The sequence below is a fragment of the Zea mays genome, chromosome 6 (assembly GCF_902167145.1).
Source record: "Zea mays cultivar B73 chromosome 6, Zm-B73-REFERENCE-NAM-5.0, whole genome shotgun sequence".
NCBI classification, from domain to species: domain Eukaryota; kingdom Viridiplantae; phylum Streptophyta; class Magnoliopsida; order Poales; family Poaceae; genus Zea; species Zea mays.
The window spans coordinates 171,232,187-171,304,016 of NC_050101.1; the positions used below are offsets into that span (position 1 = coordinate 171,232,187).

Genomic DNA, 71,830 nt, shown 5'->3' on the forward strand with positions numbered 1-71,830 from the left:
TCCTCCGACTCCCAACACGCCCAGCATGGAGGCCCAGGCCCACGCGTCATGCAACCGGCGCGCCGAATGCTTCGTGCATGCAACTGCACCGCCACTTGCGCCACCACCGCGCCTCCTCGACTGCGGAACCAATACCGCGACTCGAGGCGACCCAGCGTATGACCCAGCAGCGCCAGCCTGGCGCGACGGTCAATGCGGCCAAAAATGGGCCGGTAGTAATGGCGGTGGCAGGCGGGCAGGAGCAGCGGTCACATCGTCAGCCAAGCTTACGTCCCATCCGGGGGCAGCGAGAGAACCCTCTCTCACGGCGTGAAGACAACGCGCCCGTGTTCCGTTCCTCGAACGGCTCGCGCACGCGCAACGGCCGCCCCGCGAACCACTCGCCCCGTCGCATTAACTCCGCTTATTCGCTTGCGATTTGTTTTGCGCCCTCTCTCGCGGACTCGTTTACATTTCTAACGCTAACCCGACTTGTAGTTGTGTTTATATTTGAAATTTCAGTTTCGCCCTATTCACCCCCCCTCTAGGCGACTATCAATTGGTATCAGAGCCCGGTTCTTCATTAGAGCCTAACCGCTCGAAGTGATGTCGGGAGATCACGCCAAGAAGGAGATGGAGACCGGTGAAAAGCCCACTACAAGCCACGGGAGCACTTCATCGGAAGAGTCCCGCACCAAGAGGAGGGAGAAGAAGAAGAGCTCCTCCAACAAAGGGAAGGAGAAGAAATCTTCTTCTCACCACAAAGAGAAGAAGGAAAAATCTTCTTCCCACAAGCCACATCGGAGTGAGGACAAGCCAAAGAGGATGAGGAAAGTGGTCTACTACGAGACCGACACTTCATCAACATCGACCTCCGGCTCCGATGCGCCCTCCGTAACTTCTAAACGCCAAGAGCGTAAGAAGTTTAGTAAGATCCCCCTACACTATCCTCGCATTTCTAAACATGCACCTCTACTTTCTGTCCCATTAGGCAAACCACCAACTTTTGATGGTGAAGATTATGCTAGGTGGAGTGATTTAATGCGATTTCATCTAACCTCACTCCACAAAAGTATATGGGATGTTGTTGAGTTTGGTGCACAGGTACCATCCGTAGGGGATAAAGACTATGATGAGGATGAGGTGGCCCAAATCGAGCACTTCAACTCTCAAGCAACAACAATACTCCTCGCCTCTTTAAGTAGAGAGGAGTATAACAAAGTTCAAGGGTTGAAGAGCGCCAAGGAGGTTTGGGATGTGCTCAAAACCGCGCACGAAGGAGATGAGCTCACAAAGATCACCAAGCGGGAAACGATCGAGGGGGAGCTCGGTCGATTTCGGCTTCACAAAGGGGAGGAGCCACAAAACATGTACAACCGGCTCAAGACCTTGGTGAACCAAGTGCGCAACCTCGGGAGCAAGAAGTGGGACGACCACTAAGTGGTTAAGGTTATTCTAAGATCTCTCATTTTCCTTAACCCCACTCAAGTTCAATTAATTCGTGGTAATCCTAGATATACTAAAATGACCCCCGAGGAAGTTATCGGGAATTTTGTAAGTTTTGAGTGCATGATCGAAGGCTCGAGGAAGATCAACGAGCTTGATGATCCCTCCACATCCGAAGCTCAACCCGTCGCATTCAAGGTGACGGAGGAAAAGAAGGAGGAGTCTACACCAAGTCGACAACCAATAGACCCCTCCAAGCTCGACAATGAGGAAATGACGCTCGTCATCAAGAGCTTCCGTCAAATCCTCAAGCAACGGAAGGGGAAGGATTACAAGTCCCGTTCCAAGAAGGTTTGCTACAAATGTGGTAAGCCCGGTCATTTTATTGCTAAATGTCCTATATCTAGTGACAGTGACCGAGGCGACGACAAGAAGGGGAGAAGAAAGGAGAAGAGGTACTACAAGAAGAAGGGAGGCGATGCCCATGTTTGTCGCGAGTGGGACTCCGACGAAAGCACTAGCGACTCCTCCTCCGACGAGGATGCCGCCAACATCGCCGTCACCAAAGGACTTCTCTTCCCCAACGTCGGCCACAAATGTCTCATGGCAAAGGACGGCAAGAGAAAGAAGGTAAAATCCAAATCATCCACTAAATATGAGTCTTCTAGTGATGATAATGCTAGTGATGAGGAGGATAACTTGCGTACTCTTTTTGCCAATCTTAACATGGAACAAAAGGAAAAATTAAATGAATTAATTAGTGCCATTCATGAAAAGGATGACCTTTTGGATTCTCAAGAGGACTTCCTTATTAAAGAAAACAAGAAACATGTTAAGGTTAAAAATGCTTACGCTCTAAAAGTAGAAAAATGTCAAAAATTATCTAGTGAGCTAAGCACTTGCCATGAGATGATTGACAACCTTAGACATGAAAATGCTAGTTTAAATGCTAAGGTTGATTCACATGTTTGTAATGTTTCGATTTCCAATCCTAGAGATAATAATGATGATTTGCTTGCTAGGATTGAAGAATTAAACATTTCTCTTGCTCGCCTTAGAGTAGAAAATGAAAATTTAATTGCTAAGGCTAAAGAACTAGATGTTTGCAATGTTACAATTTCCGATCTTAGAGATAATAATGATATATTGCGTGCTAAGATCGTTGAACTTAATTCATGCAAATCCTCTACATCTAGTGTTGAGCATGTTTCTATTTGTACTAGATGTAGAGATGTTAACATTGATGCTATTCATGATCACATGGCTTTAATTAAACAACAAAATGATCATATAGCAAAATTAGATGCTAAAATTGCCGAGCATAACTTAGAGAATGAAAAATTTAAATTTGCTCGTAGTATGCTCTATAATGGGAGACGCCCTGGCATCAAGGATGGCATTGGCTTCCAAAGGGGGGACAATGTCAAACTTAATGCCCCTCCTAAAAGATTGTCTAATTTTGTAAAGGGCAAGGCTCCCATGCCTCAAGATAACGAGGGTTACATTTTATACCCTGCCGGTTATCCTGAGGACAAAATTAGGAGAATTCATTCTAGGAAGTCTCACTCTGGCCCTAACCATGCTTTCATGTATAAGGGTGAGACATCTAGCTCTAGGCAACCAACCCGTGCTAAGTTGCCTAAAAAGAAAACTCCTAGTGCATCAAATGATCATGACATTTCATTTAAAACTTTTGATGCATCTTATGTGTTGACTAACAAATCCGGCAAGATAGTTGCCAAATATGTTGGGGGCAAGCACAAGGGGTCAAAGACTTGTGTTTGGGTACCTAAAGTTCTTGTGTCTAATGCCAAAGGACCCAAAACCATTTGGGTACCTAAAGTCAAGAACTAAGGGTGCGTTTGGTTGCAATGACAGGACGGGATGGGATGGGACGATCCCTCAAATTAGGTTGTTTGGTTCTGGGTCAAGGGTTGGGACAGTACTATCCAGTGTTGTCCCCTGTTGTCCCTCAAAATTGGAGGGACGAGAGAGGACATCAGGGGACGATCCCGTCCTAGCTGTCTCACAACCAAACACACCCTAAAATTGTTTTGTAGGTTTATGCATCCGGGGGCTCAAGTTGGATACTCGACAGCGGGTGCACAAACCACATGACAGGGGAGAAGAAGATGTTCCCCTCATATGAGAAAAACCAAGATCCCCAACGAGCTATCACATTCGGGGATGGAAATCAAGGTTTGGTCAAAGGATTGGGTAAAATAGCTATATCTCCTGACCATTCTATTTCCAATGTTTTTCTTGTAGATTCTTTAGATTACAATTTGCTTTCCGTTTCACAATTATGTCAAATGGGCTACAACTGTCTTTTCACTAATGTAGGTGTCACTGTCTTTAGAAGAAGTGATGATTCAATAGCATTTAAGGGTGTGTTAGAGGGTCAGCTATACTTAGTAGATTTTGATAGAGCTGAACTCGACACATGCTTAATTGCTAAGACTAACATGGGTTGGCTCTGGCACCGCCGACTAGCCCATGTTGGGATGAAGAATCTTCATAAGCTTTTAAAGGGAGAACACATTTTAGGACTAACAAATGTTCATTTTGAGAAAGACAGGATTTGTAGCGCATGTCAGGCAGGAAAGCAAGTTGGAGCCCATCATCCACACAAGAACATCATGACGGCCGACAGGCCACTAGTGCTCCTACACATGGACCTATTCGGCCCGATTGCTTACATAAGCATCGGCGGGAGTAAGTACTGTCTAGTTATTGTGGATGATTATTCTCGCTTCACTTGGGTATTCTTTTTACAGGAAAAATCTCAAACCCAAGAGACCTTAAAGGGATTCTTGAGACGGGCTCAAAATGAGTTCGGCTTAAGGACCAAGAAAATTAGAAGCGACAACGGGACGAAGTTCAAGAACTCTCAAATCGAAGGCTTCCTTGAGGAGGAGGGCATCAAGCATGAGTTCTCTTCTCCCTACACACCTCAACAAAATGGTGTAGTGGAGAAGAAGAATCGAACTCTATTGGACATGGCTAGAACCATGCTTGATGAATACAAGACTTCGGATCGGTTTTGGGCGGAGGCGGTCAACACCGCTTGCTACGCTATCAACCGGTTGTATCTACACCGAATCCTCAAGAAGACATCATATGAACTCCTAACCGGTAAAAAGCCCAACATTTCATATTTTAGAGTTTTTGGTAGCAAATGCTTTATTCTTGTTAAAAGAGGTAGAAAATCTAAATTTGCTCCTAAAACTGTAGAAGGCTTTTTACTAGGATATGATTCAAACACAAGGGCATATAGAGTCTTTAACAAGTCCACTGGACAAGTTGAAGTTTCTTGTGACGTTGTGTTTGATGAGACTAACGGCTCTCAAGTAGAGCAAGTTGATCTTGATGAGATAGGTATTGAAGAGGCTCCGTACATCGCGCTAAGGAACATGTCCATTGGGGATGTGTGTCCTAAGGAATCCGAAGAGCCTCCAAAAGCACAAGATCAACCGTCCTCCTCCATGCAAGCATCTCCACCAACTCAAAATGAGGAAGAGGCTCAAGTTGATGAAGAAGAAGATCAATCAAATGAGCCACCTCAAGACGACGGCATAGATCAAGGGGGAGATGCAAATGATCAAGACAAGGAGGATGAAGAGCAAAGACCGCCACACCCAAGAGTCCACCAAGCAATCCAACGAGATCACCCCGTCGACACCATCCTCGGCGACATTCATAAGGGGGTAACTACTAGATCTCGTGTTGCACATTTTTGTGAGCATTACTCTTTTGTTTCCTCCACTGAGCCACACAGGGTAGAGGAAGCACTTCAAGATTCGGATTGGGTGGTGGCGATGCAAGAGGAGCTCAACAACTTCACTATAAATGAGGTATGGCATTTGGTTCCACGTCCTAATCAAAATGTTGTAGGAACCAAATGGGTCTTCCGTAACAAGCAAGATGAGCATGGTGTGGTGACAAGGAACAAAGCTCGACTTGTGGCCAAGGGATACTCCCAAGTCGAAGGTTTGGATTTCGGTGAAACCTATGCACCCGTAGCTAGGCTTGAGTCAATTCGCATATTATTAGCCTATGCTACTTACCATGGCTTTAAGCTTTATCAAATGGACGTGAAAAGTGCCTTCCTCAATGGACCAATCAAGGAAGAGGTCTATGTTGAGCAACCTCCCGGCTTTGAAGACAGTGAGTACCCTAACCATGTCTATAAGCTCTCTAAGGCGCTTTATGGGCTCAAGCAAGCCCCAAGAGCATGGTATGAATGCCTTAGAGATTTCCTTATCGCTAATGGCTTCAAAGTCGGAAAAGCCGATCCTACACTATTTACCAAAACACTTGAAAATGATTTGTTTGTATGCCAAATTTATGTTGATGATATTATATTTGGGTCTACTAACGAATCTACATATGAAGAGTTTAGTAGGATCATGACACAAAAGTTCGAGATGTCTATGATGGGGGAGTTGAAGTATTTTCTGGGATTCCAAGTCAAGCAACTCCAAGAGGGCACCTTCATTAGTCAAACAAAGTATACTCAAGACATTCTAACCAAGTTTGGAATGAAGGATGCCAAGCCCATCAAGACACCCATGGGAACCAATGGGCATCTCGACCTCGACACGGGAGGTAAGTCCGTGGATCAAAAGGTATACCGGTCGATGATAGGTTCTTTACTCTATTTATGTGCATCTCGACCGGACATTATGCTTTCTGTTTGCATGTGTGCAAGATTCCAATCCGACCCTAAGGAATCCCACCTTACGGCCGTAAAACGAATCTTGAGATATTTGGCTTATACTCCTAAGTTTGGGCTTTGGTACCCTCGGGGATCCACATTTGATTTGATTGGTTATTCGGATGCCGATTGGGCGGGGTGCAAAATCAATAGGAAGAGCACATCGGGGACTTGCCAGTTCTTGGGAAGATCCTTGGTGTCTTGGGCTTCAAAGAAGCAAAATTCGGTTGCTCTTTCCACCGCCGAAGCCGAGTACATTGCCGCAGGCCATTGTTGCGCGCAATTGCTTTGGATGAGGCAAACCCTGTGGGACTACGGTTACAAATTAACCAAAGTCCCTTTGCTATGTGATAATGAGAGTGCAATCAAAATGGCTGACAATCCTGTCGAGCATAGCCGCACTAAGCACATAGCCATCCGGTATCATTTTCTTAGGGATCACCAACAAAAGGGAGATATCGAGATTTCTTACATTAACACTAAAGACCAATTAGCCGATATCTTTACCAAACCTCTTGATGAACAAACTTTTACCAAACTTAGGCATGAGCTCAATATTCTTGATTCACGCAATTTCTTTTGCTAGATCGCACACATAGCTCATTTATATACCTTTGATCATGTCTCTTTCATGTGCTATGACTAATGAGTTTTCAAGTCTATTTTAAACCAAGTCATAGGTATATTGAAAGGAAATTGGAGTCTTCGGCAAAGACAAAGGCTTCCACTCCGTAACTCATGCTTCGCCGTCGCTCCAAGCCACTCTCCATCTTTGGGGGAGAGAGCAAAAGGACTTCATCTTTGGTATAATCTTAACTCACTTGTTTATGACCAAAGGGGAAGAAAGCACTTCGAGGGCTCTAATGATTCCGTTTTTGGCGATTCATGCCAAAGGGGGAGAAAGTAAGAGCCCAAAGCAACAGGACCGCACCACCACCACCAATTTCAAAAACTTCGTGTTTTCAAAGAATTTTATCAATTGGTATCCTATTGTGTTCAAAAGGGGAAGAAAGTAGTATTTCAAAAATGATATATCAAAACCCTCTTGAACACTAAGAGGAGGATCTCATTTAGGGGGAGTTTTGTTTAGTCAAAGGAGAAGCATTTGAAACAGGGGGAGAAAATTTCAAATCTTAAGAATGCTTTGCAAAATCTTATTCATTTACCTTTGACTATTTGCAAAAGAACTTTGAAAAGGATTTACAAAAGAATTTGCAAAAACAAAACATGTGGTGCAAGCGTGGTCCAAAATGTTATATAAGAAAGAAACAATCCATGCATATCTTGTAAGTATTTATATTGGCTCAATTCCAAGCAACCTTTGCACTTACATTATGCAAACTAGTTCAATTATGCACTTCCATATTTGCTTTGGTTTGTGTTGGCATCAATCACCAAAAAGGGGGACATTGAAAGGGAATTAGGCTTACACCTAGTTCCTAAATAATTTTGGTGGTTGAATTGCCCAACACAAACAATTGGACTAACTAGTTTGTTCTAGTGTATAAGTTATACAGGTGCTAAAGGTTCACACTCAGCCAATAAAAAGATCAAGTTTTGGATTCAACGAAAGAGCAAAGGGCCAACCGAAGGCACCTCTGGTCTGGCGCACCGGACTGTCCGGTGTGCCACCGGGCAGTGTCCGGTGCACCACCGGACATGTCCGGTGCACCAGAGGACTCCAACTTGAACTCGCCACCTTCGGGAATTTCTCAGGCCGGCGCGCTATAATTCACCGGACTGTCCGGTGTACACCGGACAGTGTCCGGTGCTCCAAGGAAGCGCGGCCTCCGGAACTCGCCAGCCTCGGGAACGCATCGCAGCCGCTCCGCTATAATTCACCGGACATGTCCGGTGTGCACCGGACTGTCCGGTGAACCACGGAGCAACGGCTACTTCGGCGCCAACGGCTACCTGCGGCGCATTTAATGCGCGCTCTGCGCGCGCAGAAGGCAGGCGCGCCCATACTGGCGCACCGGACAAGGAACCGGACATCCAGGCGGGCCCACAAGTCAGAAGCTCCAACGGTCAGAATCCAACGACAGTGATGACGTGGTGGGGGCACCGGACATGTTCGGTGTGCACCGGACTGTCCGGTGCGCCATCGAACAGACAGCTCCACCAACGGTCAAGTTTGGTGGTTGGGGCTATAAATACCCCAACCACCCCACCATTCATTGCATCCAAGTTTTCCACTTCCCAACTACTACAAGAGCTCTAGCATTCAATTCTAGACACACCCAAGAGATCAAATCCTCTCCAATTCCACTCAAGCCTTTAGTGACTAGCGAGAGAGATTTGTCGTGTTCTCTTGAGCTCTTGCGCTTGGATCGCTTTCTTTCTTTCTCACTTGTTCTTGTGATCAAAACTCAATTGTAACCAAGGCAAGAGGCACCAATTGTGTGGTGGCCCTTGCGGGGAAGTTTTGTTCCCGTTTGATTGAGAAGAAGAAAAGCTCACTCGGTCCGAGGGACCGTTTGAGAGAGGGAAGGGTTGAAAGAGACCCGACCTTTGTGGCCTCCTCAACGGGGAGTAGGTTTGCGAGAACCGAACCTCGGTAAAACAAATCCGCGTGTCTCACTTGCTTATTCGCTTGCGATTTGTTTTGCGCCCTCTCTCGCGGACTCGTTTACATTTCTAACGCTAACCCGACTTGTAGTTGTGTTCATATTTGAAATTTCAGTTTCGCCCTATTCACCCCCCCCCCTCTAGGCGACTATCACTCTCCCCCCCTCCTCCTTGCGGAAAGGCGACGCAGGGGCGTATGTAAAAAAGTCGAGTCTGTCCCTGATCGCCCTCTCGCCCTGTGCAGAGGCTCGGGGGCTGCTCTCGCAAACCCGGCTCCGGCCAAACCGTTGACAGCGTCAACATACCAGCCCGAGAACTTGGGACCCGACCGTACACCCGGGCTACGGCCAGCTCGCATGAGGGAACGACCAGACCAGCCGAAGCATTGCGCGAGGCATTAAGACCTCGGAGGAGTCAAACCACTCCTCCGAGGCCTCGGGGGCTACACCCGGTGGGTGCGCTCGCGCGCACCCACCGGAACAAAACGCAACCGAGAAAGGCTGGTCCCCTTGCAAAAAAGTGCGACGAAAGCCTCCAAGCGAGTGCTAACACTCCCTTCGAGGCTCGGGGGCTACTGTCGGGGACCATAATTAGGGGTACCCTCAAGGCTCCTAATTCTCAGCTGGTAACCCCCATCAGCATAAAGCTGCAAAGGCCTGATGGGTGCGATTAAGTCAGGGATCAGTCCATTCGAGGGACTCGATCACGCCTCGCCCGAGCCTAGCCTCGGACAAGGGCAGCCGACCCCGGAGGATCTTCGCCTCGCCCGAGGCCCCCCTCCAGCGGCGAACATATTCCCGGCTCGCCCGAGGCCCTGTCTTCGCCAAGAAGCAACCCTGACCAAATCGCCGCGCCGACCGACCAAATCGCAGGAGCATTTAATGCAAAGGTGGCCTGACACCTTTATCCTGACGCGCGCCCCTCAGCCGACAGAGCCGAAGTGACCGCCGTCACTTCGCCGCTCCACTGACCGGTCTGACAGAAAGACAGCGCCGCCTGCGCAGCTCCGACTGCGGTGCCACTTGACAGAGTGAGGCTGACAAGCAGTCAGGCCCGGCCGCAGGCACCATAGGAAGCTCCGCTTCGCCCGACCCAGGGCTCGGACTCGGGCTAAGCCCTGGAAGACGGCGAACTCCGCTCCGCCCGACCCAGGGCTCGGACTCGGGCTAAGCCCCGGAAGACGGCGAACTCCGCTCCGCCTAACCCAGGGCTCGGACTCGGGCTAAGCCCCGGAAGACGGCGAACTCCGCTCCGCCCGACCCAGGGCTCGAACTCGGGCTAAGCCCCGGAAGACGGCGAACTCCGTTCCGCCTGACCCAGGGCTCGGACTTGGGCTCAGCCCCAGAAGACGACGAATTCTGCTCCGCCCGACCCAGGGCTCGGACTTGGGCTCAGCCCCAGAAGACGACGAACTCCGCTTCGCCCGACCCCAGGACTCGAACTCCGTCCTGGCCTCAGTCAATGGCCTCCGCCTCGCCCGACCTAGGGGCTCGAACTCGATCTCGGCCACGGAAGACGGACTCGACCTCGACCTCGGAGGAGCCTCCACATCGCCCAACCTAGGGCGTGGACCGGCCACGTCAACGGGAGGCGCCATCATTACCCTACTCCAAGCTGACTCAAGCTACGGGAAACAAGACCGACGTCCCATCTAGCTCGCTCCGCCAGATAGGCAATGATGGCGCCCCGCACGCTCCCTGACGATGGCGGCTCTCGGCCCCCTTACGGAAGCAAGAGGACGTCAGCAAGGACTTGACAGCCCCGACAGCTGTCCCTCCGCCAGGCTCCGGCGCTCCTCCGACGGCCACGACATCACACAAACCGGGCGCCAAAATCTCTCTGGCCGCCACGATGGCGTGTACTTAGGGCGCTAGCTCTCCTCCGCTAGACACGTAGCACTCTGCTACACCCCTAGTGTACACCTGGATCCTCTCCTTACGCCTATAAAAGGAAGGACCAGGGCCCTCTTAGAGGGGGTTGGCCGCGCGGGGACGAGGACGAGACAGGCGCTCGCGTGAGGCCGCTCGCTCCCTCTCCCGTGTGGACGCTTGTAACCCCCTACTGCAAGCGCACCCGACCTGGGCGCGGGACGAACACGAAGGCCATCCTTGGTAGGGACCTCCCAGCTATCCCTAAAAATGGTGGTGCAGACACGATGTATGACCAATCCACTAGAGTGGGTAGGCAAGTCGAGACTACACTGATCTTGGATACATAGTGAGCCCTACAGAAGTCTATTCCTCAAAAACAACATATTTTCTGACTAGTTTTTTTAGAATGTGGTTGCGTTGAGAATCTGGTTATCATAGGAATTACGTGCGGAGAAAGATAAAAGTTTTCATAAGATTTAGGATCTAGAAAGTAACAAATTCCTACTATTACAATGACTCGGTCGATTATGTGTTTATGTTGATTTTAGATAGTTTTTACCAAATCGAATCTTATAGAATCGTACTTAAAAGTTGAGCGTTTGACAGTCCGCAACAGGTTTCGGTGACCAGAAGCTAAAAACTGAAACAAGCAGGGTCTTAGTAATATGGACCTGCGACTATCTGCAGATAATATTACCGTTTGGTTCACATGTTGGTAACGTAATGAATAACTAGAAATGAATATCGATCTATTCAAACTTGTTATCTTACCATTTATGTTATATTTAGTGAACCAAACATCACCATACAACTACCAGTCGCCCGCCGCGGATTGGAGAGGCTGCGCGGGGCCATCGTCTGGAAGCTTCGCGGGACGGAGGAGTGAAAGGTTTCATGGACCATCGGTGTCCGATCGGACGGCTGAAAAATATAGAATGAGGTGGATAGACTAGTTGGACTCGTTTCCGTTGACTTTAAAGATAAAGAAATTTCAGCAATCCAGCTTAATCCCCTAGTAGAGTCAGAAGCCCCAATCCATCAGCAGATTGAATAATCTGGCATCATTGGAGCGTACGTCCACTACGAAGTACGACCAATCTGGCCGCCTTGTGAGTTGCGAGTTGCGACTTCTAGCATATCATCGGCATCGCCTGCTCTGCTGGTGAAGAGCGAAGGCCGAAGGGGCCAAGACCACACGCCTTCCAAGGTCCACACCTACCCCAAGAGCCGCCCGCCCCATCAGCCGCCACGATGTGCACCCTGGAGCAGCGCGGCCGCGTCTTCGTCCTCACCCTTACCGGCGACGGCGAGCACCGCCTGGGCCACGCCCTCATCTCCTCGCTCCGATCCGCCGTCGCCTCCGCGGCGGCTGGTGCGGCCAAGGCGGGGCCCGGGGCCGCGCTCGTCACCGTCGGCGAGGGCCGCTTCTTCTCCAACGGCCTCGACATCGGGTGGGCGGGAACCTCCCGCGCGCGCCTAGGCGAGCTCGTCGACGCGCTCCGCCCGCTCGTTGCCGACCTCCTCGCGCTCCCCATGCCCACCGTCGCCGCCGTCACCGGCCACGCCTCCGCGGGCGGGTGCCTCCTCGCGCTCTGCCACGACTACCGCATCATGCGCGGGGACCGCGGAGTGCTCTACATGAGCGAGGTCGACATCGGCCTCCCCCTCCCGCCCTACTTCATGGCCGTGCTCCGCGCCAAGATCACCGCCGCCAACGCGCTCCGCGACGTCGTGCTCAGGGGCAAGAAGGTCAGGGCCGCGGAGGGCAAGGATATGGGCATAGTGGATGCCGTCTACCCCTCTGCGCTCGAGACGGCGGACCAGGCCTTCAAGTTTGCCGAGCAGCTCGCGGCGAGGAAGTGGGACGGAGGCGTCTACGCGTCCATAAGGATGTCCATGTACCCTGAGGCCTGCAGGTCAGTTGGAATCGTCGAGGAGAGCGATGAGGAGAAGCGGAAGCACTTCGCTTCTAAGCTCTAACTTCGTGATTGGCTGATGAGAGGTCAGTATCCACGCAGATTCAGTATCCTTGGAGTCCCTCTGTTGGTGATGAGAAAACATACGGTTTCATCTGTGCTGTGTTTACTGATAGTTTGGCTGTGCTGTAGCCAGAATCCCATATCAAATCAGCATCAAATAATTTGACTGATGTTGTTGGCTTGTAGTAAGAATTGCTTAGTTTGCGATCCAATTCAGTCGAGGTTCATCTATATCCAAGGTTAGTGGATTTTGGAAACTTTTTCCGAATTAATCAACTTTAGACATAAACAGTGGCAGGGCTAGAAGTGAAATAGATGGGCAATTACGTACTTCACTGGAGGACATTAATAACCGAAGGCAACCTTAGAGAAGAATAAATCCAACAATAAAATCAATCTAAGGGTTCAGTGTTATTGTTTTAGTAATAACAACAGTATCTGAAATATGGGGAATTGGTCTTTCCATCTCCATCTCCCTGTCATCGTACTACTAGGTACTAGCTACAATTTCAAATTGTTTGTGCTTTTCTATTTGATTCCATGAGATTTTTGTTTTTATATGCAACTGATTTTGTGAGGATTTAATCCAAGCTGGGAGGATGAGTCTAACAAGGCTTTGACCCACTGCCATCTATCATATTTTTTGTTATTCTAGTCTCGTGATTGTTTTGTTAGTGGAACAATTCCTCAAGAAAGACCCACAAGTTTGGACAGCTACTACTGACTACTGTGATATAAAATAACCTAAAGAGCAAGTAGTATAGGTATATAGCTAACTTATTAGTATTTTGAATATCATGCTTGACAATCATGATACAATCACATTTTTTATCATGATTGTGAATTTAATTTGAAGGTGACCTGCAAAACTGATATTTGCATCACTGTCACTTTTGACTATGCATTTATGATGGACCTAACCTATTAGTTTCCCCATATCCCGGATAAAAAATCTACCTAGTTTCAGTATAGCTCTGGCCTTTGAGAGAAGCAATTTTATTGGGATTCATCTGGAGCTAGATGTTGCTACTTGCTAATCCATCTGGTGTGAATCAGCTTCCTTTGTTGCAATTTCCTATTGCATAGAGCATCTCCAACAAGGTACCTCAAAATAGTGCCCCCAAATTAAAATACTAGATCAGTTAAAGTGATTAGGACACCAAAAACAAATTGAGGTCCAATAATTAAACCATAAATCATGTATCTTAGGAAGTAAATTACATTATTAGAAAAGAAAATATTTTGAATGATGTAGAAAACAAAGATAGGGCACTAATCTGAGTTGTAGTATATTTGGGTCACTTCATAGTGTGCCTATATTTTTTTAATAAAAATTTATAAAATGAGGTATTATTGGAGCTGTTTTTTTTTATGAATTGAGCCCTATATTTCATTTAAGGCACTGTTGGAGATGCTCCAAGACTGGGTTTTAGGCCAAAGGCCAGGTCTCATGCTTTTTGTGACAATAAGACTGGTGCCGTAGTGTATATGGTATTATGGTGTCACTTTAAGCAGTTACAGTCTTACTGGACCTTGAGGTCTCCATTTTCAGCAGTGTGGTGCCCAAGTACCATCACCCAGAATCGTTCTATCGTACCACCAAAATCATCTTCATGGGTTTACTGCTCAGATCACATATGGTTAACTTGTATATTTGGTACCAAAAATCCCCTCCTGATCATTGTCTCATGTAACCTAGTTTGCAGTTTGCATCAATACATAGATGATCTTACATAGCGTCACTGTACGATTGAGAATCCACTTCATGGTATGCATTTATGACCTTTTAATCATCATTTATTTAGATTCACAAGTCATGTTGGAACAAAAAGTGCTGTCGGAACTTGAATTACCTCCTGGCATCCGATATGTGTATGCTGTGCTTTTCTAAGATGGTTTTTTGTTCGTATTTCTGCTCTGTGGTCATGTGGCAGCTGTAAACCTCTCTGCCTGGACTGTCTGGAATTGCTACAAATCAACTCTGTTCGAGTTTCTGAACCAGCCCCTCTTTTCTTTTCTGCAGGGTTTCTGTGGAAGCATGGAGGAACCTACACATTCTGTATCTGTACATCGTCCAACCATTGGCGCTGTCGCTACGTGTGAAGTACACACCGTGTACTTGTGCAGACCTTGTAATTTTTACTTGCCTGGTAGCGGGAAATAAATCGAAGCTCCTCTCACCCTTTCTTGAATAATTTGCCCCAGTAACATTATCGATATGTGTTCATGTGTTGTGCTTGATTCCACATAATTTCTTGGTCCTGGGAGTTTGGAAGCTTAGAACTTGCGAATGGTCCCGTGGTGGGGTATCTTGCAAGTTGCAAGCGGGTACACTCCTTGGCTGCAGCTCGCCATGGATTAGCTCTTTTCCGGCTTTGATTGACCGGAAAATTTCCATAACGAAATTGTCGCATCATGTCTAACATGAGATGACGAGAGTGCCTCGATCATGTCAGTGTCATGCTGGCTGTACTATTTAGGCTTGTTTCAAAGGAAAGAAAAATTGACATGAATTTTGAGGAATGGCATTTACGTACAAAGTTGCTTACGAATTTGGACTAGAAGATACAACTCTGAGTCGTACAGAATTTTGGTGTAGCTTTTGTTTTGTAGGGCATATAAAATCTAGAAACTCTAGAATGATTTTCTAAATACAAGAGTCAGTTAAAAAAAGTTAAAAATACAAGAGACAGTTAAAAGACCTTAAAAATTGTATGATAAAACTCTGAGTTCCTAGATTACGAATACTATTAAGAATTGTCGATGTTTGGACCGTGGGTACTTAACTAACCAATAATATGTCGCGTGGCTAGCTCTAGATGGTGTGCGAGATAACACAAGCGATTATCCTGGTTCGAGCTTTTCGAGATCCTACTTTCAGCAGAGAGGATAAGGCTTATATTACTCGCACCGTAGTGCCTGTAGTAGGGGTTTACAAGCACAGCGGGAGAGGTGAAGTCCCCAAGTTCCTAGAGATGATTGAAGCAAGTGCCAATATCTAAGACAGAGTGAGAAGGCAAGAACTCGTCAACGTGTGTCTCCCTCTGTTGATGGAGGGACCACTGCCCTATTTATACACCCAGGGGAGCATCCATGGCGAAGTTGAGTCTTGTATTTGAAGGAGCGATGCCCTGGCATCTCACGTCACGGCGAACCGTGCAGTAGATTCACGCCTGCCTGCTGACTTCCCGTAGAGAGCCGAGAACGAGGAGTCGTTCGTACGCTCGAGCTCCCGAGGGAGAGGCCGCCTGTGTCGTAGTGGTTGTAACAGCGCTGGGTATGGGCCAAAGGCTGCTTACGGGGTGCGTCATCGTCCTGGCGCGTGATGACGTCGAGATTCTCTTCAGCACTTATCGAGATCATAGTCCTCGCTTGGTTAATGCAGAAGTCTTCCCGAGGTGACAGCCGAGCCATCTCTTGACGCGCGCTACAGTCGGGCGGAGTGGCTGTCTGCGGGATTCACGGCGTAGTCGGTGGCCGAGACCGAGCTCAGGCGAGGCGGAGAATTTGCCTGAGGGCTGAGCTTGGGTCGGGCGAGGCGAAGAGGTCGCGCCCGAAGGCTCGTCCCGCTCGGTTTGTCGTATTAGGCGTCACATCGGAGGGTGCCAGGCGGCGTGCACGCACTGTTTGGCACAGGCGTAATCATACCGTTGCGTGAAACGTGATCATTGTCTTGTCTACCACTGTGCTTCGCTGCCACAGCGCGGGTTGGCATGCACCTGTCTTCTCCTTGTTTTCGAGTGTCCACGTCCTATCTACTCGAGGCCAGCTCAGGTGAGTGAGCTGAGGCGACCCCGTGTGAGCGCGGAGTGAGTCGTGTCAACTTCGGGCGAGACAGAGCCCCGCTCAAGGTGAGATACCTACGAGGTATCTCGACTTTCTATAGGTGGATGTCCATGCCTAATACAAATAACTACCTAACTATTAACTAATTTATAAAAAATAGATAATAGCTGAACTATTAGCTAAGTTGTTTAGATATTTCAACTAATTTTAGTTACTAAGTATTAGCTCTAGTGCATTCAAACATCCCTTTAATCCTTTCTCAAGAGACGTCCATGCCCTTGACCGACCCACCTGCCACCTCATTAACTGTCGTTTTGTCTCACACGATTATGTGAGCCCCGCCTCCATCCGACGGGCGACGGCTGGCGGTGGGCGAGGAAGAGCGTGCCAACGGGCAACCAGAGTTCAGATTACATATAAAAAAATCGAAAATTGGGCTAAAAATCAAAATAGAAAAAGTCTCCTGCCTCCGCGGCCGTGCCGAGCCGGCATCCCCTTCCGTCCCCCACCCCCAGCAGCGATCGCGACGACCCGAGCCGGCAAGGGTGACAGGCGGCTGACGAGCCCCATGGGAGACAACAAGTCTCCGCTGAGCCTGAGCCCGATGGGCGGGCGCGACCGGGACCGGGAGCTCCTCATCCCGGTCTCGGGCGGCGGCTCGGCGCCCGGCGACGGGGTCGAGGACGGGGACAGGGCCTCCTCCGCCTCCGCCGCGCTATCCTCCTCCGGCCGCGAGGTACGTCCCCGCCCCCCTCCCTGATCGATTGCATAGTTTGCCTGTTTTTTTTCCTCTTGCCTCCTTTTTTTATTCAATTGCCTTTCCGTTAGTCTACAATAATACTACAATCCATGGAGATATTTTAGTTGTTTCCAATTCAGCTACGTCCTGTTGACTGTGATGTTAACGGCATGAACCGAGAGTAGCAGTTTATGTACTAGGAATTAGAAAATGCTTCAATAGTTCAATGTCCCATTTGGGTCTTGTGGGCAAATGACCGGATGGTGCGTAGCTTCGATCTAGCTTATTTGATCAGCTTAGAAATGGAACGCCGAGAGACTGTGACCCAGTTGTTTTTCTGCGATGGCACACCTTTAATATTACCAGCTGAACAAAAATGATGTTCGAAATATTTTTTATTCTGAATTTCTAGGGAATCTCTAAACTGCTTAGAGCGCTTGGGATGCTGAGCTGCAATTTGAATGACAATTACTTGACAGCAACTGAAATACATTTTTTCTTGCTCCTGCTCTTGCATTCTTGCTTTTCCTATCTGATACTTGTCTTGCTGAAACTGAGAAAGCATGTTCTGGGTTCAAGCTAGAACAGCTCATGTTGATTCTTTTTCATCCCCCCCTTTTTTTTTCTTGACATGCAGGCTTTCCATAAGGTTGTCCGCAGTTGGGCTTCAAAGAAGTTCATGACTGGATGGTAAAGAGTATTGCAAATTTAATCTTCCCTCGCCTCTTGGTTACTGTCTAGCATTTAGCAATGGAACTGTAATAGGGGAATTCCTAGTAACTAATGATAGGTTCTAATTTCCATGGTTTTTCATGTACTCGTGTATAGCCTGGTTGTTGTGGATACGTACCATGGTCCACGGCTTAGTAGCCAGTAGCCACTTAAAAAGCCAAATTTCTTGGTGCAGTACTATATGGTTGCTGTGCTAACTTCCATTCCCCTTTTCACATCAGGAAGTCATTTAGGCAGGTGATTCAATATTACCAATAGGGTTCTAATTACTAGGAACAGTAGGATGCTTGTTTATTTTGTTCTTGGTTCTGTTCCTTTCTTTTCATTAAGGTAGAAAAAAGAATACGCGAGTGCAGAAGGACCCAGATCCAACTACCTGAGTACAGGAACACCACACATACCAACTCCCTAGGAAACAAGATAAGAGTCACGCCACAGGCTTTACGGAAAAAACGACCAGTTACAGCAACCTGGGCATGAGCTCTTGGAGCTTCGTAGCCCCTGCTGGACACCAGAGGCCACCTTCCATGCTTACTGCCCTAAGCACAGTCTGATTACTCGGCCTCAAATTCTCAAACACACAACCGTTCCAGTGTTTCCAGACCTCCCAAGCCACCAAGATCATCAAGAGTTGAGGCCCTCACACACTTGGCACTGCTGTAATTACTTTCCTGTACCATTCAGAGAAACAACTCACTGAGGGATCAGGCACTTACTGCACTATGCCCAAGAACTGAAAATACTGCATTATGCCCAAGAACTGAAAATATATGCCCAGAGCCCCAGACTTGGCGAGAAAATACACAGCCAACCAGTAGGTGATTGGGCTTGATCACATAAGGGCAAACCTCTGGGTGGGAGACCCGTTTCGCTAGGCAGTCAACTGTCCAAGACCTACCATGTACCGACAGCCAATTGAAGAATTTGCAACGCGGGAGGGGGGGGGGGGCAACTTTACATGCACCAAATTTATGCCATTTGCAATGATGCTACATGAAATTATCTTTCCATGTGCCTGCACATATACTAAAACTTTTTTTTCTTCTCTTCATTTCATTTGCTGGTATTCTCCAGTGTAATTCTCTTCCCCATAGCAATAACGTTCTACATCACCTGGTGGTTCATTCATTTTGTTGATGGATTCTTCTCTCCAATCTATGCTCAACTGGGAATCAACATATTCGGTATGTGAGCTACTTTTTTGTATTGAAATATCAGAATCTAGCCCTTTGCTCAAAATTATAGTTCACTTTGACTTTGTCCTTAGTCAAACTTCTTCATCTTTGACAAGTTAATAGAAAAATTACCAACATCAACAACATCGAATTCTCCCTGAAATATGTTTTGATAATGCATATATTGAACTCATAGAATCATAGATGTGACTTATGACAAAAGTAGAAGGACAAGCCTGGCATAGTGGTGAGACCATGAGAAGCCTTTCCACTGAGCCAAAGGTTCTGGGTTTGATGCAACATCTCTGTAAAATGCAGGGATAAGGCTTGTGTCGGTTATTCCTTCCTAGACCCCACTCATGTGGGAGTCGCCAACACTGGGTCTGGTTTTTTTTTAAAACTTAGGACAAAAGTAAAGCGAACTATAACTTTGAACATAGAGAGTATTATGTAATATTGTAATGGTTTCCTTTCATTCTGAAAAAGGGACCATTTTCATTCTTCATTTAGTTCATTATACACCATGGGATGGGATTAGAGTATCAGTTCCTTCAGAAATCTGGGAAAGTTAGAATGCAGGTCATTTTGGCAAACTTATTGTTATATGATAGCTTGTCATCAGTGAGAAGAACATTTTACCACTTATCCAGCTTAAGTTTTCAGTTTGCACTCTGATGATTCCACAGGTCTTGGCTTTGTCACATCTGTTACTTTCATATTTTTGATCGGAGTCTTTATGTCATCTTGGCTTGGGGCATCTGTCCTTAGCCTTGGCGAGTGGATTATTAAGCGCATGCCTCTTGTTCGTCATATCTACAATGCATCGAAGCAAATTAGTGCTGCAATATCACCAGGTAATATCAATCAACAAACTGGTCAATCGAGTTTGCTGAGGTGCTGAATAAACTCTGGTTACCTTTTACAGATCAGAACAAACAGGCGTTCAAGGAAGTGGTCATCATAAGGCATCCTCGTGTTGGAGAATATGCGTTTGGTTTCATCACATCGTCAGTATCCCTCCAGGTTTGCCCCAAATGAGGCTACTTAAGCTTTTCATGCTAATGCTGTTTGTTTTATGCTTCTACTGTTATGCGAGTAACCCAAGCAAGTTTTATTACCTATGGTTGAAAATTAACTGTTGTGACATGTGGATGGTGGGTACTATAGTGAGATGACCTCTCTGTTTCCGTTGCTGCACGAGAAGAATTATGTTGATGAAACGGTTTTTTTTTTGGCTGTACTAATGTCATTTCTGATGTTAGCTCATGGTTTTGTTGCAGAGTTATTATTATGTTAGTACATGAAACCTGTTATTATGTTGCAGAGTTATTCTGGTCAAGAAGATCTTTACTGCGTCTATGTCCCAACGAACCATCTTTACATTGGTGATATCTTCATGGTGAATTCAAAGGATGTCATAAGGCCAAATCTTTCTGTGCGTGAAGGCATCGGTAAATTCTTACTCTGCCATTTCAGCACAGTTTGATATTCTGCTTCAAGAAACATGGATGGCTACTCCAGCAAAAAGAGACTGAACGTATTTGCACTCATGATTTGCAGAAATTGTTGTATCTGGTGGTATGTCGATGCCCCAAATTCTGTCAACCCTCGACCCGCAGATGATCCTTGGGGACAGAACCGGACCAAGCAGAAGCTGAAGCTGCTACGAGCCCTTTGTTTACCTTTGTGCTGATGATTGTTAGTAACATTTTCATACAGGCTACCACGAGTACGGCAAACTAGACTCCGAGCACAAGTATCTGTATATTAAGTAGGTGTAGGTGACTCACACGGTTTGATTATTTGCTGGACTCTGTACCATGGTTTGTAGTTTGTACTGCATCCGATGCAAGAAAGAAGCATCTCACCTGTCTGTGATATATCCAACTGTTGTCAAATTACTATCCTCTGTGTAGTCCTTGATTCTCATCTGACAACGTTGAATTGGGTTCTTGACTTGTCGATGGTTAGCTGCATTCTTTTCTTCTATGTTTGTTCTATCTATGTGCGGAACTTATTCTGCATCCTTCGAACAACATTTTTGCGTTTATTTTTTGCATTGTGCTGCTGTATATGTGGCTGATTTCTTCTGGTGGCAGTACCGCAGTAGCATGTACTTGCGGTGCCATCTGTGACAATTTCTGACCTCCTTTGCGGTGGCTGGTTTTCTTGCATTGGCTATTCTTTTAGCCACAGCCCTAATCCAGAAACTCGTGGTGGATTCGAACGGTGTTTGGTTTAACTTTCTAAACCAGAAGATTCAATGTCGAAAATCTAGAATTTTAACCAAACAATTACAACATCAGATTTTAAAAAATCTACAGATTTCTCTAGTTCAATTCAATTTAGAATCATCTCTTATTCTATATTTTTCAGAATCTTATCATCCATGTTACTGAGTTATCATGTTTTTACAGAATCTATAGTTGATAACCAACCATAATTTAACTTTTCCATAACCGTGAGCTCTAATTGGATTTTCATAAATCTACTGTCGAACCAGACGTACCTCAATAATAGTAAAAAAACTAACGCATAGCAAATACCGACGTACGGATCGTAACCCTGGCTAACAATGTACATCAATTGCAAGAGCAGCGCGTACGGAAAGGCCTTTATCAGGTCAACGGTAAATTATGATTACCAAGATTGTCCCGGTACCATCGACCGGAGAGATCGGAGAGATACACTCTAGGCTTTTCCTCTTGAGTGATACTTTATCAGCTAAATGAAGTCAGCAGTTAATCATCACCGCTCACGATCGTGGGAGTCTCAGAATCGGAGAGATCCAGAGTCTGTGACTTTGGCTTTTGGAGCTTCGTCGTTTAGCCGTTAGCTAGGCTAGCTCCGCCCGTTCCCTATATAAGCAAACGAACATAACAACTGGCTGGTCCTGATCGATCCCGTCCATGGCGACCGCCAACATCGACGCCTACAAGTACGAGTTCAAGGTGCTCGGCGCCTTCGTCGTCAGCCTGACCGTCATCACCCTGCTCGCCAAGCTGCTACGTCTCTGTCTCCGCTCGCTCATCAAGGGCGACGAGCAGGAGGCGGGCGACCGCCGCGGACGACGAGCTCCGACTCCGAGCAACGCTGGCGGTCCCCGCCGCGTGCCGTCGGCCGTGGTCGACGTTGGCCGCGGCGGCGGCCGCGGCAGCCGGGAGGAAAGAGTCGTGGTGCAGCCGCCGCCGCCGCAGCTGCCGGCGCCTGCGGCAGTGGCCGTGGAGATGGTGCGGTCGATGGGCCCGCTGGTGTGCACGTACCTGAGGGCGGACGGGTGGCCGGCGGAGGCGGCGTGCGCGGTGTGTCTGGCGGAGCTGGCCGACGGCGAGGCCGTCAGGGTGCTGCCGGTGTGCATGCACTACTTCCACGCCGCCTGCGTCGGCGAGTGGCTGCGCGCGCACCACGACTGCCCGCTCTGCCGCGCCCCGCTCGCTCCTCCCGCTGCCTAGCCTAGTGAGCGCGATCGATAGGAGCAGCCGCCATTACTAACATGGTGCGCGGTAGCTAATCCGATCCATCCATGCGTTCTGGACAATTGAATTGAAATTTATTATTGTGCTTGATCTAAGAGACCAAGACAGCTGGTCGACTTTTATGGTTCCAGTGTTGGTACCTTGTATTCACACGATATATAAACCTAAGGCTGTATCGAGCAAAGTTTACCAAAAACACTGTTTTGTATTGTTTTATACTGTAGTTCGTAATGTTCACATAGTGTAGTTTAAATATGGACATGAGTATGAACAAGCTGCTAGAGATAGACTAAAGCCTTGTTTGTTTCGGATTATAATCTCTCTAGATTATATAATCCATCGCAAATAATCCAATAGGTAAACAAACATATAGATTATGAGTTTAGATTATATAATCTAAAGCCCAGATTATGATAATCTCATATTCTACTCAAGAGTAGCTTATTTGAGATTATTTTGGTAAAAGACCACTACTCATGGTTATGTAAATAGAAATTACAATATATGACATCCTTCTTTCCTCACCTCAAATAAACAAACAAGGGTACTATTGTCTTTACAAATAATCTACATTTGTATAATCTAGACTACCAAACAACTACATGTAGATTATAATATATCTAGATTATAATTTAGATTATATAATTTAGATTATAATACAAATTATATAATCTATAAGCTGAAACAAAAAGGCCTTAATGACATGTTTATTTCAGCTTATAGATTATATAATCTAGACTATAATCTATATGTAATTATTTGGTAATGTAGATTATTTATAAAGACAATATTATCCTTGTTTGTTTATTTGAGGTGAGAAATAAAGGAGGTTATATATTGTAATTTATATTTACATAACCATGGGTAGTGGATCTTTTGCAAAAAACAATCTCAAATAAGCTACTCTTGAGAAGATTATCATAATTTGTGCTTTAGATTATATATTCTGAACCTATAATCTATGTGTTTGTTTACCTACTGGATTATTTGTGCTGAATTATATAATCTGGAGAGATTATAATCCGAAACAAACAGGGTCTAAAGAGCACGAGGGTGCAGCTGTGTAGCTTTTTCTTCAAATATTAATATTCTTCTCGAGGTTTTAATTTTTAGATAGTGGTTCTCTGTTTTGGCGCGAGTTTAGGATATATGAGTACCAGACTTAACATTAATACTAGTTTGTGACACGAACCGTTGGGGGTGGCAGGAGGTGTTTGGATGAGGTGGACATAGGCGGTGAGAGGAGAAATGAACTGAATAATTGATGTGTATTTTTCAAACTTAGGTATGACCCAAGCTATACTAGGTTATAATAGGCCCTCCGCACCTGAGTGAGACTGCAGAAATCTGTATCATGACTTCATGAGACACTCATCGGAGTTACTATTTTGGGCCTGGGCCCAAATTGCGGGAACCCGTCGTTTGCTCGAGTGAAAGTTGGGCCTACTTGACATCGACGACAGACTTTGACGGACGGCTGAGATTCGCTCGACCTATGGAGAATCGAAGAACCAGAGGTTCCGCCGGCCGCCGCGAAACCCTAGTGCACAAGGGCCCTCTATATAATAGCGCGCCGGCGATCTCAAGTTCTCAACCTACGACGCTGCCGCCACCTATCTCAACGAAGCTTTTTCTTCCCTCCGGTGTGGATCCACACTCTTCATGCGCGGGATTGGGTTTTGGATCTGCTCCTGTGTTTTCATTATTTGCTGGTTTCTCTTTTTGATCGGGGATTTGAGATACGTATTTGGTTGTGGACGATGAAGATTGTATCTATTGGTCTCGTTCGTCGTAACTGGCATCTGATTGGATTGCCTTGCCGACCATCCTGATATATCACCACCCATATTCCGAGTCCGCTGCCTACAGTCCTCAGTCCCCATCGAGATTTTCTTATCTATTTAGCCTTTGTTCCATGATTTACTACTATTGTTTTCTGGCCGATGATTAAATCAAAAAAATAGACAAGCATATGTCCGAATCCATCTATGTGGATAAGCCTAATCTTCTCTATGAGGTCGGCCACATCTTCTAGGTTTACTGTTTTTTTTTCATTTGATCTTATTTTGATTCATCTAGGGGCCGAAGACGAAATATATGGATGTTATTTTTGTATGATACATTTTGATTACAAAACCATTTCTGCCTTCCTTCTGAGGCCCCTCTTCATTTGGATCTTGTTATTTTGTACGTTGTGAGTTTATTTTGTGATCTATATAAGTGGTTCATGGCTTCTCCTAAGGTCGGGTGATGAGTAAATGTGCATAGTTCAGATGATCAACCCTAGTGGTTTTGATTACCTTGAATAAATAGTCTTTCGCTCCTAACTGACGACCTTATCAACGCCCAGTCTTTCTTGGATTAGATAAGTTTCACTTTGCTGTAAGATTTTGGTCGTCAGAAAATGATAAAAATTTGCTTGTTTTGAAGTCTTGCGAGATTTTTTTTATTTTTCCGCACATGCGGAGGAAGTATTGAAATGCACATGTAAAGAGGCCCCGAGTTTGATCCTGAATACTCGGGCTCCTAACCTTGGTGTGCGAGAGTTTAATCTGGCGATTCACTCTTCTTTGAGAGCGCAGATGCTTCCCATCGTGCCCTCACTGTGAATTGTCGCACAATTACTTAAAAGCAGCCATATTTTCGTGTAAAGAATTGTTTTCGCTTCGTTTGATTGTCAGAATTTGGCAGCAAAGAATTGAATCGATGTTGAATACCAAATCAGTTTGGATATTGAAATGGGCTTCAAATCAAATTCTTGTTTGGATGGACAAGAATTTGGTATGTAAAATCATAGGGAATTTTCCAATTCCAAAGGATGGGCTAGACAACCTTTGAATTCCAAGCCCTGAGGAGTACAGAACTGTGAACTGCACGATTGGAAAAAGGTCAGCCGATTCCACCCAAAAGGAGTGCACGGCCTCTGAATTGTGCGCGGCCATGGTTACTAAAATGAACAGTAGTGTGGAATTGGATTCCAATGTATTGCTATTCAGAATAAAACATCAGCATTTGCTTCAGCCAATACCATTTCCTGGATTCTGAGTGCCAATCATCCAACGGGGTGTTAATATGCTCCTGTCGCTATCAAGTGCTTGTACAGACTGCAGAGTTTTGAATTTGTATATAAAATATAAAGATCGATTAAACTTGCCGAACCTTTTTATTAGGAAGCCATCGTAGGGGTCAAAACAACCGATATGTATTGAAAATAAATATACTTTTTAGGTACTGAAGAACAAGTATTAGCATGCAACCATTGAAGGGTTGAGGTGAATAGGAGTTGAATAAATTTTCTTCACAAGAAGCTGGCCAAAAAAATGAGACCGGCCGATTTTGTAGATTAGCCGGCCTTCTAGCTGATTTTGTAGTATTCTTTTTATAGCATTAGTGCTGCTATTTGTAATAGTTAAATATTATTACTATTTTTAGTGATAAGTGATGTCGGATGAATCGATTTGGTTTGGGAATATGCGGATATAATACAAGAATCAAGAGCAAGTATTGCAACAAACTATGAAAGATGAAGTAGTGACATGTATCGTATGAGACGGTGGTGGCTCCTCACAAGGCACTGTCCGTGCCATATTTTTGTAGAACACCTATTAGGAAGGAGAAACTGGTACACAAAGAGCCAAGGATCACGTACAGGCACCATCTAAAACAAGCGTACATAGGTCGGACACCATGATCTACAACAAAGTATCGGACCCTCGATTCTATGAAAGACAATGTTCATTTTCACAATATGTGAATTATTCAGTTGGTGAAGTGGCCTGCATGCGGTGGATGTGCTAATGAGTGACCTGCACGAGGTGGATGTGCCAATGAGAGGAGTACAACCAAATGTTTGACTTGTTAAAAGTACAAGGCGGATTTGGAATATAGACTTTGTCTATGTAAAAGGTGTAGTTGACGCATAAGCAATGTATTATGTTGTTCATAATTCATGAAGTATGTATTTGTCGGTACCCTGGAATAGGGGTACCCCTTACTACAGTATTAACGACGCCCGACCCCATCACATGGACGACTCCAGGGCCGCCACGTGACCAGAGAAGGTAACATATGCCATGATATCGTCAGTAGAGGCGGACCCCCATGGAAAAGTGCCGGACCCCCGTATGCATAGCCCGGACCTCCGGGTACGACCCAAGACCTCCACGTTCCCTCGGACAGGACCCGGACCCCTCTAAGTGAGGTCCGGACCACCCACGACAAAGTTCCGGAACAGAGAATACCATGGCCTAGGTCAGGGACGTACAGGGTCCGGCGCAGATACTCGTCAGGGGTTTGTCCAGTGCGCTTCCGCTCCCCGCTCAGGCGGAGACCCGATGCTGCCACGTGGCCTATTGCCCGTGACGTAAGCCAGCAGGCGGAGCCTGACGTAAGGCCTCTGGGCCACGCGATCTCTACATTTATTGCGGAAAAGACGCGCCGCCTGTCCGCCCTACTGACATTACTACGTCGGCAGCAGATTAAATTCCCTACGCACAGGGAGATTGCACAAGGTGACTGACATTAGTTGCTTCAGGTGTTCCCTCTGTTATGTCCCTAGGCTCATATGTCGGGGTTCAATGTCTTTGTACGTGCCCCCTTTAGCTATAAAAGGGAGGGCACGCAAGGTTACAGACTCAAGCACATTTAGACTTAGCTCAGGCTCATAAGTTCAAACAGATTCAATACATTACACAGTGGAGTAGGGTGTTACGCTCCGGCGGCCCGAACCTAGGGGTGAAAACGGGCGGATACGGACGGATAGTAGCTCATCCTGTATCCTACCCTAATGTATTTAAAACGGATTCGGGATCGGATACGGATAGTTAGAAACGGGACGAATACGGATACAGGGACCGGATATTTATCCGGGCGGATAAGGGACACATACAGATATTATTTGATCGGATATCGGATATTTGTCGGATAATGCATTAATTGGTTATCATAAAATATTCTTGTTCGACCACAAAATTGCAAGTAAATTAATACTAATAAATTAATTATGTTGAAACTTGATACATAAAATGATTTTACATGTAACTCACGCAATAAGTGGGAGTGGAATGGAAGAAACACCAAGATCTTGTGGATTTTATAGTCCAAATGTTTTTGAGAACTATATATGGATATATGTTGTGTCCCCGTAAAAATTCATGAAATTTTTAGGCTATTTGGTGTATTATTAATTTCTTGTTGTAGAAAATTATTAAAATACAATTAAATTTATAAAAATATTGTAGCGTCGATTGGAAATTGCAAATAAGTTACCAATATTAATAAATAGTTTATAAAAAGATAATCCTAAGTTCCCACATGGAGATAATCTTAAGTCCCCACATGAAAATGATAAAGTCTATTATTTTGATATAAATTTAGACATTATTTCAATGATTTTTGCCTAAAGATATGTTTAAACAAAAATGTGTTGTACTACAAAGTTATAGATCTCTTCGAGCTCTAAAATTTTCATATAAACTTTATCTTCGTTCGATTTTATATGCAAAAGTTATGATTTTATAACTATATTATTATGTAGAAAAAGAAAAAACGGGTACCCGAATTCCGGGTACCCGTATCCGACCCGAATATCCGAGTATTTGTCGGGTAGTACTCGCTCCGTATCCGACCCGAATCAGAAATTGTACTATCCGGGTATTACCCGTATCCGTCCCGAATATAAAAATACCCGTACCCGTATCCGAAAAATAGTCCCGAATCAGTACCCGTATCCGGTACCCGTTTCGGGTACCCTACCCGTTTCACCCCTACCTGAACCACTCTAAACTCTTGCGTGTTCTTGGGTTCATCGTTCATCTACCAACAAGCAAAACGCTTAAGCCCCCTCCTCATCTTAGGATTAGGGCGGGTGCATTCCGCCACCCGGCCGGAGATTTTCCTCTCTGACAGTATTGTATCTTCAATAGTTTTTATGAACTATGAAATTTGACATGTAATGTATTTAAACCATGAAACCGTGTCATGTAATGAATTTTGAACCTGTAAATACTGTTATTGGACTTGTGATAACATTTAGGCTATTTTTTGTTTAATTTTGTGACTTAAATGTGCTTTATTCACTAAAAATAAAAGGTTGGGTTTCTTGCGCTTTGATGCCGGTTTATCTAATTGGTGATTGGTTAATCGGTCGTCGATAAACCATTTTCGAACCGGTCAAAATAAAAAACGGGTTTGGATTTGAATTTGCCGGTTTGTATTGATTATTCTCATCAATCACGATAAATCAATTATCGTTGCTGACACTAGTTTTTGGTCCCAACCAGTTTGTAGAACCTTGGTCATGGTATCTATGTTTGTGATGTATCTTCTAAAATAGCTTGGTGGATATGTTCCTTAGAGGTCGAGGTCTGTAATACCGAACTTGTAATTTGTGGAGGATAACCTAAAAGGAGAAATGATATTCCTGGGTATATATGTGTGTTATCCATATTTATCATTCCATGAGAACATCACATGAAAAAAAATAACAAAAGATACCTAAAAACAAATTATGCATCATGCTGGGATTTTCTTTTGTGTGCACATTGTGACAAAATAAAATAACAATGTGACAAGAAATATATTAAAGTCCAAAGCGGAATTTAAAATCCAAAAGGAATTGTAGAATTTAGAAAAGAGAAGAAAATAAGAATTTTGTGGATAAAAAAATAAGTAAATAAAAAAATATATTATTCCTCCACTATAAGATTGAATTTGTATACTTGACTCAATGGTGAAATTTGTATTCAAAATTCAAATTTAAATTCAAAATAGTTAAGAATAAAAAGAAAACAAGAAAGGAAAATAGAAAATAAAAAGAAAGGGGGGAAGTGGATGGCAGTTTGCGCGTGGGCCAATTTCTCATCGCTCAGCCCATTCAGCTTCTCTTCCCCAACGACCGCGCAGCCCAATTGCCTTCTGGCCGGCCCATTCTCCATTTCTCCCTCGCGCCAGAATCCTCTCACACGCTTGTAAACCTGGCGCTGGCTCATGGGCTCGGTTCGACTTGCGCGCACTCCGCCCACTCTCGCTAGCCACTGCCATATGGGCCCCGCGCACCAGCCAAGCCGCGCTTGCGCGCTCCCACTGACTTCGGGACCCATGTGTCGGCATTGTTTGACTGGAGCGTGGGACTCACGGGCGTTGACTCCATCCAAGCTCGCTTGACTCCATGGCGCGATCCTGGCGCAGTCAGTCGCGCGAAGACCGGGCTTGTTGCAACCGCCCGGGCGCCACGCGCGGGTTAGCAGCTCGCCCAACGATTTAAGCCGCATCGTGCCGCCGCCTTACCCCGTTCGTCTAGTGCATCCAGTGAGAGAAGAAAGACCCTCGTCTCCATTAGAGCTCAACGGAGTAGGGGAGAGAGAAGAAGGGGGGAGGAGTGCGCAGTGGCCCGATGCTGTCCCCGTCTACGCCTCCCTCGCCGACGAGTTCGCTGTCTTCGACCGCTGGTTCGCCTTCGTGCCCACCTCCACGCAGCCGACCGCCGGTGCGTTGCTTTTCTGTGTTCTTGTACTCACATACTTAGCGCCATACTCTAGAAGGTTGTCTCTGAACCACGGTGCGGAATCCTCGTCGTGTTCATCGCTGTTGGGTATCGCCGTCGAGTTTGCCGACTAGGGGGAGGGTCATCGCGGCCATGGCCTGCTAGTGCTAGCTGAGAGAGTGCGGTAGGAGGGTGTGAGGTAGAAGAAGGTCTTCGGACCGTTAGATCATTGTTGGAGGGCCGAGATTAGGACAGGAGCGGAGGATAAGTTCCAGTAAGGCAGAACCGTTGGATCTTCGGCCTACGCTTGGGATTGGAATCGGGCATACCTCTTCGTACGTTGGATCGTGACCATTGATTGCTCGATCGACGGTCCTATTCGCGTACCAGTTCATCAAGCGCCCGATTTAATCCAGACTGTAGGGCGCTGATCTAACGGCTATGATGCGAAGATACCCTTTCAGCCGTGTCGATGTGCACAAAGGCCCCTCCATGTTTATAAAATAAACCCGCGGTCCACTGCGGGGAGTTCTGTGTCTTAGGAAAATTATGTAGAAGCCCCTGAGTTTCTGGAAAATGAGGCCGAGTCCAGAGGTGTTTAAAAACAAAGAAATAATATTAGAAATTCATTTTTAATACAAAAACAATTCCAGAAACTTGTAAAATGCATAGAAAATTCATTTTTACTCCAAATTGAACCATTCCAATTTCTAAAATTTTGTAATATTATTCTCTAACACTTAGAGTCACTGTTTTGACATGAACTCTGTTAGAAAATTTATTTATCATTTAACCCTATTTCAAGCACATTAAATCTTAGAAAATTCATAACTTGAATTCTATAACTCCAAATTTAGTGATTCCAGTTCCTACGATTTCATTTTAATGTGTAGATTTTTACTGTATATTTTATTTACATGTTTAATGTGATGTTAATTCATGCTATACTATGTATGTATTGTGTTGATGCGAGTAGACGAGCAAACCACTGTGGATTCTGAGGTTCAGCAAGTAGAGATAGCTGAGCAGGAGCTCATTGAAGGCAAGTTGTGCCCTTGATCACTTACTTTTTCCCAGCCATGTTCTTATTAATTATAATGATCTGCATAGGATAATTTTGATGGGACCCAATAGGTTACCCTAGTTTTGGCTATCTTTATACCTTGTTTACCACTGAAATATTTTTGGGTAGTACCTGCTATTGCTTTATGTGGATTTGGGTATGAAGATACTTTATTCATAATTACTCTTTTATTCTCTTTTATTATTACTGTTCATGTTAAGATCATTATGTTAATGGGAACATGGAGCGACCACCCGGGAAAACAGTGCTACCACAAGGGTTTAATGGGACGCCCTTGGCTGATTAACTAGGAAAGCTAGTGGAGGTCTTCCTTACCCGAAAGGGGCAAGGGCAGTAGGGGAGTGGTCAGTGTAGGGAGGTCCTTGGGTTGATTTTGCTGCGATGGCGGTCAGGCAAGAACCCTGCACTGGAGCTTCCTATAAACTGTAGCGGGATTTCTGAAGCTAGTGGAACTTTGTAAAGGCCTCGTAGTGTTACCCTGCCTCGCCTCCTCGGTAGAGGCGTATGGGATTGGCCATCTCTTGGCAGATGGGTAACATGACTTGTGGGTAAAGATGCGCAACCTCTGCAGAGTGTAAAACTAGTATACTAGCCGTGCTCACGGTCATGAGCGGCTCGGACCCTCACATGATTAATTTATGGAACTTAAATTTAATTGGACATTTGCATTGCATTTGGGATTATTTTACTATTACTTTTCTTTATTAAGGTTTGGTATTTACTTACACTTAGTAATTGCTAATAAAATTTTGACCAACTTATAAAAGCAATGCTCAACTTCAGCCTTTATTCCATTGATCAGCCTTACACTTCATGAACTCCCACATTTGGTGAGTTCATACCACATTATTCCCCACAACTTGTTGAGCGATGAACGTATGTGAGCTCACTCTTGCTGTCTCACACCCCCCCACAGGAGAAGAACAGGTGGTTCAGGAGGAGCCACAAGGCGAGGAGTATGATCTGATCTAGGTGGCGTTTCCCAGTCGACATTGGCGCCGACGATCCTTAGTTCGTTTTATATTTATCTTTATTTTGTAATAAGTCTTCCGCTATGTAATAAATACTCTGATGTTTTATGACATTTATCTCTATACACTCTGTTATTATATATGTTGTCTTCTTGGCGCATGTATGAGATGCACCCAGCTTTGTTCCTTAAATCCGGGTGTGACAAGGTCCTAGCACGTATCCATCTAGCTGGATTGTCCTAAAAAACTTGGATTGAGGATTACCAAAAAAAGCTCAAGAAGAGGGAAACATGGAAACTAAAAACTAAATACCATGACACTAGAAAGAGTGTTGGTGCCAAACACTAGAAAGGACCGCCTGGCGGTGCTCTCTGTGGAAGCACGGACGGTCCGCGACACAGGACCGGACGGTCTGTGACCTGCCGTAGGAGCGACTCCTCCTCTGCGTACATCCGGACGTTCCGCGCTTGGGACTCGGATGGTCCGCAATGGCGCAGAAGGTCTTCTTTGCAGCGGACCTAGATCTCGCCTCCCGGGAGGGACCCCATCGGGGAGGAGAGATTGTAGTGTGTTTCTTGGCGTCGACGGGCCACGCAAGACGCTTCTAGTTGACGTAGAGCCGAAGAGTGGTGAAGATTTGAGGTAGAAGGAGGCAAAACTAGGGCAAAACTAGAACTACTCCTAATGCATAAGGTAAAAACGAGAAGTAGACTTGATTTGATCGATTGTGGTGGGTTCAATCAGCTGTAGCCCTTCATCTATATAAAGGGGAAGTCTGTACCCATTACAAGTCGTTTCCCGAGCTAATCCCACGGTTTTAGCTAACAAATCCCGTGAGAAACTCGGAACCCTAACTGATTCTGCACGCGCGGACCGTACATGCCACCACCGCGGATCGTTCGGACCGCGGACCGCCCGGCCTCAAGGCCGGATCATCCGCGAGGACGTTTTTGTGCTCAACATATGCCCCTGCCTTTTGGTGGAGGTTGACGAACCAAAAGCATATGAACTAAGCCTGATGCAAGTCACCGACTTTTTCAGTCTAATATGGTGATCATTCAATAGAGCCCCAATGCATAAAGGCCATTTAAGATTGCATCTTTCTCGATCGTGACCATTTGATCAATGGATCAAAAGGAATAGAATGGAGGTGCCCCCAGCCTGAATAGACAAAGGGAGTACACACATACCATGGGTTCATCGTCGTACCATTCCATATTTGAACAGAACAATATATCAACGATGAGTAGGCGGGTGGAAAACATCCTGACATCACAAGATGAATAGGTGATGCTTGTTGCGTCGCCTTTCAGGCCGTTTTGTTTTAGGAGGTGACCGAGATTTCTTTGTTGGCCGATTACATAGAACGACCTTCTTGTAGCATATTTGGAGAGCAACTGATCCAAAGTAGGGCCGGCTTTGACCAACCAACCATGTGTGGTTTGCCCTTGCGTTTCTTTTCTTGTTTTGTTTGGACGCTGACGCATCTAGCCATGGGCAGACTGTCTGGCTGAGTCAGCCGGACCGTCTGTCCGAGCACCGGACCGTCCGTACGTAGGTGTCGGACCATCCGCTATGCTCGAGTCAGGTTGCCGTGCTCGGCTCCTCAATTGAGTCTGCCCCTGGCGCCTCCAGACTTGTTAGTCTTCTTGTCTGGAGCCTTCCGAGCAATCTCTTCTTGTGATATATTTGACATGCGAGGATCACTAATGACGATGTTTTCGTCTCTGCCTTTATCGGCCACTTCGGTCCGAACTGAGACCTTTTTGCATGTGCGTTCTATTGTATTGACATGAAATGGTTGTGTCCACTTGCATCTCCTGAAAAGCTAACCGGTCCTCATTTATGGCTGATTTTATCTATTGACGAAAAACATTACAATCATTGGTGGCATGGGAAAAGAATTATTCCACTTACAATAAGCACGCCTCTTTAATTCATCCATAGGAGGAATAGTATGAGTTATATTCATGTTGCCATTATTTAGTAGCTCGTCAAATATCCTATCGCACTTGGCACATTGAAGGTAAATTTAATCTCTTCTTGCCGATTCTTTTGAACGAGCTGTAAGGAAGAACATGCAGAAGATTTGGCCTTTGTTGGCCATACGAACTCAGTGGTATATACATCTGCGGATTCATCATCTGAACTATCACGCTCTACTAGATATATAGTACGGGCGGCCGACTTTGATGTCTCTTTAAATCGGCTTTCATAGGCTAAAGCCCGCTGATGTAGCTGAGCTATTGAAAAGAACTGTATCCTATCTAATTTGTCTCTTAAGTAGGATAACAACTCATTCAAAGCCAGCCCTGCTAGCTCTTTGTCTGCGACATGGATCCGAAAGCATCTGTTTCTAGTGTCGCGGAACCTCCAGATATAATCGTTAATCGATTCTTCGTGTCCCTGTCAGACTGAAGCTAAATTAGCTAGCCCTAATTCATATTCTCCGGAAAAGAAATGTTCGTGAAATTTACTCTCTAAATCATTTCAGGAATTAATGGAATTAGGAGGCAGGGCGGCGTACCATGCAAAAGCGGTACCAGTAAAGGATAAAGAAAAAAACTAATATGAAATGCTTCCCCATCGGACAATTCACCTATGTGTGCTAAGAACTAGCCTATATGTTCGTGCGTGCTTCTCACATTTTCACCAGAAAACTTAGACAACTCAGGTATCCTTGCCCCTTGTGGATATGGGACAGTGTCAAATCAGTGATCATATGACTTTTGATATGATTGCCCCACTCTAGCTACACTAAATCTGAGCCTATCTCGAAATAGTTCAGTCGTCTCTTTTCTAATTTTCTCCATTACGCCCGGTGGCTGACCATCGGACCCTAGGTTGTGGGTCTCATTCGGTCGGGCATTGTTATGCTGGCCTTCTTGTCGTGATCGATCGATAATGTTGATCGGCCTGTGATCGTATGATGTGTTGTGGTTTAAATATGTAGGGGCAAAACGTACTGCTTCTGTGGTGTGTAATAATTTGGTGCATAGTATGCGACAATAGGTTCTGCGTATGCGTATTCGGTCTATCTGGTGGTGCATCCGAACTGGCCGGTTGTGTTCGTTATTATTGGGGCGCCACGTGGTAGCCCTGGTACGGTCACATACTGTCCGATAGGGAAAGCTAGACGGTCTGCGTAAGGGCCGGACTGTCTGGGCAAAAACTCGCACGGACCGTCCGCGCCACCACCGTGGATCGTCCAGCCTCAAGGTCGGACCGTCCACGAGAACAATTTTGTACTCAACAAAGATGTCATAGAACAACTTGCTTTATTGCAACAAGATTAGATCCAACATAGTCTAGTTATTGCCTCATCAATACATACCTTTAGATATTTTGGCTAAACCACTTAACCCTAGAGACAAAAGAGTCCATGTAGATATCTACTGATTCTACGACCCTGAGCCCTTCATCAAGTCCGATGATGCCACATGCTGCACTACAATCCATCCCTAGGTTTTGAGACCCAAATAAACCCAACAAACACGTCCACCTATGGTTGAGGTTGAAAACTACCAAACCTAGGTAGAGTAACGTATCCAACATGCCCTCTTCCATAATCTCAAGGCATATTAACACGTGTCTTTGATCGTCCGATCATCAAGTCCTTAGGAGTCAGGTTATAGATCTTGTATATATCTTTTCTTTTATACTACCTCCGTTCTTGAATATTTTTCGTCCGCTAATTCATTTTTGAACTAAAATACGACAACTAAAAAAGGACGGAAGGAGTAGAACTTATCAAGTATTCAATGTATTACTCTGCTTTACTTATGTACTCGGTTCAAGTATTACTTTGCTTTTTATAGTAGTGTTTGTATCACTATCTAGTTTAGACCATAGGTCTATAATATAAGTAAGACTTGTTTGGCATAATTGATTATCCCATAGCCCGAGTTCTTCGTCCCTTAGTGGATGCTCTAGTGTGATAAAGGCGCAAGATTAATGCAGCGTAAGTACGGTGCTTATAATAGCTATCTGTCACCACAAAAAAATGATAACCATCCCTGAGAAAAAATAATATTTGGTGTAGATCTCCAGCAATTTTATTTCCATAAGCCATTTTCTCTCTCTCTCTCAAATGATGGGTCAAACAACATTACACGAAGGCAACACCATTATTATTAGGTCCACCGCTACTGCCACTATGTGTCATCTAGCATGAGAGGCAGAAGCATTTCCCTGCCGGGAAGCCACGACACTTGCCGCGAATAAAATTGTAGGGATCCTGGTGTAGGCAAACATTTGTGCAAATCTTGTCCCCAAGGCATGTCCCCTTGAAGTCGCGGCTCCAATGATAGCATGGGGGTAATTTGCTATCATCAGTCGAGTTTGAGTTAAATTCTGTGAGCAGACAGATCACATATTGCATGCAAATTAAACGTTAGCCAACAATTAGAGGTAGCATGAGCCAACGAGTATAATATATAGCTTATGAATTCATATTTACTTATGCGTGTGCACATACCACGGCCCGTGACAACGACGACGAGCAGTAGGAGAACAACGACGACCCCTCCTGCATAGTGGCTCCTCCGTGAAGTCTCCATTAATGATCGTTTGAGGTTTTTTTTTGTGTGTAGCCGGATGAGTGAAAGAACAGGAGCACCCATCATGGCTATATATAGAACATGTGGAAGGGGAAAAATAAAATACTTGTGAACACAACCACATGATTTATGGAAGGCTATCAATTATACGTAGTCATATAGTCATTTTTAACTTACACATTCAAGGACTGCCTTTAATCCCCAAAATTCTATTTTTGGAACCTAAGTAATTTTTTCCTTTTTTTTCCAAAAGCCTATTTAAGTTTTTACTCTCTTATGTCAATTGTATATTTGAATTCATTTGTCTAAAGTAAATAAAAGGTAAATATAAACTTATGTGTGCATTGTATATTTGGAGCATGTTTTTTGATTGTTTAAATGTGAATTTGAATTTTAGAACTTAAATTTTAAATCAAAATTCAATAAAAGAAAACAGAAAATGAAATAGAAAAAGCCACGGATAACACCTTACATGAACTATCGCACCACCGCTAACACCCTACATTCGAAATTTAAAAAGAAAATTTGAAAATGTGGATTTAAATTTTGGAACTTAAATTTTAATTCAAAATACTATTGCCCCAAAATCTTACCTGAACTATCGCACCACGGGTAACACCTTTTTTTTTGCGGAAACAACCACCGGATTTATTGAATTCTACCAATTATATGTATCAAATATATAGCCCTTCTTTTTATGTAAGCAACTTACTCAATCAAGGACTGCATGTAGTCTCTAAAATTCTATTATTGAAACCTAAGTATTTTTTTCTTTTCTTCGAAAAGTATATTTAAGTTTTTACTTTCGTATGTCAATTATATATTTGAATTTATTTTTCTAAAGTAAATAAAAGGTAAATATTATGAAAGGTTAAAAATATGGTTTTACAAATAATGAAGGGGAAAATAGAGCTAGCACAAAGTTTAGGGGGTTTAAAGTTAAGGGAGGTTCAAAATCTTTTTTTTAATAAATTGAAGATGAAAATCAGACTATCACGAAAGTTTAGACGGTTAAAGGATATTTTTCTGAGAAGTCGATCGAACAGTGCTATCGATGGCTCAGAGGGGTAGAAACGTACCCTAGCCGCCACCGCCCTCACCTCCCCTCATCCCACTGCTAGCGGCGGTGGGCCCTTCGTCTTCACCAATCGATTCTCACCATGTAAGCTTCCTCTCCAAACCCTAGCCGCCGCCCTAAACCCTTGTTGTCCCGCCACCAATCCCTTGCCACCGTCGCCCCACCATCCTCCTCCCTAGGCTTGGCAATGGGGCGGGTTCGGGTCGGGTCCCCGCGGTTTTAGACCCGGCGGTGTTCGGGCGGGTTTAAATTTTGCCCCGCGGGGGCATGGGTTCGGGGGCCCGAAATAATTCGGTTTCGGGGCAGTTCTCCATTTTCACCCGTGGTTTTTTGCAGGGACCCGAAACCCGAATCAAACCGAGTCAGCCCACCCAACGCAGGCAACCCAACTGATTGAAACCGGCTAGGCCCAGCCCAACTCGAACGCAAAGTGGCAAAACCCTAGGCTAAGCCACCGCCCACCGACCCTCGCAGGCTCGCACAGACGCACTCGTCACTCCGCTCGCCCCTTGCCCTCGCCCACCCCAGACGTCCACTGCGCTGACGCCTGTGGCTCGTCGTCCGAGATCCAATCCGACCATCTGCCACCGCCGGTCCACCACCCTCCACGTCGCACGGCTGCTCGGGCCACCGGCGCAGGTGGCCGCGTAGGCACGACCGGGGTCTGGGACCGGAGACGTCTAGGCGCCACCGGCGACGTCCAGGCGACCGCACGTCCGTGGCTGTGTCTAGGCCACCGGCGACCGGACGTCCGTGGATGTGCTCCTATGCACCCGTCCGCTGCACTGTGCTACTCCCTTAGTTCCTCAGCAAGTCTGCTGCCTATTGGTGACTGGTGAGTTCGCAACTTTGCAGTTTGCACAGTGTTGTTGTTGTATGCCTGTATAGAAGTATAGATTAGTCTGACTGCACATGAGTATAGCATCCGCATGGGTATGGACATTCCTTTTCCTGTATCTAATTAGTTGGGTTTAGTATATATTTAGGTAAGGACACGAACATATAGATGTTGCTGTCTTTAACATTTTGCATTTTTTCAGAGTATTAGGGTGAAGTGAAATGTCGACTGCAGGTACTAGTGCTTCTCATGCTCCTACAACCAGATCCAGATCAGCTACTATATCTCAAGCGGAAACACAAGCAGCAGCAGCTCCTCGATCTGATTCAGCAGCTGCAGCAGGTACAAATGATGTGTTAGAAATAGAGGATGATGTTGTTGTTGGTAGTAAGAGGAAACGAGGACCAAAATTAAAATCTAAAGTTTGGTTAGAGTTTGATAGAATTGAATTAAATGGGGTTTGGAAAGCAAAATGCAAATGGTGTAAGAAGCATTTAGGAGGGGACACAAGAAATGGTACAAGTCACTTGAGTGGTCATCTTGAGATTTGTCCAGATAGGGCTGTTAGGAAGGATATAAAACAATCATCTCTTAAATTGACTGCAAATCCACAAGATGGGACTGTGACTGTGGAGAAATACGTTTTTGATCAAGAAGTAGCTAGAAAAGAGCTTGCATTAATGACTATTATCCATGAGTACCCTTTTTCTATGGTGGACCATGTTGGATTTCGCAAGTTTTGTGTAGCATTGCAACCATTATTCAAAGTAGTGACTAGGAATACACTTAGGAAGAACATCCTTAATATGTATGAACTGCAAAAACAATTCATGTTGAAGTATTTTCGGAAGTTGAGTTCTCGAGTTGCTATTACTATCGATTTATGGACAGCAAACCACCAAAAGAAAGGCTACATGTCTGTGACAACACACTTTATATATGATGATTGGAAGCTAAAGAGTTTTCTTATTAGGTAATAGATAACTATCCATACTATTCTTTATATCCTAACTTCCTCAATTAATCTCCTCATATAGTGTTGAACTCATTTTGTGCAGATTCCTTTATGTTCCAGCCCCACGTACAGCTGAGGTTATTGCTGATATTCTTCATGATGTTCTCCTTGATTGGCATATTGAGAGGAATTTGTCTACTATAACTCTTGATAACTGCAGCACAAATGATAGTGTTATGAGGAATATGGTTGGGACCTCCAATGACAGCCTCAGGCAAAGAGTGGACACTGTGAAAGGCAAGTTGCCCTCCCCTCTTGTATGTTACAAGGTAAATTAATCCATATGAGATGTGCTTGCCATATTTTAAACTTGGTTGTGAAAGATGGAATGAGTGTAATGGAATATGGAATTGATAGTATTAGAGAGATTGCGGGATTTTGGTCTGCCACACCTAAAAGACATGAGAAATTTGAGAAAATGGCATTGCAAATGAAGGGTAAATATGACAAAAGGATAGCTTTTGACTGCAAAACTAGAAGGAACTCTACTTATCTAATGCTTATCACTGCTTTGTTGTACAAAGATGTGTTTGAACGCCTTGCCGCTCGTGCCCCTTGTATTCCAACTGAAGATGATTGGCAGTTTGCTAAGGACCTTTGTGATAGATTAAAGATATTCTATGATGTCACAGAGTTGTTATATGGCACTAACTATGTCACAGCCAACATTTTCTTTCCCAAAATCACCAATATCTATTTGGCAATTAGGAAGTGGCAAGTAAGTGCTAACCCAAAGATGGTGCTCGATCTAGGGCAAGTAGTGGTCCTAGTGACATGTTAGAGGAGGATTGGATGGACACTTTTGATGATTACATGTCCAAGCAACCAGATGTGACCTCCACTTATGTGCGCACAGAGCTGGATTTGTACTTAGAGGAACCACTGCTTCCTAGGACACAGGGTTTGGATATCATCTAGTGGTGGCAGCATGCTGGGCTCAAATATCCTACTTTGAGAAAGATTGCACGTGATGTGCTTGCAATACATGTTTCAACAGTGACATCTGAGTTCGTGTTTAGCATAGGAGGCCGAATAATTAGTCCACACCGTAGTAGGCTTGCACCATCAATGGTGGAAGCACTCATGTGTATGCAGGCTTGGTCCCATGCTGACATGTTAGGTATGTGATCTAATTTTTATATGTTATTTGATTTCTTGCATAGTACATGAAACAACCAATTTCTGAGTTTTTTTTGCAATGCAGGGTCTCCTCCAACTATTGTGGGTGCTTTGATGACTTGTCTTGATGACCAAGATGAAGACGCAGTACTGTTTATTTGTTGCTTTGTGAATTTGTGACTTATTCAATAATCCTTAATCAAGATAGCATTGAAGAACATGACTCGATCATTGTTTTATTATTTTGTAGGACGAACATGAATCGACCGTTGTTGATTGAGCATTTGAGCTGGAGCCTGGTGCCTAGAGCTGCTTGGTTTCTTGCTGGATGTGGACGGCTACAAACTTCTTGCTGCTGCTTACTGTTTTACTTTGCTACAAAAACTTGTAATAATAATATACATTGCTGCTTGTTGCAGTTGCAGTTGCTTGCTAAATGTTGCTGCCTTGCAAGAGCATGAAACAGTGGAACTTGGAAGTTCAAACTGCTATTTGCTATGTATGTCAGTATGTGCTTGCTGACTTGCTGTGAGAGTGAGAGACAGAGATTGATAACTCTATGTAATATGTATTAATGCATGTGCCTTGGCACCTTGCTGACTTAGCGACTTGCTGTGCGCCTATCAGCCTGTGCACTTGTTACTTGTGCTTGTCGCTTGCTGAGTTGGTGACTTGGTGTGCTTGTTACTTTGTTAGTCCTTAGTCCATAATTCTATATGTGCCTAAGCCTTGCTGTGCAATTGTGATTGTCAAATGTTGAGTTGTTGTACACTACAACACTAGTGCTTGCTGTCATGCTGTGCGCCGGTTTGTGTTGTGCAAACTGCAGGGGCTTTGCTGACTGTTGCCTGTTGCTGTGAAATGTGAATTGTGTATTGTGTTTGCTGCTCTGTCTTTCGGGTCCACAGGTCCCCCATAAGGTTATGGGTCCCCACGGGTTCGGGTGTGGGTCTGTGTTTTCACCTGTATCATATTTCGGGTTCGGGTCGGGTTTTTAATTCAGGTTTCAGGGCGGGTCCGCGGACGATCCACCCGACCCGAACCTGCCCCGTTGCCAGCCCTACTCCTCCCTTCCTCTCGCGGTCACCGGTGGGGACCGTCAGCGGTCACGCGGGCCCCTTGGTTGGTGGCGGCGGGGCCCCTTTGCTTGGTGATGATGTTTGCGCTTGGATCTTGGCAAGGAGAAGGGTGCAACAACATGGGTTTTCTCGGTGGGTCGACGACGTGCTGGTGCGGGTTCTAGTGGCGTGCTGGCCTAGGATCCGGTGGCAGATTTGGTGGTGTCGTCATTGCTCTCGTCCCACTTCCTCGACGTAGCCTCCCGCGTGCTATGTGTCTTCACGCGTGTGGGGCTGTCTACAGGCGCGCTCCTAGACGTCGCCACCCCTCCCACCTCCCTTCCCCTCGTCATCGAAGGGGGGGCCCTGATTTGGGTCTCCTTGACTGCACCCCTCTCAACTGCTCCGACGTGTCGGCGGCGTGATGGGGGTCGGGTGCCTGGAGCCGTGGGCTCCATCATGAGTTGGTGGGTGGGGGCGTCCTCGGTGGGGCAACAGGATCGACGTCTCTTGGACGGGCCACGCTCTTGGCCAACGGCTGGGGGCTCTCTGGCTGGTGCCCACATCCTATGGCTAGGGTCTCCCCTTCGGTCCATCACATGTCTACGATCGGTGGCGGTGGCTCGTGCGGCTTGGACCCATGGGTGATCTTGGTGACTTTTTTCCGCTCCCGTGTCTTCATTGCTTTGCTAGTGTGATGCTTAGAAACCTTGTGACGTGAGTCGTCTTAGCGTCGATACACAGATTCGCTTACTTTGTGATGTGATCTACCTTTAGATGTGTACTATGGACTAGATTATCGTATGCCTATCGGCTAGTTCGAGAATTAGTCCTCATAGCACCCGACATCTAAAGACGAGTTGTCTGTTACAGAGTTTGTGGTTGTTGTTATCAGCTAAGATTAGGTAGTATAATAGCGCTGGCCCGGATAGTGGGTGGTGGCATCGTTGAATCCTGATCTTTGACCTCAGGGAGATATCCCTAGGCATGACCTTAGTTGGTTGTGCTTGGCAATGGCCTTGCTGGAGGCATTGTTTGTTGGTCAAGGATTGACTCTCTGTAGTGAAAGCCTTTGGTCTGGTCTTCAGTGGTTGGACCATGACAACGATGGTGTGTGTATTATGTTCTCCTTGGAGATGTTGTCTTTAGAGAGTCTTCGTTAGGACCCATGTTTTGCTATGTTGGTGGTTTGTTATGAAGACAACAGAGTGTGACGTAGTTCGCCATTTCTAGCTAGTTTTGGTTGGTCTTTTATGTGAGTGTGGTTGTGTACACCCTAGCTGTGTAGAGGCCGGGAGTCTTCTTAGTCCAATTGTATCCCCTGGATAATTTGCTAAGTTTAATAAAGCTTCATTTTTTAAAAATGAATATATATATATATATATATATATATACTACTCCTTAAGTCTCTACTGTAGGCGTCCACAGTACTGGTGGTTCTGCCTCGGTTCAGTCCGCGTTCCCCCACGGCCGCCGCAATCAACGCCCACGCGAATCCCCCGCGATCCTCCCCACCGCCACCGCAATCAACGCCCACGCGGATCCTCGATCCTCCCCACCGCCATTACCGTAGCAGGCGTCACTTGGTACTTCGGGCAAGCGTCACGGCATCGCCGACCCCGACCCGGCACTGGCCACCACGCGGATCCACTCTGCTCTCCATGGAAGGGCGCGATCCGCGCCGACCTCGACCGGGCTCTCCATGGAAGGTCCGACCCGGCACCATTCAATCGACCCAAATCGACATGGATCCACTCTACGCGTGTTGTTCCATGGAAGGTCCGCGTGGTTCCCTCTCCTGCATCCCATGATCCGGATGCCGCCACAACATGGTCGACGGTTGGGGTCGTCGGATCCGGATACCCGCGCCCTGCGTCGCGTGGATCTTCTAGATCACGCGGGAGCTCGACCACAAGTCCGACGGCGAGACCATGAAGTGGCTGCTGCAGTATGCCGAGCCGGCCATTATCGCCGCCACCGGCATATGCTTGCCTCCATCGCGCCCCTCAATTTGTATGTTCCACCGCGTGGTCTGATCAGGCGCCTAGGCCCCAGCACATCACATCTCCTCTATTCTCCGGCCTTGGAGCAGCAGCTCGTGATTTCAGGTAAATATAGCTAATAATTTCAGGTTCTCCGGCCTTGGAGCAACAGATCGTGATTTCAGGTAAATATAGCTAATAATTTCAGGTAAATATAGCTACGAGCTTGTTATGTATGCGGATCATCACCAACGCTAACTTGTGCTTCTATGTCAATCTTCCTCCTGCATTGCTTGTTGATTGTTGAATTGTATGTATCTACTGCTGTGCGTAGCTCAAGGGCTCTATGGAAGGGAGCATTCGTCGATGCTTTCCTGGCTAGAATAAAGAAGAACAGAGAAAACATGAATCGGAAGAAGATTTGGTCTCGTAGATCTTCTATTTTGCCTGAATTTGTTGGTTCCACTGTGCTCATTTACAATGGGAAAAGTCATGTCCGGTGCGAGATCACTGAAGGGAAGGGAAGGTTGGCCATAAATTTGGAGAGTTTGCTTTTACACGGAGACGAAGGCCCCATCGAACAATAACAGGAAAGGGAAATCAAGGAAAGGGCAGAAAGTAAAAGTAGAAATGTGCATGAAAGGTGAGGTTGTACGTACACCCTGCTCCTCCGTTCCTTGTTCCTACCAAAACCCAATGACACATTCTTACTCTTATGTGTTTTGCGTGCTAAATCACTTCTACCATTTTGGCATTCGTGATTCGAGCAAGCACCAAAATCACAACATTCTTGCACTATGGTAACTGCAACTTTGGTTAGAATTTCTGTGGGAGCAAATTGTTTCGTTAATGATATACAGTTGAAATTCCTCGGGGTATCATGGCATTATGTTTGCTGGGTATCGGTGGTTTTAGTTTTTTATATACATGTATATTAGAGTGATGTATCAAGCACCTTATAAATGAATTATGTCTGCACTCGGCCAACTTTTTATTTTGATTGAGGTAAATTCCATGAAGCATCTTGGGTCTGCTGCTTGTTCTTTATAGTTCACACATTGGATGGTTCTGGAGCCATAACAGACGAAATTCAATGGATGGATTTTTTTGGCTAAAGGTTATTGCCGTCCTGGGTCCTGACGGTGCTGCTCCTTTTTATAGTTCAAATAGATGTGAATTTTAAATGTTCAATTATAATTTCCAAGCAGTGGAGAGGAGGAGCATCACAGTGCACTTATCACTCAGCGAGGCATAGGAACAGTAGTCTGGTGAGTTTACATTATGCATGTGATTCTTTTTTATATTCAGTTATAACATCTGAGAATATTATGCATGTGATTCTTTTTTCTTGTGATGATTGGCATGATTGAAATGTTTTATTAGTATGCACAATTCAAACAAGTTTTGTGTGTTTATACAATCACAATGGACAGTTGATCAATTGCTTATACAATAATCAATTCTTTCGTGGCTTCATCCACCTCATCGTTGGTTCTTCGTTGTTTAATAATAAGGGTCTGGTTCATAGAACCAGTCTGTGCTGCACTCTTGGCTCTTGCCTATACGGGTTGTTTTGTTGTTGGGTTCGTGTAAATAAAAAAAGAGGAGTGACACAAACGATTAACTGTTGCCGAATTTCAACTTGTTTAGTAGTTCCTAATTTCCTAGCCTCATGCCTAGCATTTACGAAAGATCATTTGGAAAGAATCAATTGAATTTCTCTATGGGCCAAGCCTTATAGATGCATTGCAACTGGCAAAAAGTTAGTGGTTTTGATCTCATGTAGAAACTCACACGCTATTTTTGTTTGTGTTGACGCTTTCCTACTGATTGCAAGGAAAACTATAACTAAACTTGCATCTAAATTTTGGAGTCAGTTAACTATCATAGTTTTAGCTACAAATTTGTATAACTCATCATGATGTACAATTTCTGTTGAGATCAACTCCTCTTCCCGTCGAAGGGAAATATAATAAAAAATATGTTGGCATAACAACTGCCTATAGTGATTAATTTGTAAGAAATGGACCAATCACCATTTCTGATTTCTCCTATCACAAAGCTCCCCTTCTTTGACACGTTTGCGACCATTCATATTTTCCATCGGCACAACCTAAAAGAGAAAGCCACATGTGAAAAATATTACAACTAACACCAAGATGCAATTATGTACTGATTCAGAACAATAATAAAAAATAGTGGGAGGAGAAACATACAGGACACGAGCAAAGGTGGCAATAATAAGCATGTCATTGTGATGTAAAGGTAATTGTCTACTTTCAAGGCCAGATCAATACTATGTAAACTAGAACAACATAATTATCATCCTAATACTCAATCCAACACAGCCACCATACTAATTATCAGGCCTTCTGTTCTCACTAAAACTTGGATTGAGTAATAGCAATTAATCGTGGTGCACTCTAATTTTAACAACGCGAGCATGCCAGCATGAAGCTCATGATCACAGTACTGACACAAGGGCAGCACCCTGAATTTAAATACCTGACACATATGCACCTAGGATCCTTTCGAAAAAGAAGATCATGCCCAATGCTCGAGGGCGCCACTGAAGACATGGACCTCATGGGCCGGCTCCTCGATGAGCTCGACCTGCTGCAGCGCCACTCCCCGGATGTGGACCTTGACATGGTGGACATGGACCTTCTTAAACATATTGTAGTTCACAAGTAAGGTGTATTGATACTAACCTTTTTAAAATCATTCCATGCTGCATTTTTGTCTTTCAAACATTCATTACCTGCCCGCCAGCCAGTTTGAACCAGTCAGGTAACAACATTTGAAATGATGTACTAATAAATTTGGCATTGGTTACAGGAACCGGTGATGATCTTCCAGCATCATGTGAGAACAGAGAGGCATGAAATGCAGCCGACGCATCACTGGTAATGGAAGAGATACCATTGGGCTTCCTTCTAATGAATGAGGTGGATTAATCTATCATCTGATTGTTGAGGTGTTTATGGTTCCATGTCTTAATAAAGTGTCACATTCACTTTTTGTCTCCTTTTCTTGTGTATGTTCAGAAAATTCATCAGCATTACTAAATATCACTGCAAGCTTGGTCTTACTGGTATGTTCCCATCATATAATCATGCATGATCTCATTATTTGCCTTGGTGTATTATAAATTAACCATGCTAATATTATGGCATCTACCCTTGTGAGAAAGGACGAACATATTACTAACCTGAATTTTCTAATTGGACCAAAATTGTATGAAGTGAATTGGTTGGATTTAGTCAAAGGTGGATTGAACTGTGGGGTTTTAGTAGGGAGTTTGAAGTCCTAATTGGTGCCAAGCTCCTAAACTGAGAAAGCATAACAGGCACACAAGTAACTGTTGTTTCTGTGCTCCAAACATAGATGTTCTAAGCTCTCCATGGTTAGGATAAACCAAGATGTAAGCTCATAACATGTGTTTGGGTTGGGACAGGAATAGGATCACTTCCTAAATTTGAACGCCTAGATGCATCCCCTTGTAGTTATTTGAACGTGGACAGTGGTAGTATAGTGTACAGAAAAGAGAGCTCAAGCAGGGAACTCTTATTTTGTAGTGAAATCTCTTAAAGAGAACAAAAAGGTAATTAAGTGATCGTAGAGGGTTGGAAGCCATGTGCACAACTTTTCTTACAACTGAAGTATGAAGCTTAATGGCTGTAAGAATATTGGACTAGCATATCCTTCACTCTTAGTGGATGTAAGTCAATTGCTGCTTGAGTATTTAGTATAAATTTTAGTTCTGGTAAGCCTGCTTATGACTATAATCACTTGCAAGACTCAATCACTAACAATAATGTGACTGGCTTGCTGCAGGTTGGTGCTCTTTTTGTATAATCTATTGTGTACAATATTGTTCGTGTCGTATCAAATGTTGATGAGGGACACAACAACGTTCAAACAAATTAAACCAAAGTGTTAGGGTTAGGAGGTGCTACAGGAACTGTTGGAGAAGAGAACTGCTCCACCTCAAATGATTGCGCCCATGAATGTGCACTCCCTTTTCTATTGAAGAGAATACTTGCAGCTAAAAATAAGTTTTGTTAGTGCTGAAAAATCTTTCACCCATAATTTACCCTGCTCTATATGTTTGTTCTATAGTTTTGCTTGCTTGTGTCACTATGAAATTTAAAATTCTAGAGGAACCGAAGCTGGGGAGAGCATGGAAGTTTTTATCATCAATGTCTGAAATAGTCGACTTGAAGAAGCTCTTTGCTCCATCAACCATTGCAGTGGTACACTGGTTTGATGACTTGTTAGCTATATTTCAATATCATGATTATTTTTTTGCACTGCAACCCGATGATAGTTGATGCGACCATTATATTTGCAAGATATCTATGTAGAGCTTGCTGTGAGCTTGAAAATATTAGAGGTTCTTAAACTTCTTAATAGTATAGAAGAGGCACCAGAGCTTCTAATATTATGTTTTTGTTGCAAATTGAAACGCCTGATTGTCATATAGTGAAGTTATGGCAAGCACTTTGATTTGTACAATTGTTGATTAGTACTAATGGATTTGCCTATTGGTATGACAGTATATGGGCTCATCGTGACACAATACGGAGACCTGGAAGACCCCACCAGTCTCTGGTGAAAGCAAGCAGACGATTAGCTACTCAAAGCGCCTATACCAATTAACCACTTCAGACCAAAGTGAGTTGTGCATACTGTGCGCTTGTGTTTGACTACTTTCTAAATGACTTATTTTGGGTTAGTTGTTGTGGTTGTTTACTTGTGGTCCATAATAACAACTACAATTGCTTAGCGGGAGCTTTCACCTGCCAATAGTGTAATTGTTGAGCTTGTTTAATTATTACAAAAATATTTTTTGGCAGTACTTTAGTGGAGGGATGCCACCCATATGCAGAGGATCTGTGGAAATAAGTAAAGATAAACAAGTTAACATTTCAAGGTGTGAAGTTATGTGGACGTTGCAAGGTAAAAATACAAGGCCAGGGTCACAGGATCTTATTTCAAATACGTTTTTTGCTGTGTGGTTAGATTTATGTGATAAACTGATAATAAAATGAATCAGTAGTTTAGTACTATAATGTTAACTGTTAACTTTAGCAAGACAGTATGGATAGAAAAAATCTTACATATTCACTTTGTTCTGGCCGATTTAGGTGCCTGCAATTAATAAAGACACTAGAATACCTAGCCCTACTGAACCGACTGAAACTCTGCAAACATATCGGTCGGGTGAAGTGCTACTTTCATAGCAATAAAAACAAACGACAGATGATTGTTGCATGCATCTTCTCCGTGGAACATGTTACTCTGTATGCAGATATGCTGGTGAAATAGCTTCATAATGGCTTAAATCATTGAAACTCATGCTTATGTCAATTTTTCTAGGTGTACTTTGGGCAAATGTAGTCTGCAAGCAATCTCTGACAGTAAATGGCGAAGAAAGTGTCAAGGTCAAACATCCAATTTATGTGACAGTCGATCCCTTCATCTGTTGAAATGTCAGCCTGGGTGACTGAATCAAGACCTCGACTACGTAACAACCACTTGTTCCATGTTGAGCGTGTAAAAGACCACAAATTGGTTGGGACATTGTTGGAATCAACATCTATTGTCGTTTGGGTGCTTCAGTTATTGATGTGAATTCAATAATAAACAATTGTAAGATCCAGAATCTTGTTTTAATCATTTTATGTCACAACATAGGTTGGGTTTGAGATGATTGATGCTATTGTGGAAGCTAAGGCCATATCTGTTAGCAGTAAGTAATTTAAGGCGATTGTCAGAAAAAATAAATAATTTTATTGATACAAGGGTGTATCATTGAGTTATAAACTTCTACCTAGCTAAGCATTTTATGTTCCTCTCATGGCGCCGTGGCCAAGGAGGCAGTTCTTGTTAATGAGATACCACATGTCGGGGTTGTTGTGGCGCCGTGACCGCTTCCTGAACCTCCATCCTAGGAGTAGACATGTCTCTAGCAGTGTCGTCCGTTAGTTACATCTATATTTTCTTGGTATTATTTCCAGTAGCTTAGTCTATTTAGATGAAATGTGACAGCTGAAAACTTTTTTGTGGTTGAAACGAGCATTGAACTTGCATCTTTTGGAGGAAAAGGAAATCCAAGCTGATTGATTTGTTGATATCCTCATTGATGTAACATTTTTTGTCCTTAGCTTTAACAAATCGTTGTCATTTGAGCAATACGACCATATTACAAATATTGACAGTCTGACAATAAGATCGACTTTTGATAATCTGGAACCAAGCTTTTGTTAGTAGGAAATTGGAAGGCTCATATCTTCCTATACTAAATGAATTTTATTATTTTTGTGGTACCACTACTATTTCGATCATATAGGTTCCACATAGGTTAGGCTCAACCAAAAGTACTATGATTTTGGTTTACCTTTTGTCTATATTTGTTAATCCTTTTTGGTGGAGACATGTTTCCATGTCGTGCAGCAGGCTAGACCAAGGGCGAGCTACTGCAGTGTGTCTCCCGCTGGACAATGCATGATTAAAATCATTTATAGAAGTTTACATGATACTGATGGTTTCAATATAGTGATGAAATATCTAAATTAAATTAACAAAAAATATTTTGGCTATGATCACAAATACATTACGAAACATTTTCTTATAACAGTATAACGCACATTTGTACATAAGTTATCATAGTATTATATATTTCCGTTGCAACGCACGGGCACTTACCTAGTATATATATTAAGGCTACAAGGGTAGCCTGTCTCCCTTGTGTTCTGCCTTCCCAGAATCTCAACCGTCTGTTCTCTCCCGTCTTCGTTTTGGTCGTCCGTCGGATGCTGCCCACACCCGCGTGTGCGTCTCCCTGGTCCCTGCTCGTCGCCCACCACTCTCCCGTCCACGCGAGCAACCCCGCAACTGCCGCCGTTGTGCCTCCCATCAACCCTCCACGCGAGCTGTCGCCTGCCCCTCATCGCTCGCCCCCCTCCAACACGCGAGGAACCCCTACCGTCGCTGACCCCTCATCTGCTTGCTCGGGGGCCAGGCGTCTAGTCCGGGGATGTCGGCGGCGGCGGTTCACGGCTCCGTGTAGTGGCTGTTGCAGACCACGACGGCATCAAACACCTCCTCCTCCTCCTACTCCTGCTCGGACTCGTCTCCGGCTGCGTTCCGGCGCCACCTCACCATCCAGCCGCCACTGCTCCCCTCGTCGTTGTCCTTGCTGACGGCGAGCACCTCCGTGCGGAGGCGGATGATGCCGTCAAGGTGGAATCAGCGCGCAAAGGCCTGGATGGAGCGCAACACCTCCTGGTGACGAGGAAACCTGCGCGCGTCAGCGGAGTTCGAGACAGCGGCGAAGGGGAAACTCCCATGCATGGAAGAGGAAGAGTAGGATTGACTAAAAGTGCCAAAAGGGACTGAGAACTGCTCCTCATCAGTTGCATGATGGGTACCCATCAGGTAGAAATGAATTTGTTAGGCAAAATAAATTTTCAAAGTCGTCAAAAGATGAACTTAATGGTTCTGAAGTGAAGCATGAAGATGCTCCAGAGTACGAGGATGTTCCTCTGCAGAAAGATCCACCAGAAGGTTCAGAAGAGTTCAGTAAACAGGTTGATGAAGCCTTTCTTAAGTACACGCGAGATAGGATCGATTACTTGATGTTGTAATCACATCGGACATATGAGATAAACAACTAATTTGTCTCATTTGATGAGCTCTGATTTTTTGTAGTTATGAGGTGGCCAAGAAGAGGATGTATGCTTTTAGTACGACAACTTATATTGGTTTTCAGGCTGTAATGACCGAGGAAATGTCAGAAAAATTTCGTGGTGGGTGAAGTAGCTAATGATTTTTTTTTCTTGCAACTAATGACACTGCTTTTATAGTATTTACCTCCCTGCCTTGGTATTTTGATTAGGTTTGCCTGGAGTAGTTTTCATTTTGCCTGATTCATATCTATATCCAGAAACAAAGGAGTACGGAGGTCTGTCTGATTCCCATTTTTTTACGAGTTAATAAATCGAATCATATTTCTTTGTATACCTTGTTAGAAAATGGAGTGATCTTTACATTTCCTTGAATCCATAAACATGTCACATTTTTATGTTTTTATTGCAACCAGCAGATGATGCTTGCTAGAAATTCATTCTGATACATGTATTGCACCCACATATTACTGTTGTTTATGCACATTTATTGCTTGACTTCTCAACTTGAAGTGCGATGGACTTGTTTATATTGCATATTTTTGTATGATCTCATTGCTTTGTTAAATTGGGGACAAAATTGGCCAATTTAACTATGTTTGATTGATTTATGCTCATGTTGAATTTTTTTCATTTGCTAAATCTGTCTGAAGTGAATCCTCACCCTCGACCCGGTTCTATTTGTTAATGTGTGATCTACTTTGTTGTAAAATCAGCCACATGGATGGCCACAAGGACTACAGACGTAGGGGATCCAACGTTCTTCTTCTCCACTTCCCAGTTCCTACGCACGGACGATTCTTCTTTCCTCCTTCAACCTTCTTCTGTGGACACACATTGCAGCAAAGAGAAGGAAGAGAGAGGAGCACATCCATGGAAAAAGGAAAGGCTTCGTAGGGGCTTGCTGGCTTATGGACACACTGGGAGCTGCGACTAGCGGACGACGTCGACAGGGGTGAGATGGCCATGGGCGCGATCACGTGGACTGCCTAGAGGCGGGGCGTCGGCACTGCGGGCGTGCAGGAGGACAGGTGGAGCAGCGGTACTGCTTGATTAGGGAGCAGGGGCACCGGGGCTAGCAGGGGTTGGGCATGCTGGGAGCTGCGCGCGCAGGATCATGTCAGCTGCGTTGGTCGAGTGCAGCCGCGCCGCGCTGGCCAAGTCCGACCAACATGCCAAGGCGGAGGCGGCAAGAGTTGGGTAGGGGAGAGGGAACGCCGGTGGGGCAGAGGAAAAAGGACGGAGGGAGAACTCACCTCGGCGAAAACCAACGTGACAAGGGCGAACGCAAGGTGACAGTGGAGTAGATGAACAGTCGGGGAGCGGGCTTGCCGGAGCAGCGGATTGGGGACGCGCGGCTCTGCGCTAAAGGGAGGGGCGAGCAGATTCTTGGGAACCTCCTTGGGAGCATGGTTGTTGAGAGCGGGGGTTGTTAAGAGCGGCATAAATCTCAGAGTCGAGGGTGGCCGAGACGCACGACGATGGGGGCGGGGGTTGTTGAGAGCGGGCGGAGCGGACCGTCGGGGGGAGGGAGAGGGAGGACGACGGCAGAGTGATGGGGGTGGCTGAGAGACGGGGCGGGGGTTGTTGAGAGCGGGGGGAGGTGATGGATCTCGGATGAGGATGTCGGCATTGAGCATGCGCAGCATGCGACTGCTGGTGGCGATGTGCACGGGGAGAGAGGCCGGAAAAAATGGAGTTAGGTTTGGGCTGGGGGACGGTTGTTCTTGGCGGATCAGATGGCGGAGGCGCGGGGCGCAACGACAGACGATGTTGATTTGATTGGTATAGATGGACGATCGAGATTCGCGCGAGGCAGAACCAGATGTTGACAGGCTACCCCTTGCAGCCTTAATATAGTTGGCCAAACATTATTCTATAGGGTTAATACCAGCTACCTTGTTCTATAAGCTATGGTCATGTGGGGAAATGGTAGGCGAATGGAATTTGTTGAGGTGAGTGGAGTACGTTTGTTTTATGTTCAAACATACATTCCAGTTACATAATGCAAATTTGATTTGATGTTCTATTCTCTTTTGTCTTTGTGTGTAGGATGCAACAATTCTTCAAAGGAACTTTGTGATTGATCTATTAAGTTACGAGGACAATTCATGCCGCTATGTCATCCCTGCAAACATACAACAGAGACTTATCAATATCTCTACAAAGGAATAGATTAGTGTACGATTATCGATATATTGTTTGTTTTCATATAATTGTTGTGCACTTGCGTTTTATTAATAATTTGTGAGTTGTCGCAACGCACATGTCGGGGACCATAATTAGGGGTATCCCCAAGACTCCTAATCTCAGCTGGTAACCCCCATCAGCACAAAGCTGCAAAGGTCTGATGGGCGCGATTAAGGTCAAGGCTCAGTCCACTCAAGGGACACGATCTCGCCTCGCCCGAGCCCAGCCTCGGGCAAAGGCAGCCGACCCCAGAGGATTCACGTCTCGCCCGAGGGCCCCCTCAAGCAACGGACACACCTTCGGCTCGCCCGAGGCCCAGTCTTCGCAGAGAAGCAACCTTGGCCAGATCGCCACGCCAACCGACCGTATCGCAGGAGCATTCAATGAAAGGATCGCCTGACACCTTATCCTGAAGCACGCTCTCCAGTCGACAGAGCCGAAGTAACCGCAGTCACTTCGCCGCTCCACTGACCGACCTAACAAGAAAACAGCGCCGCCTGCGTCGCTCCGACTGCTGTGCCACTCAATAGAGTGAGGCTGACAGCAGCTAAGTCCAGCCTCGGGCGCCATAGGAAGCTCCGCCTCGCCCGACCCCAGGGCTCGGACTTAGCCTCGGCTCCGGAAGACGACGAACTCCGCCTCACCCGACCCCAGGGCTCGAACTCAGCCTCGGCTCCGGAAGACGATGAACTCCGCCTCGCCCGACCCCAGGGCTCGGACTCAGCCTCGACTCCGAAAGACGACGAACTCTGCCTCGCCCGACCTAGGGCTCGGACCGACCACGTCACAGGGGGGCCATCATTACCCTACCCCTAGCTAGCTCAGGCTACGGGGAACAAGACCGGCGTCCCATCTGGCTCGCCCCGGTAAACAAATAATGATGGCACCCCGCGTGCTCCATGACGACGGCGGCTCTCAGCCCCTTATGGAAGCAAGGCGACGTCAGCAAGGACTCGACAGCCCCGACAGCTGTCCTTTCATAGGGCTCCAGCGCTCCTCCGACAGCCACGACATCACATGAATAGGGTGCCAAAACCTCTCCGACTGCCACGATGGCATGTACTTAGGGCTCTAGCTCCTCTCTGCTAGACACGTTAGCACACTGCTACACCCCCATTGTACACCTAGACCCTCTCCTTACGTCTATAAAAGGAAGGTCCAGGGCTCTCGTACGAGAAGGTTGGCCGCATGGGGGAACGGGTCGGCGCATAAGGCTCTCTCTCCCACGCGGACGCTTGTAACACCCTACTGCAAGCGCACCCGACCTGGGCGCAGGGCAACACGAAGGCCGCGGGTTTCCCCTTTGCCTGTTTCTTCCCCCCTTCGTGCTCCGTCTCGCGCCGACCCATCTGGGCTGGGACACGCGGCGACAATTCACTCGTCGGTCCAGGGACCCCCCCGGGGTCGAAACGCCGACAGTTGGTGCGCCAAGTAGGGGCCTGCTGCATGTTGATGAACAGCTTCCCGTCAAGCTCCAGATGGGTAGTCTCCAGCAACCTTTCCAGCCCGGGACGATGCTCTGTTTCGGGAGTCTTGAGTTCATGTCCCTCGACGGCAGCTACGACATGATACTCCTTCCTCCGCCGCGCGACAGCAACAATGGCGACCGTCAGCCCGCCCGTCGGCGGTGGAATCAACGACATCTTCCCCACGTGGCGGAAGAACAACATTCGGGTTTGTCCCGTCACCTCCCCCGCCGACGGAGGAGGAGGCGGGGCAACCATGGCCAAGCAGGAGGCGGCACCTCGTCGGCTGTCGAGCAAGTCGACGACGCCGGCGCCCCAGCGGGGGACACGTCGGGCTTCGACCTTGCGTCTGAGACGAAGACGAGCGCCGTTTCCCCGCAACACGCCAACCCCAAGCAGACGGACGACGCCAGCACGCTCGCGAAGGACTTGTTGGCCGTCGCCCTCGTACCTCAGACAACGGTGTAGTCCGCCCCTGACGCGACTTCGTCACCACTCGTCGACCAAGAGGTACCGACCGATTCCCATCTCGTGTCTTTTGGATTCAGCTTCAACCCACCAAGCGACTTCGCTTCGGTGGAAGCCTCCATAGAGGCATGTACCAACCCTCCGGGGTAACATGTACGGTCGCCCTAGGACAGACTGACGGCCGTCTCGACCTACGGACCCTCGGATTCCAAGGAAGATGACGAGCCCGACTTTTGTTGGGATTTCTCCGGGCTCGGTAACCCAGTGCCATGCGGGACTTCACGACCGCATGCGACTACTGCCTCTCCGATTGTTCCGATGGTAGTCGCAGCTTCAGCGACGAGGACTGCGGCCCAAGTCGTGAATGTTTCCACGTCGATCTAGGGGGTCCCGGCGAAGGCAACCATCTTGGTATGCCGGAGAGCGGCGATCCCCCTAGGCATGCGCCTCACGTTGACATCCTTCGGGAGCTAGCTGTGGTCCCAGTCCCTGCGGGGGGTCAGGACGCACAGCTCGAGCAAATCCGCGAGATGCAGGCCAGGCTCGACGAGGGAGCAGGAACACTTGAGCAGTTCCGGCGGAACATCGGGCAGGAATGGGCAGACCAAGCTCTGGCCGGAGAAGCGCGTCATCTACCCCAGGGCATCCAGCACCGCATCGCCGACGACGTCAGGGCAAGGCCGCCACCGGCTTCTAGTGGGGTCGACCAGAACCTGGCTGCAGCAGCAATACTACTTCGCGCGATGCCAGAACCATCGACCACCGAAGGGCGGCGTATCCAGGGCGAGCTCAAGAATCTCCTGGAGGATGCCGCGGTCCGACGGGCCGAAAGCTCTGCCTCCCGAAGGCAGGCGTACCCGTCGGAGCATCGCGCCGCGACTTCCCGATTCATGCGGGAAGCCTCGGTCCACACCGGGCGCACGTGCAACACGGCGCCTGCGACCCCGGGTCGCCTCGGCAACGAGCACCACCACCGCAACCGTCGAGCCCACCTCGACGAGAGGGTGCGCCGAGGCTACCACCCCAGGCGTGGGGGACGCTACGACAGTGGGGAGGATCGGAGTCCCTCGCCCGAACCACCCGGTCTGCAGGCTTTCAGCCGGGCCATACGACGGGCGCCGTTCCCGCCCCGGTTCCGAACCCCGACTACCATCACGAAGTACTCAGGGGAGACGAGGCCGGAACTGTGGCTCGCGGACTACCGACTGGCCTACCAGCTGGGTGGAACGGACGATGACAACCTCATCATCCGTAACCTCCCCCTGTTCCTCTCTGACACCGCTCGAGCCTGGCTGGAGCATCTGCCTCCGGGGCAGATCTCCAACTGGGACGACCTGGTCCAAGCCTTCGCTGGCAACTTCTAGGGCACGTACGTGCGCCCTGGGAACTCCTGGGATCTCCGAAGCTGCCGCCAGCAGCCGGGAGAGTCTCTCCAGGACTACATCCGGCAATTTTTGAAGCAGCGCACCGAGCTGTCCAACATCACCGACTCAGATGTCATCGGCGCGTTCCTCGCCGGCACCACCTGTCGCGACCTGGTGAGCAAGCTGTGTCGCAACAACCCCACCAGGGCGAGCGAGCTGATGGACATCGCCACCAAGTTCGCCTCTGGCCAGGAGGCGGTTGAGGCCATCTTCCGAAAGGACTAGCAGCCCCAGGGCCGCCAGCCGGAAGACGTCCCCGAGGCGTCCACTCAGCGCGGCGCCAAGAAGGAGGGCAAGAAGAAGTCGCAAGCGAAACGCGACACCGCCGACGCGGACCTTGTCGCCGCCGCTGAGTACAAGAACCCTCGGAAACCTCCCGGAGGTGCCAATCTCTTCGACAAGATGCTCAAGGAGTCGTGCCCCTATCATCAGGGGCCCATCAAGCACACCCTTGAGGAGTGTGTCATGCTTTGGCGCCACTTTCACAAGGCCGGGCCACCTGCGGAAGGTGGCAGGGCCCACAACAACGACAAGGAGGATCACAAGGCAGAGGAGTTCCCTGAGGTCCACGACTGCTTCATGATCTACGGTGGGCCAGTGGCGAACGCCTCGGCTCGGCACCGCAAGCAAGAGCGTCGGGAGGTCTGCTCGGTAAAGGTGGCGGCGCCAGTCTACCTAGACTGGTCCAACAAGCCCATCACCTTCGACCAGGGCGACCACCCCGACCGCGTGCCGAGCCCTGGGAAATATCCGCTCGTTGTCGACCTCGTCATCGGCAACGTCAGGCTCACCAAGGTCCTCATGGACGGAGGCAGCAGCCTCAACATCATCTATGCCGAGACCCTCGGGCTCCTACAGATTGATTTGTCCTCGATCCGGGAAGGCGCGGTGCCTTTTCACTGGATCATCCCCGGAAAACGCGTCCAACCCCTCGGACAACTCGATCTGCCCGTCTGCTTCGGGACTCCCTCCAACTTCCGAAGGGAAACCCTCACGTTCGAGGTGGTCGGGTTCCGAGGACCTTACCACGCAGTACTGGGGAGGCCATGCTACGCCAAGTTCATGGCCGTCCCCAACTACACCTACCTCAAGCTCAAGATGCTGGGCCCCAACGGGGTCATCACCGTCGGCCCCACGTACCGACACGCGTACGAATGCGACGTGGAGTGCGTGGAGTACGCCGAGGCCCTCGCCGAATCAGAGGCCCTCATCGCCGACCTGGAGAGCCTCTCCAAGGAGGCGCCAGACGTGAAGCACCATGCCGGCAACTTCGAGCCAGCAGAGACGGTTAAATCCGTCCCTCTCGACCCCAGCAACGACGCCTCCAAGCAGATACGGATCGGCTCCGAGCTCGACCCCAAATAGGAAGCAGTGCTCGTTGACTTTCTCCGCGCGAACGCCGAAGTCTTTGCGTGGAGTCCCTCGGACATGCCTGGCATACCGAGGGATGTCGCCGAGCACTCGCTGGATATCCGAGCTGGAGCCCGACCCGTGAAGCAGCCTCTGCGCCGATTCGATGAAGAAAAGCGCAGAGCCATAGGCGAGGAGCTCCACAAGCTGATGGTCGCAGGGTTCATCAAAGAGGTATTCCATCCCGAATGGCTTGTCAACCCTGTGCTTGTGAGAAAGAAAGGAGGGAAATGGCGGATGTGTGTAGACTACACTGGTCTAAACAAAGCATGTCCGAAGGTTCCCTACCCTCTGCCTCGCATCGATCAAATCGTGGATTCCACTGCTGGGTGTGAAACCCTGTCTTTCCTCGATGCCTACTCAGGGTATCACCAAATCAGGATGAAAGAGTCCGACCAGCTCGCGACTTCTTTCATCACACCTTTTGGCATGTACTGCTACGTTACTATGCCATTTGGTTTGAGGAATGCGGGTGCGACATACCAAAGGTGGATGAACCACGTGTTTGGCGAACACATTGGTCGAACGGTCGAGGCTTACTTCGATGACATCGTAGTCAAGACAAGGAAAGCCTCCGACCTCCTCTCCGACCTTGAAACGACATTCTGGTGTCTCAAGGCGAAAGGCGTAAAACTCAATCCCGAGAAGTGCGTCTTCGGAGTCCCCCGAGGCATGCTCTTGGGGTTCATCGTCTCCAAGCGAGGCATCGAGGACAACCCGGAGAAAATTGCGGCCATCACCAACATGGGGCCCATCAAGGACTTAAAAGGCATACAGAGGGTCATGGGATGCCTTGCGGCTCTGAGCCGCTTCATCTCGCGCCTCGGCGAAAGAGGCCTACCTCTGTACCGCCTCTTAAGAAAGACCGAGCGCTTCACTTGGACCCCAAGGCCGAGGAAGCCCTCGGGAACCTGAAGGCGCTCCTTACGAACGCACCCATCCTGGTGCCTCCCGCTGCCGGAGAAGCCCTCTTGATCTACGTCGCCGCTACCACTCAGGTGGTCAGCGCCGCGATCGTGGTTGAGAGACGAGAAGAAGGGCATGCATTGCCCATCCAGAGGCCGGTCCACTTCATCAGTGAAGTACTGTCGGAGACCAAGATCCGCTACCCCCAAATTCAGAAGCTGTTGTACGCAGTAATTCTGACGCGACGGAAGTTGCGACACTACTTCGAGTCTCATCCGGTGACTGTGGTGTCATCCTTCCCCCTGGGGGAGATCATCTAGTGCCAAGAGGCCCCGAGTAGGATTGCAAAGTGGGCGGTGGAAATCATGGGCGAGACGATCTCGTTCGCCCCTCGGAAGGCCATCAAGTCCCAAGTCTTGGCGGACTTTGTGGCTGAATGGGTCGACACCCAGCTCCCGGCAGCTCCGATCCAACCGGAACTCTGGACCATGTTTTTCGACGGGTCGCTGATGAAAACAGGGGCAGGCGCGGGCCTGCTCTTCATCTCGCCCCTCGGGAAGCACCTCCGCTACGTGTTGCGCCCCCATTTCCCGGTGTCCAACAACGTGGCTGAGTACGAGGCTCTGGTCAACGGGTTGCGCATCGCCATCGAGCTAGGGGTTCGACGCCTCGACGCTCGCGGTGACTCGCAGCTTGTCATTGACCAAGTCATGAAGAACTCCCACTGCCGCGACCCGAAGATGGAAGCCTACTGCAACGAGGTTCGGCGCCTAGAGGACAAGTTCTACGGGCTCGAGGTCAACCACATCGCCCGGCGGTACAACGAGACTGCGGACGAGCTGGCGAAGATAGCCTCGGGGCGGACAACGGTTCCCCCGGACGTCTTCTCCCAAGACCTACATCAACCCTCAGTCAAGACAAACGACATGCCCGAGCCCGAGGTACCCTCGGCTCAGCCCGAGGCACCCTCAGCCCCCGAGAGTGAGGCACTGCGCATCGAGGAAGAGCGGAATGGGGTCACGCCTAATTGAAACTGGCAGACCCCGTACCTGCAATATCTCCACCGAGGAGAGCTACCCCTTGACAGAGCCAAAGCTCGGCGACTGGCGCGGCGCGCCAAGTCATTCGTCTTGTTGGGGGACGGGAGGGAGCTCTACCACCGCAGCCCCTCAGGCATCCTCCAGCGATGCATATCCATCGCCGAAGGCTAGGAGCTCTTACAAGAAATACACTCGGGGGCTTGCGGTCATCACGCAGCGCCTCGAGCCCTTGTTGGAAACACTTTCCGACAAGGTTTCTACTGGCCGACCGCGGTGGCCGACGCCACTAGGATTGCTCGCACCTGCCAAGGGTGTCAATTCTACGCAAGGCAGACGCACTTACCCGCTCAGGCTCTGCAAACAATACCCATCACCTGGTCATTTGCTGTGTGGGGTCTGGACCTCGTCGGTCCCTTGCAGAAGGCACCCGGGGGCTACACGCTCCTGCTGGTCGCCATCGACAAATTCTCCAAGTGGATTGAGGTCCGACCCCTAAATAGCATCAGGTCCGAACAGGCGGTGGCGTTCTTCACCAACATCATCCACCGCTTCGGGGTCCCAAACTCCATCATCACCGACAACGGCACCCAGTTCACTGGCAGAAAGTTCCTGGACTTCTGCGAGGATCATCACATCCGGGTGGACTGGGCCGCCGTGGCTCACCCCATGACAAATGGGCAGGTAGAACGTGCCAACGGCATGATTATGCAAGGACTCAAGCCGATGATCTACAACGACCTCCACAAGTTCGGCGGGTGATGGATGAAGGAACTCCCCTCGGTGGTCTGGAGTCTGAGGACAACGCCGAGCCGAGTCACGGGCTTCACACCGTTTTTTCTAGTCTATGGGGCCGAGGCCATCTTGCCCACAAACTTAGAATACGGTTCCCCGAGGACGAGGGCGTACGACGACCAAAGCAATCGAACCAACCGAGAAGACTTACTGGACCAGCTGGAAGAGGCTCGGGACATAGCCTTACTACACTCGGCGTGGTATCATCAGTTCCTGCGACGCTACCACGCCCGAGGGGTTCGGTCCCGAGACCTCCAGGTGGGCGACTTGGTGCTTAGACTACGATAAGACGCCCGAGGGCAGCGCAAGCTCACGCCTCCCTGGGAAGGGTCGTTCGTCATCGCCAAGGTTCTGAAGCCCGGGACGTACAAGCTGGCCAACAGTCAAGACGAGGTCTACAACAATGCTTGGAACATCCGACAGCTACGTCGCTTTTACCCTTAAGATGTTTTCAAGTCATTCATACACCTCGTTTACATACGCCAATAAAGTCTAACCATCAAGGAAGGGTCAGCCTTGCCTCGGCAAAGCCCGACCCTCCCTTGGGGGCTAGAAGGGGGGAACCCCCTCTGCGTCAAAATTTTACTCGGAAAAGGTCTTTCTGCCAGAACGTCTTTCGTGCTTTTCGACTACTTCGAAAGTGGGATCCTGAAAACGACGGAGTACACGTAAGCAGCCAAGGCCGACCGAGCCGAGGGACTCCTATGCCTCCGGGATACGGATACCTCACTCATCACCTTCTGCGATAAGTAACTCACGCTCGGATAAGCGATTCCGCTGACCGAACAAGTCTCAATGCTCGGAAACTTTTCCGCTGAAATGATTTTTCGTGCCTTCTCGATTATATCGATAGCAGAATCCTACGGACGAGTAAGAGTACACGTAAGCGACAAGGCCGACCGAGCCGAGGGATTCCTACGCCTCCGGGATACGGATACCTCACTCATCACCTTCCGTGAGAAGTAACTCTCGCTCGGACAAACAATTCTGTTACCAACAAATAAGTCCAGATACTCGAAACAAGAGGAAAAGAAACACAGCTTTACAACGAGACGACAGTATGTTTGGGCCTCGGCGGCCGCAAAAAACATATGCATACTACAGGCGAACTGATCCTGCAGGATCAGACGTCGATGGAGGGGGAGCAGCAGCACCCTTGGCGTCAACTCCACCTTCGGCGAAGTCCGACCGAGCCTCGGACGGCAACACGGGCGAAGGATCTCCGCTCCGAAGGACGACGTCAGCACCACGCCCGGGCCATCGCCGCCAGGGTCTCCTCCAGGAACCCGGCCCAAGCAGACGGCTCGGCCGGCCGCCCCGAAGCCTCAGCCGGTTGTCCCCTGAGGACACCAGCCCGGCTCGTGGCCTCGGCAACCCAACTCCGGCGCTGGTCCCACCAGTGGACGGTCCGGCTAGGCTCCGGCCGACGAAGTCTTCTTTTCGAGCCAACTCCGCCTCTGTCCGCGCTGACACCGCTGCCTTCGGCCCCGGCTCACCGCAGAGCGGCCGAGGGTTCCTTTAACTAAGCAAGAGAAGCCTCGAGTGGCAAGGCCGACCGAGCCGAGGGACTCCTACGCCTCCGGGATACGGATACCTCACTCGTCACCTTCGCACGAGGCAACTCACACTTGGTTAAGCGGTTCAGTTAGTCGACAGGCGAGTCCTAGTGCTCGAAATAGAGAAAAAACACGGCTTTGTGCCACAAATACATACATGTTCAGGCCCTGACAGCCACAATGAACAGACACCGGCACTCAATTTGCCATTACAAACGGAACTCCGGTTCCACCCCCGCAGGTACGAACAACCCCCCACATCGGAGGGCCTGCGGGGCGATGAAACCCCATGTGGCTCACCGCCGCCCGCTCCGGCAGCAGCGACAACGACTTCCGCTTCGGGCAGCCAAATAGCAGCGGTGATGACCTCAAGGCAGACGCTGCTGCGACAAGGCCCTCGCCCACGTCCCCGCCCAAGGGGCGAGGACATGCAGAAGGCTGTAGAGTTGGAGGTCAGTCCGCGGGTGGCGCCGACTATCTCGTCGGCGGAGAAACCTCTTCCGGCTGCCTCGATGAGAGGTGGCACCGGAAGCAGCGCTGAAGCCGCTCAGACCGGAGAGCCAGACACGCGGCAGCTGCCAGCGCCACGAACGGCGAACGTCCTTCCCCCCGATCACTGAGGGAAGGAGCGGGCCGCTGCCCGCGCGGAGACAGGCCCCAACTCGGCGCACTCCCCTCCCCAGCACTGATGATGAACATCCTTGAAGCTGAGGGAGGGGCAGAGGCCGCAGCAAGGCTTGCTTCTCCCCACCCTCGAACTGGTAGTCACCGTCTTGGGTGACCATCGGCGAGGGGATGCAGTCGGGCTGCCTGATGAAAATCCTTGAAGCCGAGCGATGGCTGAAAGGTACCAACTTCCGTGAAGTTGTGTTCCTCCAACGAAGACAAGACGAAAGCAACGCGAGCGCTCCCCATCCGGGGGCTCGGAAGGTGGAAGGGCGCGATGCATGAGGAGAGTGCGAAGAAATGGTTGCCATCCAAGGGGGTCACCCTCCTTTTAAAGGTGACTCTCCCCACTTGTGTCCTCAGCCGTCGCGGACCGAGTCTTCTCCAACACGCTCCAAGGTCCTCCTCCTACGACACGGGGGCTGGGTCCCACGCGTCATGCAAGCTGGCCCAGGACAGAAGGAGCCAAAACTGTCGCGCGCAGTGCGCGCAACTGCCCAGCGGTTACAAGCCTTCCTCCACTATCGCCCGGACCAGCGGGTGAAAGGGCGGACCGCCATGCAGGCGGCATGCAATCACCCGGACTTCGACGCGTCCAGCATGGAGGCCCAGGCCCACACGTCATGTAACCGGCGCGCCGGTTACTACGTGCAAGAAACTGCACCTCCACGCGCCAGTACCGCGCCTTCTCGACTGCGGAACCGGTGCCGCGACTCGCGGCGACCCTGCGCATGACCCAACAGTGCCAACCGAGCACATCGGTCACGGGTCAGTCAGCCGCGGGAGAAGGCGCGACGGTCGATACGGCCAGAAATGGGCTGGCAGTAATGGCGGTGGCAGGCGGGCAGAAGCAGTAGTCAAGTCGTCAGCAAGCTCACGCCCCCTCCTGGGACAGCGAGAGAACCCTCTCCCACGGCGTAAAGACGACGCGCCCGTGTTCCGTTCCTCGAACGGCTCGCGCACGCACAACGGCTGCCCCGCGAACCACTCGACCCGTCGCATTAACTCTGCGGCAGGACAGGCGGCACCTTTGGCAGGAGAAGCAGGCGGCGCTTCACCCCCACCATAATGATCGCGTCAAAAAAGATGCGCCACATCGTTCGATTTCATATCCTTTTCCACTTCCTCTTTCTCTCTCTTGCTACAGGGACCGGGAAAGGGGATACTCCGAAAGGGATCCTTCTCCGCAAAGGAAGCGGGCCCCGAGCCCCCCTACTGATCAGAGGTTCGAAGGCTGGCCCCTCGGAAGGGTTCAACAGCCGCCTCAGAGCACTCGGGCTCCGCGCCCACTACTGGTCAGAGGTTCGAAGGCCGGCCCCTCGGAAGGGTTCAACGGCCGCCTCAGGCCACTCGGGCTCCGCGCCCACTACTGATCAGGGGTTCGTAGGCTGGCCCCAGAAGGGTTCCGACAGCCGCCTTAGAGCACGCAGAGCGAGGGATGACCCTGGGTACGTTCGATACATAACCAACGCTTGGGCTACGCTCCCGAGGTACCCTAGGACATTTCCGAGACCAACGGGAACGATTTTGTAACAGAATCCCACCAGAGGGAGGCATCGAGCCCTCGGATCCCGTCAAAAGGGGACCAGTTCCGGCGAATCACCCGCAGGTACTTTTGGAGCGCGCCTCTAGGCCACTAGCTGACCCCTAACAAATGGGGCACGGGCGTCCACTCAGATTACCCGTTAGCAACTCACTCGAGACACCATGTTCGGAGCCCTCCGAGGGCAACATGGCGCTTTCCCCCCTCCTCCTTGCGGAAAGGCGACGCAGGGGCGTATGAAAAAAGTTGAGTCTGTCCTTGACCGTCCTCTCGCTCTGTGCGAAGGCTCGGGGGTTGCTCTCGCAAACCCGGCTCCGGCCAAACCGTTGACAGCGTCAACATACCAGCCCGAGAACTTGGGACTCGACTATGCACCCGGGCTACGGCCAGTTCGCATGAGGGAACAACCAGACCGGCCGAAGCATCACGAAACGCGCTAAGCCCTCGAAGGAGTCAAACCACTCCTCCGAGGCCTCGGGGGCTACACCCGGTGGGTGCGCTCGCGCGCACCCACCGGAACGAAACGCAACCGAGAAAGGCTGGTCCCCTTGCAAAAAAGTGCGACAAAAGCCTCCAAGCGAGTATCAACACTCCCTTTGAGACTCGGGAGCTACTGTCGGGGACCATAACTAGGGGTACCCCCAAGACTCCTAATCTCAGCTGGTAACCCCCATCAGCACAAAGCTGCAAAGGCCTGATGGGCGCGATTAAGGTCAAGGCTCAGTCCACTCAAGGGACACGATCTTGCCTCGCTCGAGCCCAGCCTCGGGCAAAGGCAGTCGACCTCGGAGGATTCACGTCTCGCCCGAGGGCCCCCTCAAGCAACGGACACACCTTCGGCTCGCCCGAGGCCCAGTCTTCGCAGAGAAGCAAGCTTGGCCAGATCGCCATGCCAACCGACCGTATCGCAGGAGCATTCAATGAAAGGATCGCCTGACTCCTTATCCTGACGCGCGCTCTCCAGTCGACAGAGCCGAAGTGACCGCAGTCACTTCGCCGCTCCACTGACCGACCTGACAAGAAAACAGCGCCGCCTGCGTCGCTCCGACTGCTGTGCCACTCAACAGAATGAGGCTGACAGCAGCTAAGTCCAGCCTCGGGCGCCATAGGAAGCTCCGCCTCGCCCGACCCCAGGGCTCGGGCTCAACCTCGACGCTGGACGACGGACTCCGCTTCGCCCGACCCCAGGGCTCGGACTCAGCCTCGGCTCCGGAAGACGACGAACTCCGCCTCGCCCGACCTAGGGCTCGGACCGACCACGTCACAGGGGGGGCCATCATTACCCTACCCCTAGCTAGCTCAGGCTACGGGGAACAAGACCGGCGTCCCATCTGGCTCGCCCCGGTAAACAAATAATGATGGCACCTCGCGTGCTCCATGACGACGACGGCTCTCAGCCCCTTACGGAAGCAAGGAGACGTCAGCAAGGACTCGACAGCCCCGACAGCTGTCCTTCCACAGCGCTCCAGCGCTCCTCCGACGGCCACGACATCACATGAACAGGGTGCCAAAACCTCTCCGACTGTCACGACGGCATGTACTTAGGGCTCTAGCTCCTCTCTGCTAGACATGTTAGCACACTGCTACACCCCCATTGTACACCTGGATCCTCTCCTTATGTCTATAAAAGGAAGGTCCAGGGCTCTCGTACGAGAAGGTTGGCCGCGCGGGGAACGGGCCGGCGCATAAGGCTCTCTCTCTCTCCCACACGGACGCTTGTAACCCCTACTGCAAGCGCACCCGACCTGGGCGCAGGGCAACACGAAGGCCGCGGGTTTCCCCTTTGCCTGTTTCTTCCCCCCTTCGTGCTCCGTCTCGCGCCGACCCATCTGGGCTGGGACACGCGGCGACAATTCACTCGTCGGTCCAGGGACCCCCGGGGTCGAAACGCCGACAGCACAGACACCTAACTATTATATATATAGGTCTGCATGATATTGATGGTTGTAATGTAGTGGCGAAACATGTAGATTAAAATAACAAAATTTATATGTATAACCAGGATCACCAATGGATTACAAAATCTTTTCTCATAACAATATAACACATTTATATATAAGTTATCATGATATTATATTTCCCGTTTGTAATACTCAAAAGTGCAATAATAAGAATTGAGATAATTTCAGTAATTTGTGTCCTCTACTTATCATCACATGTGATCAACCCTAGTTATAAGTGGATAATTAACACAAAGAACACATAGATAACCTATGCATCATGCTGGAGTTTATTTGATTGTGCATTTATGGATGATAAAAAAAATAATAAAAGCATCAATAGCAATGTAATAATATGTCCATGACATCCAAACCCTAAATTGAAAACAAAACCATGAAAATGGAGAAGGAAAGGAATAAATATGGTACAATGCAAAATAAATATATAAATAAATAAATTCCTCTCACGTTTTAGGTATGTCCAAATTGTACTATTAATCTGAGAGTGAAACTGTCACAATTTTGAATTTAGATTAGGATTTAAATTTGAATTGGAGAAATAATGGGGAAAACAGAAAATATAAATAAAAGAAAAGAGAAACGAAGCCAATTGGGTCGATTCTCCCTCGGACCGGCCCAACTTCACCCACGCCACAGCCCCTGCTCACCACGCTACACTCCGCGCCGACCGACTGACGCCAGGGGCCCGCACGTCAGGTTGGATCATCTTCAACAACCCGCCGAGCTTCGCGCGGGTGTGGCGTGTTGACCGGGCTACGGACGGATGGGGGCCGCTCGGGAAATCATGCCACGACCCGCACCGACCGGATCTGGCGGACCTCCGCGATCCACCCGAGCTCACTCACCTGTAGAAGTGTGGCCTCGCGCGCATGGCGGAGTCGCCGTAACCTCCGCGCGTAGCTCGTGCGGCTCGGACCGACCTTTCCCCCCCCCCCAAATCGGCGTGGAGTTCGGAACCCACACGGACGCCGCGCTATAAAATCCAGGTCGCAGCCCTTCAACCCTCACCGTTGTAGCAACAGAGAGAGAAATTGAGAAGAGAGGGAGAGAAAGCGGGTGCCGCCGTGGGGTCTCCCATTGCGACGCCAGGAATACGACCTCGGGGTGGGGCCTTGGGTGCTCGGTGACCTTCGGCCAGGTGCGTGGATCCAGTCGGAGGAGGTATTGGCGCCCGAGAGTCCTTTGCGCGGCGTGAATTGCTCGCCGGAGCGACGACCACGCGGAGGAGCCGCTCGAGCGCGTGAACCGGTGGCTGTGTTGCCGCCGTATTGGTATGTGACCCTCTCCCATGTTCGTTATGCTCTACTATACGTCCTGCGAGGCCCGGATTGACGATTGGCGCACGGAATCGCCGGTGGGGGTTCACCGAAGTGCCCTGTGCCGCGCGGTGTGCGCGCGCCGCCGCCCTGGGAAAAACGGAGGTAGGTGATGGCCCCTGGTCCGTCGGATCGGACGTGTACGGTCGGGATTAACCCTGGGCGCGTACCAATTCGGGGTTGCGGTGGGACCGTCCGATTTACATCGGACGGGCGAGAGCGGTGCAGAGTTAATTGAATTTCGACCGTTAGATCTAGATCGGGTGGTCCGCCTCGTGTACCGGTTCGCAATCTGTGGGATCTAATCTAGACCCTAGATTGCAGATCGGACGGTCAGAAACGCTTGATACTTCCTTCGCGGGTACATTTTGCTAAAGAAACCCTAGGGTATTTGATAATAAACCTGCCGTCCTACTTCCACTGTTCTCTGTGTCTAGGACGACTTACCCCGAGCCCCCTGTGCTTAACTGAAATTGAGGCCCAGTCCAGAACCTTATAAAACCAGAGAAAATAATTTATAAATGGATTTTTAATATGAAAATAATTACTAGAACTTGATAAATTCATAGAAAATTCATATTAAGCCCAAATTAATCCGTTCCAATTCCTATAATTTTGTAATATTATTGTATATCATCTAGTACCACTGTTTTGACATGAAAGTCACATTAAAATTTATATCCCATTTAATCTTATACAAAACACACAGAATCTTCAGAAAATCATAACTCCTCCGTTTTAACTCTGATTTGATCCATTCAAGTTGCGTTAGTCTCATAGCAACGCGTAGATTATTATTACGCAGTTTGTTCTCATGTTTGGTGTGATGTTAATTTTACCTATACCATATTTGTTTGTATTGCTACGACTAGCGTGAGGTCACGAGTCACCTGAAGATCATCCTGGTACCTGGAATCTCAAGTCCCAGGCAAGTTGTGCCCTTGATCACTTCTTTTTACCTACTCATGTTCTGATTAATCATAATGATCTGCATAGGCTAATTTTGATGGGACCCAATAGGTTACCCTAGTTTGATTATCTTTATACCTTGTTACCACTGAACTTTTTGGGTAGTACTTGCTAGTGCTTTATGTGGTTTTGGGTATGAAGATACATTACTCATGATTATACTTTTGTTATCCGTTGTTATTTATCGTTCATGATAAGATCATTATGTTAATTGGAACATGGAGCGACCACCCGGGAAAACAGTGCTACCACAAGGGTATAATGGGACGCCCTTGGCTGATTAATTAGGAAAGCTAGTGGAGGACTACCTTACCCGAAAGGGGCAAGGGCAGTAGGGGAGTGGTCAGTGTAGGGAGGCCCTCGGGAGGATTTTGCTGCGATGGCGGTCCTGCAAGGGATTTCTGCATTGGAGCTTCCTATAAACTGTAGCGGGTTTTCTGAAGCTAGTGGAACTTTGTAAAGGCCTCGTAGTGTTACCCTGCCTCGCCTCCTCAGTAGAGGTGTATGGGAAGTTGCGATCCCTTGGCAGATGGGTAACATGACTTGTGGGTAAAGATGCGCAACCACTGCAGAGTGTAAAACTGGTATACTAGCCGTGCTCACGGTCATGAGCAGCTCGGACCCTCACATGATTAATCTATGGAACTTAAATTCAATTTGTCATATGCATTGCATCGCAGGTGATGTTGTTACTTCTGTTCTACTATTTAATTGGGTTGGTATTTACTTATACTTAGTAATGGCTAATAAAATTTTGACCAACTTTAAAAGCAATGCTCAGCTTCAGCCATCCTCTTTGGTAAGCCTTACACTTCACATGAGCTCCCACCTTTGGCGAGTTCATACACATTATTCCCCACAACTTGTTGAGCGATGAACGTATGTGAGCTCACTCTTGCTGTCTCACACCCCCACAGGTCAAGAACAAGTACCGCAGGATGAGGCGCTTGGAGGTTGCTGCGATGTGTTCGTGAGAGGTCTAGGCCGTCGTCTCCCTGTCAACTTTGGGTTGCTGGACCGTTGTCTCCTTATAATGTAATTATTTATTTTGTATAGAACTCCTATTATATATAAAGATGTGACATTCGATCCTGTGCCACTATACATCATATGTGTGAGACTTGGTCCCAGCATATCTGGTGTTTATGTTCGCGCCCGGGTCTTGGTGCCCCTAAAACCCGGGTGTGACAGAAGTGGTATCAGAGGAATGTTGACTGTAGGACGAAACCTAGATAGAACTGGACAACCATTCTTTACTTACCTTACTCTGATTCTTTCTAAACTTCTCTTAATCTTTTCTCATCTATTTCCGCTTTACTCTGATTACTCTTACCTTTCTGCTTCCAAAGACAAACGTGGATTTCACACTTTGAAATCCTGTGCCTAAAGTGATTTTAGGAATAGGAGAACTAATCTTAGGAACAAAAACAAAACTATTTCTAGGTATTTATACGCTTAAGTGCTTGTTCTTATGATACTTGTCTGATTTGGATCTTTGATTGATTGTGATGGGTTGTGGAGTAATGTCCATAATTACATCTGCATATACATATAAACATAAATAGAATTTATAAGATAACTAGACAATCTAGATTATCCCCCTTAGAAAAAAATATATATAGTATTCTGTATCTATCTCATCTTGACATATTCTATCCTACCTTTGGACATTCACCTCGTACAACTAGATACCCTAGTCTTGACATAAAATATCTGGTCAAGCCCTACCAAAGAATCTTCAGTACATAACCAACTATTAGCTCATTCATTCCGCCTACCAAATGATTCCCTTGCAAAACTATCTTACCATATGTATCTAACTCAGATGGTCAATACTAGGCGGGGTAGTGGAATTGATTTACCTCCTAATCGACACACTCGGCGGATATATAGACAACCCCAGCCACAGCCAGCAGAGATGAATCCTCCTAATCCTCCACCAGGCGGAGTTGACCCACTGATTGCAGCTCAAATGATGATGATGCAGCAAATGGCTAACACTATGGCAGATATGCGCGCCCAAATGCAGCAAGAACGCCAGGAAATGCGCCAGGAAAGAGAGGATGCACGTCGGGAGATGCACCAAGAGCGGGAAGAGATACGCCAGGAGAGAAGGGTGCAACAACAGCAGCTGCAACAACAACTTCAACAACAGCAGCAACAGCAACAGGTGCCATTGCCTCCACCTCCACCACCAGTTCCACCCCGAGATAAGCATCGGGAATTCATGAGCCACAAACCACCAACCTTCTCCAACTCCACGGATCCACTACAAGCTGATGACTGGCTAAAGTCTATAGAGAAGATGCTCAACATAGCTCAGTGCTCGGACCGAGAGAAAGTACTCTACGCATCAGGTCGTCTCGCTGGTCCTGCTGCAGATTGGTGGGATGCGTACTGCGCTGCTCATGCTGCTGTCGATACAATTACCTGGGCAGAATTCTCCACACAATTCAGGAATTACCATATTCCTGCTGGACTCATGAAGATTAAGAGAAAGGAGTTTCTCTCCCTCAAGCAAGGAAGTATGTCCGTGAGTGAATATAGGGACAAATTCATCCAGTTATCTCGATATGCTCCTAGAGATGTTGAGGATGATGAGCAAAAGCAGGAGCTTTTTCTGGACGGTTTGATTGGACCCTTGCAATATCAACTGGTATCGCACACATTCCCATCCTTCCAAAGGCTACTTGACAAAGCTATTGTTGTAGAAAACAAGAGGAGTATATTTGGAGAGAAAAGAAAGGCTGCTAACCAAGGGCAGGCTGGAAGTAGTT

General features: G+C 47.9%; 2 protein-coding genes and 4 long non-coding RNA genes across 6 annotated transcripts; 5 read left to right on the forward strand and 1 right to left on the reverse strand.

Moving 5' to 3' along the window:
- The first annotated feature begins 11,718 nt into the window (after positions 1-11,718).
- Positions 11,719-14,749, forward strand: LOC100284027 (carnitine racemase/ catalytic). Its single transcript, NM_001156925.1, is given in 2 exon segments — positions 11,719-12,583; positions 14,584-14,749. A coding segment is annotated over 1 exon segment (729 nt). The 5' UTR covers positions 11,719-11,832; the 3' UTR covers positions 12,562-12,583; positions 14,584-14,749.
- A 2,090-nt stretch (positions 14,750-16,839) lies between these two features.
- LOC100273275 (Protein LIKE COV 1) lies at positions 16,840-21,026 on the forward strand. The gene is made up of 7 exons (NM_001147716.1): positions 16,840-17,082; positions 17,723-17,775; positions 18,892-19,001; positions 19,679-19,846; positions 19,918-20,015; positions 20,317-20,443; positions 20,553-21,026. The coding sequence occupies exons 1-7, from the start codon at positions 16,915-16,917 to the stop codon at positions 20,648-20,650; spliced, it is 822 nt and encodes a 273-aa protein (NP_001141188.1). The 5' UTR covers positions 16,840-16,914; the 3' UTR covers positions 20,651-21,026.
- A 3,050-nt stretch (positions 21,027-24,076) lies between these two features.
- Positions 24,077-25,490, forward strand: LOC100279661 (uncharacterized). The gene has a single exon (NR_157246.1). It is a non-coding gene; the product is annotated as an uncharacterized lncRNA (long non-coding RNA).
- A 10,533-nt stretch (positions 25,491-36,023) lies between these two features.
- Positions 36,024-36,608, reverse strand: LOC103630627 (uncharacterized). Its single transcript, XR_555168.2, has 2 exons — positions 36,484-36,608; positions 36,024-36,359 (listed from the first exon to the last, which is right to left on the reverse strand). It is a non-coding gene; the product is annotated as an uncharacterized lncRNA (long non-coding RNA).
- A 7,133-nt stretch (positions 36,609-43,741) lies between these two features.
- On the forward strand, positions 43,742-52,843 carry LOC103630628 (uncharacterized). Its single transcript, XR_002262917.3, has 8 exons — positions 43,742-43,781; positions 43,990-46,603; positions 46,703-47,911; positions 48,215-48,332; positions 48,515-48,617; positions 49,038-51,469; positions 51,559-51,624; positions 52,063-52,843. It is a non-coding gene; the product is annotated as an uncharacterized lncRNA (long non-coding RNA).
- Positions 52,844-52,948: 105 nt separating this feature from the next.
- LOC109940134 (uncharacterized) lies at positions 52,949-53,607 on the forward strand. The gene is made up of 2 exons (XR_002262656.1): positions 52,949-53,301; positions 53,399-53,607. It is a non-coding gene; the product is annotated as an uncharacterized lncRNA (long non-coding RNA).
- The last annotated feature ends 18,223 nt before the right edge of the window (positions 53,608-71,830 follow it).

Excerpts from the sequence above, each read along its gene's own strand:
- LOC100273275 (NM_001147716.1), top strand. The coding sequence starts at position 16,915 with ATGGGAGACAACAAGTCTCCGCTGAGCCTGAGCCCGATGGGCGGGCGC. Across the intron at positions 19,847-19,917 it reads TAGTGCTGCAATATCACCAG|ATCAGAACAAACAGGCGTTC; the intron begins GTAATATCAATC and ends TACCTTTTACAG. Across the intron at positions 20,016-20,316 it reads CATCGTCAGTATCCCTCCAG|AGTTATTCTGGTCAAGAAGA; the intron begins GTTTGCCCCAAA and ends ATTATGTTGCAG.